The sequence below is a fragment of the Mandrillus leucophaeus genome, unplaced genomic scaffold (assembly GCF_000951045.1).
Source record: "Mandrillus leucophaeus isolate KB7577 unplaced genomic scaffold, Mleu.le_1.0 Scaffold58, whole genome shotgun sequence".
NCBI lineage: Eukaryota > Metazoa > Chordata > Mammalia > Primates > Cercopithecidae > Mandrillus > Mandrillus leucophaeus.
This window is the reverse complement of record NW_012106252.1, coordinates 1,930,234-1,998,403: the sequence shown is the minus strand read 5'-3', so window position 1 is coordinate 1,998,403 and position 68,170 is coordinate 1,930,234. Positions and strand designations below refer to the sequence as shown.

Below are 68,170 nucleotides of genomic sequence, written 5' to 3'. Positions count from 1 at the left end.
GCTGGGAAGGCTGAGCCACTGAGACTGAGGCCTCCTCTCCTCCCAGCCCTTTTATACCCCGTCCTGGGTGGGTGTTGGCTCCAATGCTTTGACCTCCTGCCTTGATTATCTACCTGTTGTGGTGCCATCATCCTGTTACTCAGCTGCTGAGTTTACCATGAAAAGTTTCTCAGCTCATTAAAGGAATGTTGATGAATCTGAGATGCCTCTTGGCTCTTTGAAATCAGGTTGGCTGCTGGTGGGAGGTCAGAAGGTTTTTATTATTTTTCAAAGAAGCAAAGTTATTTTAGCCATCAGATGCTTAGACCTTGACTGGGTTTGGCCTCTTTATGGATGTGTCCACTCTGGAGACACAAACTTTCCTGTTGGTCAGTGGTGTAGCAGGAGGACTAACCCTTGTAATGGCAATGGTTCTCACTTGGGTTAAGACTCAACCAGCCTTCCCTATCCAGGGAAGAAACTGAGTCTTGGTATTGGTGGATGTTACGGCCTTGGGTTATCAAGAAGTCCTACATTTCTTCTTTCTTTAATTGGTTGCCTTTCAGACTCACTTTGAGGAGCAACAAGACTTAGATGAATCCATTCACTCAACACACATCCCCTGGCTATGTCCCATTTGCCAGGCACCTTGCTGACACTTGACATATAGTTGGTTAAGCACAGAACAGTTCCTGTCATTGGGGAACAACTGTAACTTGGATAGATGTGATGTTTCAAGCAAGGTATCTGAGAAGCTCATGAAAATGAGGATGACTCCGAAAACCATGGTTTATCTCGACCAAGAAGGCAAGCTCAAGAAGCCAGAAAAAAACAAAAAGAAATGAGCAATAATCTTACTGAACCTCAAATAAGAACTTTGAGAAAAGAACTCATGAAAGCCAAAGAACATTGAGTGATCAGAGCCTCTGTGGGCTCTCTTCATACCTTGCTTCCTTGATTCTAAAATCAGTCATGAGCCTTCACCCTATGAGCTAGGGGATTGAGCAGTGATACCTTTTAATCTTTACTTCCAACCTGGGAGGTGGGTACTCTTAATTTTACGAAATAAATAAATAAGCCATTGAGGACAAGAGATGTGAAGTCATTTTTCTAAGATCAACCTCACTATAAAGTATAAAGCCTATTCTCAACATCAGCTTCTTTCAACTGCAGAAGCTATTTCTTCACCTTGACTACCACCAAATCTCCCACCCCCAAGGATAACTACTGTGTCATTGCTAGAACTAAGAAGGATTCAAAGGCCTAGAAACCAGGCAAGAAGTTGAAGTGAAGATGTAAAACAAAAATCTGACGTTGTGTATTTTTCCCTTTGTATCTCAGAAAATACCTCAGATGTGGAGGTATTGATACAACAAAACAGAGTTTCTCCAAGGGCTAAATCAGAAGATGCCAGGGGAAAACGCTGTCTCTAAAATGGTTATATTACACATTCCACATTTAGATAGTTCTTGGTACTAGGGATCCAAGACACATGACTGCTGAGATCCCAAAAGTTTTCTTCCAAAATTTGTGACAGTAGATACATAGACCCCTGAGACTGAGAAAAACCTAATGTGGAACAATCCAAAGCGATTATAACTAGAAGTTACAGAAAATGAGTTTTTGCCAAGTCCCCTGAGCATTGAACAAAAGCTGAACATACATCTCTATAGGGATCAGATGTGCATACGTGAAACACAGGCTATTGGAGTTCTATCAAGAAGAAAAACAGAATTTGAGCATTCAGTCCAGATTGGGTTTCTAGTCAGAGCTCACCAATCAATAACCCTTTACAGACAGCATCATTGGGAGACATCACCAGGGCAGGCTGTCCCATCCTCCAGAGGCCACTGGGTGCAATCTGCATATGTTACATCTTCAAACACCCTTTTGTTACTCTCCTCTGCCTCATCACATAGCAACAAGCTTCTCTATAAATCAGAGAGCCAGACTTTTAAAGTCATTTCCTTTGATTTGCTAAGTAGCACCCATCTTTTGGCTTTATCCTCTGTCCAGATTCATTCCATGGGCTAAAAGCCATGATTTTGTCCATTCACGATACATGACGCTTGTTAGTTACTTTATAACATCACTGCTGAAGCCTTGTGTGTCCAGATGACACCCCACTCTGCTCACTGGCTTGGGTCCTGGCTTGGGCTTCTACCATGTACTGTTTTGCATAATGACACTGATGTGGCGTGGCGCTTTGTAAAGTTGCTTGGTTCCACTGACTTGTATTTTCTCAAAGGAGGTGAAGGAGCGGGTGGGGATCCTAAGACTCTGTTTCTTCCCAACTCTTTAAAAAGAGTCCCTGTGCCCCTGGTGACCAAATACGAGGCCAGGTTCAGTAACAAGAAGTGATGAACACAGAGTGTGAGAGATGGGAGCCTGCCGCCCTCCTTCATTCACCTGTGTGCACGACATTCTCTGCGTGGATTCTGACTTTACACATGCCAGTCTCTAGAGGCATGAAGTCTACTGCAAATGGAGGTGAGGAGCTGTGGTCTTGGCATGCCGTTTTCACTAATTTGGATACATAGGGGCGTATCTGAACCAGTGGGAGAGAAAGGTGTGGAGCTGTAGGCTAGCACCTGGAGATTGTGCTTAACTCACAGCTTATCTTTTCTGTGTTATGGCTTCTACTGCTGGAACATGCAGGGAAGCATCTAGGGAATTGTGTCCTGTGTGGGAACATCACCCATCACACATTGCAGTGAATGTAAAGATTTATGACAAGTACTGTATGTAAAGCTAGTGCTGCCACATCTCCAGGGTGTTAGAAAATGGTGTCCCAAACAATCCTAGATCAGGAAACCATGAAGACTCTTGAGAGAAGAGGCTGAGCATATAAATTTATTATTCTAGGTATCCAACTCCTGAGGCTTTGATGAATGGAAAAGGCACCCTTCTGTTCAAATTAAATATGATTTTATCTGTATATGAATGTCTGCTCATTTGTGATTAAGAAATACAAACTAAAGAGATATTGTTTTCTTATCAGGTTTTGATAAGTTGGATAATAGCACATAATGTTGGCAAGAGTGTGGGAAACAAGTCCCATCCTCTCCTGTGGATGACAATCACGAGCTTCCACCTCTGCACATAGGCACAGAAACTACGGCCCATGCATTGGGACCTGTGAGCCTCACACTTGCCTCTGATGGCATCGTTTGCTGCTCCAGGCTTCACTGCAATCAACGCACTTGGAGAGTAGCTCAGGAGGCACACACTGCCCTGGCAAGCAATGGTGAGGGAACAATGGTGAGGGAAGAGATTCCAGAAGATGAATTGGAAAGAGTTGGAAAATCTTTGAGAAGCAAGACTGTAAGAAGGGAAGAAAATATAGGATTCTGTTTTGGCCAGAGTGAAAACAGATCTTTGGCAGAGGTCAAAGATCCTCATGGCGGAAAATATTGAAAACACTGCTTTCTGTTGCTCATTACAAACCCCTGATTATGAAATCATGTGACCGTTCTCTGACACAGATAGATTGAGCTGTGTGGGCTCAGTCATGCTCTCTGCAAAGCCTTCTCTGGCTTCCCAGGTAGGCAGCTCTCCCTCTGCTGACACACTCCTCCCACCCTGGGAAACTGTAGCTGTATCAGAGGTGGTAGCTTCCCACCATGGACTTGGGATCTCCTGGACATCAGGGAGTTTGTCTCATTGCTTTTTCCTCTTTCATCTCCATATCCCCAGACCCTGGCACAGAGCCTGGCTGCAGAGTAGGGTTCTGAATCCATGTGTGTTTAATTATGTAAGCAGGTAATAAGAAACATAGTAGGACCAAGCAAAGACATTTGTATGCTGAACCAATGAAGTGAAATTATAGATTCTTAAGCAATGTGGATAAATACACAACCAGAGATATGCCAACAACTTAGCTTTCTGGGGGGAAAACCCCTCCAGTTTGTAGTGTAGGCCAATTTCTGTGGTGTAAATACTCCCACAATAGCCAACTTCAAGCAAACAATACGACGTCACTGAATGTGGAGTTGGAAAGAGATGTGAAAAATCGGCTCTCGTAAGTTAGTAAGAGTTAGCTCCAGCATACCACTTGATCCCACTTTCTAAAGCCAAAATCATGACAATACATTTCTTACATAGTAATTTTTTTGATCAATCCTACAGAGAAACCAAAGGTAGATCGCATTTGATGACATAGGCAAGAGAGGAAGGCAGTATGGTCATGGTGCCACCCACAACTGCTTCATCATCTCACCAGTCACTGAGACGCTCTGGTTCCCCTCAGAGACCCACAGTCCCAGCTGCAAACTCAGGCAGCCTCTGGAAAGGGCAGAACCAGCTAGTTTAATTGCACATCACTGGGAACAACCCTTCTCTGCTCATGCAGGATGCTTCTCTCAAGTCACCCTCAACCCTTTTTCAGATAGTGACACTGACCGAGGAAAGGTACAAGCCCAAGTGAGGCACTTAGCAAGCATTAGGCAGGGATAAGCCAGCACAGAGGAGACGACGTTTGATAAAGAAAACTGTATAAATTTATGTTGGTTTTTATGTTGTGTTGAGAAAAATTACTCTCTGGACATTTTCTTAAGCTGGTCATGTCAGCCTGTAGGGCAGTGTTCTCAGAGTCTGGTTTCTTAGCCAGTAGCATCAGTATCTCCCAGGAACTTGTTAGAAATCCACATTCTCAGATGCCCACTCCAAACCTACTGAATGCAGGAACTCTGGGTACAAGGGAGGGGGCAGCAATCTGTGTTTTCCCTTGTTTGTGTGTGTGTGTGTTTTGTTTTTGTTTTTTTTGAAACAGGGTCTCACTCTGTCACCCAGGCTGGAGTGCAATGACACAATCTCAGCTCACTGTAGCCTCGACCTCCTAGGCTTAAGCAATCCTCCCACCTCAGCCTCCCCAGTAGAGGGGACTACATGCACATGCCACCACGCCCAGCTAATTTTTGTATTTTTTGTAAAGACAGGGTTTTGCCATGTTGCCCAGGCTGGTCATGAATGCCTAGGCTCAAGTGATCTGCTCGCTTCAACTTCCCAAACTGCTGGGATTACAGGTGTGAACCACCACACCCGGCCACAATCTGTTTTAACAAGCCATCCAGGTGATTGTAAGGAATGCTCAAACGTGATAACCATTGCTCTAAGAAAAGGGAATAGTCCCAGATACAGTGATTAGAAACGTCTGGGACAAACAGGCTTCCCCTCCCCTCACACCCCCTTGGAAACCAGTTGAGAACGACTTCTACCTTTGACAGCACATCAGAATCCCCCAGGGGGCTGTCTCATCCTTACAAGGAGCCCACCCTGAATCCTCTCTCAGGGTGCACTGTCTATTCTGTTATTTAAAAAAAATAAAAAGGCCAGGCATGGTGGCTCATGCCCATAATCCCAGCATTTTGAGAGGCTGAGGCGGGTGGATCACCTGAGGTCGGGAGTTCGAGACCAGCCTGGCCAACATGGCAAAGCCCCATCTCCACTAAAAATACAAAAAAAATTAGCCGAGCATGGTGGTGCATGCCTGTAATCCCAGTTACTTGGGAGGCTGAGACAGAAGAATAACTTAAACTGAGGAGGCGGAGGTTGCATTGACCCGAGATAGCGCCACTGCACTCCAGCCTGGGCGACAGAGCCAGACTCCATCTCAAAAAAAAAAAAAAATCCCCTGGGGAGTTTTTAGAACTTCTGATGCCCAAGCCACACCCAGACCGATGGCCCCAGAATCCCTGGAGGTGGAGCCCAACATCACTGTTTTGTAAAGCTCTCCAGACGGTTCCAAAGAGCAGCCATGGTTGAGAAGCAAGGACTTAGAAGAACAAGAAAAGAAAGGATAGCAAAGGTGATACAGTCAAAAGCAGCACTTTGGGTCAGAGTGCAGATTCTGGCTTTACTATTTTCTTGTAAGCCATGGAGCTTTTATTTTCCTTTATTGGAAATAAGGATTATAAAACCCACCCTGACATTTATTTGGGAGAATTTACGCTCCAGAAAGCAGTCGTCAGTTGCTAATAAAACTACTTTTAATAAAGCAGTACAGGGTTGCAAGACCTTATCTGCAATTTTGAAATCCAAAAAATTCTGAATACCAAGTTTTCTCATGACTCATTGGTCTTTGTATAGTGTTTATCTCTCTCTCTCTCTCTTTCTCTCTCTCTCTCTCTCGAGACGGAGTCTCACTCTGTCGCCCAGGCTGCTGTGCAGTGGTGCAATCTCGGCTCACTGCAAGCTCTGCCTCCCGAGGTCACACCATTCTCCTGCCTCAGCCTCCCAAGGAGCTGGGACTACAAGTGCCCGCCACTACACCCAGCTAATTTTTTTGTGTTTTTAGTAGAGATGAGGTTTCACTGTGTTAGCCAGGATGGTCTCGATCTCCTGACCTCATGATCCGCCCGTCTCGGCCTCCCAAAGTGCTGGGATTACAGGCATGAGCCACCGCGCCCAGACGTGTTTATCTGTCTTATGCTCATCAAAATCCACTAAAATGACTTCAGAGACCATTCATAAGTCATAGCCATAGTTTTAAATACACTGCACAAGTCAAAAGATACAAAATAGCAGATATGTAGGCTGAACACGTTTAAAGATCTAATGCACAAGAGGACTCTTGTTAATAATAGAGTATTATATTCAGGATTTTTGCTAAATTTGTACATTATAGCTGCTCTTGCCATGGGGGTGGGGGGGCAGGAAATGGGTAACTACGTGAGATGATGAATATGTTAATTTGTTCAGGTTTGACATCTAGTAGAATCAAGGGTGATTTTGGAAATATTATAACCACTGTTGGCAGCAATCAAAAAGGAGACAAGGAAACAGCCACAGAGACAGACTGCTACATCCCAGCTGAATATCAGCACTTAGTGGAAAATACTAAATAAATGTGATTAATTTTTTAAATGAAGTTAGGTTGTTCATCCTTTCCACCATCTTGTACAGCACAGGAACTCCAAAACAAATAGAAAGGTGAGAATGCCATAAGAGATGTTCAAATATGGGGCTGTAGGTTATTCCGTGGAAGCCAAAACCCATCCCAGGAAGATTAACCTCTAGGAAGGATTCCAGGAGGTGGGGAATATCACCTGGCTTTTGAAGCTCAGCTAGAATTCGGCCATGCAAAGATGAGAAGGAGAGCATTACACATGTGAACAAACATTTTGTGAGTGACAACACAGTTTGACAGAAGCACAGGATGTTTGCAGAAGATTAGAGGGAGGTAGGCTACAAAAAAAAAGTGAGGCTGGGAACATAGCAGACTTAAATGCCAGGACAAAGAGCTTAGGCTTCATCCTATAGGTAGTGTCTGCTCCCCAGCACCCAGCACAGCGATCACTCATTGCTGGTGCTCAATAACTAGTGAGTGAATGGTGGCATGTCCTTAAATAAGGCAGGATCTGGTTTGTGAAGAAATAAATCCATATCCCACTCGCAGTCCTCTCGTCACAGTCATCAGCAGTGATGCTTGTTGAATGGAGCTGGTTGTAGAACGAAGTGCTTGGGCCCTTGACATCACAGTTGATTTCTGGCACCTTCAATCCATCTTCATGAATATTCATGGAATGCCATCTCCCCAGGCAACCCCTCCAATTCTCCCATCACCGGTCCTCAGCCCTCTCTTTCCATGCCACTGATGCCAGAGCTCAAGGTCTCATCTTACTTTTTGTTGAAGCTCCTTAATGGTCTCAAAGTGTGAGCAGTAATTGGAGCATATGTCAGGGCACTGCCATTTGCTCCACTGCTGGCTCTCAGCACCGCCCCTCCCCCTCCAGTTCTCATTCTCCTGCTCCAGCTGCTGCACCTTCTGCAAGCAGTTAGCCAGGCACTCACTTAGGAACTGCATGATCCCCTTCCCACTGCTGCTGAGAATGTCTTCACTGAACCAGCCACAGGTGCCCATGCTAGCAGGGATGTTCCCGGTCCCTGGCAGAGGACAGGCAGAGCAACTGCTGGCAGGGCCAGACTGGACTGACCGTGAGCCACAGGTTCTAAGGAGATGGCTACTAGGTTGGTGACTCTCTTACAGGTGGGCCCCAGTCTTTGTGCTGGGATCTACAGACATTGGGTACAGAGTTTCCAGAGTGGCTGCTGGCCACAGTCTGCCTAGAGCAAGGAGCCTTCAAAGAGCTCTTGCCAAAGCTTGGAGAGCAGGGATTTCTGCTTTAACTAGAAGCCATGGTCCTAGAAAGTTGAGTTGCAGATTTGTGACAAGGGCCAAGTGCTCAGGTGCGAGTGTTTCCTTGCCCAGAGCTTTTATTCACCTGTCATAGGAGCTTTCCCCCAGTGAATCCTCATTTTTTCTGCCATCAGAACAACCCATCAGCATTTATTCAGTCCTCAGAAGTAGCTCCCCACTTTATGAAAGAAAGGGCTGACTTTGGACTTCTTGTTTACTGCCTTCTGTTGTGAAAAGAAATGTTAAATGTTTTCTCTTTAGAGATGCCCCATTGAAAAGTTAGGCTTTGTTCCCTGAGTGACTATCTGGCATCTCTCTAGGAGTGGCATTGGCTCTAAGATGAATCGTCCTCTCCACTGACCTTCAATACCCAAAAACGCCAGGTTCAGTGGCTCACTCCTATAATCCCAGCAGTTTGGAAGGCCAAGGCGGGTGGATCACCCGAGGTCAGGGGTTCGAGATCAGCCTGGCCAACATGGTGAAACCCCATTTCTACTAAAAATACGAAAATTAGCCAGGCATGGTGGCATGTGCCTGTGGTCCTAGCTACTCAGGAGGCTGAGGCACGAAAATCACATGAACCCGGGAGGCAGAGGTTGCAATGAGCCAAGATCACGCCACTGCACTCCAGCCTGAGCTACAGGACAAAACTCTCTCTCCAAAAAAAAATATATGAAATACAAAAAGAATATTATTTTATGATTAATGATTTTCCTGGTTATAGCCTGGAAGAGGCATATTGTTTTTTTGATCACACTCTAAAAGGTTACCTAATATAGTGGTGAGGAAAGATTCATTCAGTGCAACTCAGAGTCCACACACGGCCCCATCTCCCAGATGCCAAACCTGACTCCTGGATCTTTCAGGAAGCTGTCGCCCTCTGGCCAGTCTTCCCTGAATGGCAGTTCTGCCCATGGGCCCTCACTCCCACCCCCAGAAGAGGGTGCTTTCCACTAGGGCAGTGAGCAGCAGGGGTGAGGCCCAGACTCTTGAATAGCCTCAGGGAAAGTGGTGTCTTTGAAAAGCACACTTATTTTTTCCAGTCCCACTCAGAGAGGATCCCTGATATCTGTGAGGGTTTCTCCAAAACATCAAATATGACAGAGGTTTTATGACTTGACCAGGGTCCTGCCTACATTTCCCTATAAACTCTTCCCCTATAAAGAGTTAATTAGATGCAAACGCTTTGATATGAGGAGAGAGTTCCTCTGAGAATCTCCATGCGTGGTACACTGAGTCCAGTTCCCAGGAGATCCTGGTGCTGGTGGGGGATAAATATCTCCCAAAGTCTATGCCCACAGCTTCATCCATCAAATAAGAGACAGGCTAGGCAGGAGGGTAGCTCGTGACACATCTGGCTTGAAGTACCATCCAGAGATAGAAGATGATGGACATCACTTCCAGCAGAGGGGGGTATTCCTGGCCCTGGACTGTGGGGCTTGGTTTCATATAAAAAGCTTTAACAGGCATCTGGGGAGTCAGACAGGTCTTGGCAAGTGGGAGGGACACACGGGTGTGGGAATGGGGACCCAGGTGGACTAGAACAATATGCACTGGGGAAACGGAGACTCTGGAAGTCCCCAGGGGCTCCAGGGTCCAGGACTTCAGGCCCACAACTCCTGTGCAATCAGTGCTGCTGAGGCTCTGGGCCACAGCTCAAGGTCTTTGATCTTACTGAGCCCAGTGCTCAGAGAAGGAGATTCTGAGTTTGGCAGTTGCTAGTGATGCTTTTTAAGAGAACTGTATTCCCAGGAAGAAGTTTCAGCTTCTCAGAGAAAATGTCTCCCTTCTTTGGGAAATGAAAGAAAGGGAAAGGGGAAATGCGTATTGGCCTGAAATAATAATAAACCTAGGGTACTTGGAGAAAGCATAAAGAGCTTGGAGAGACCTATGAGGCTTGGCGTCAAAACCCTTGACTTCAATTCCCACCTGTTGGTTGCATCTGTGAGCACATCTTTCCACCTCTCTGGGTCTGATATGACTCTTCTGTAAAACTGGGAAAGCAGGGTCAGATCATCTGGAAGGCTCCTTCTAGTTCTGACAGTCTAAGATAACTCTGTCCAGTAGAACTTTCTGTAGTTCATGACTGTGTTGTCCTATTTACTACCACTTAGCCACGTGTGACGAGTGCAACTCAGGTGAACATTTCAGTGTATGCAGCCATATGTCGTTAGGAGCTACCATACTGGACAGAACAAGTCTAGGATTATAGAACCAAAGATTTGATCTGTTCAGTGTGTTGTTTATCAAGCTGAGCACTTTCCAGAAAAGTTTTGCACCGGGGTTGAAATTAAAGATTGTTGGTTTGCACGCAGTTATGAGAAAATCCAATCAGTCAGAAAATCCAATTAGCCCCTCTGTCTTGATATTTCAGCTTCTTGAAATTTGACCCACCCTTCAACCAGGAACCACAGCTTGCTGAGCAGTATGTTCGTGTTCCTGCTGTCAAGCTAATGACCTTGTCTGCCAGGGATGCCTGCAGGATCATGTCTGGAGAGCCTGCAGACAGCTTCGGGATCCAATCCATTTTTCATCATTTCTTGGCAAGGCCAGAGGGAGGATACTTAATAGAAACATTATCTCAGCTCATTAAGGAAGAACTGTGTGTTTGGAGGGTGAGGTTCAGAAAGGTGTTCAAGATTCCTGTCCCCAGTTCTCTCCTCTTTACCTGCCATGGCCAATCCATTGCCAAGTCAGGTCCATCACAGTGTCTCTTAGATTGATTCCTTATTTTTCCATGATCCCTGACATTATCTTACCTGAGACCCTGTTAGCTTCTTCCACAGCCTATCCCCTCCTCTCAGCCATCCTGTCTGTGTTACTTGGTGAAACTTTCTAAGATGCCACTCCAGTCTCTTTGGGCTCAAATCCTGCAGCAGCCCTCCCACTGCCTTCAGGAGAGAGTCCAGAGTCCAGGCTGTTTGTGGGGTACCCAAGGCCCCCCTACCATCTGATGTCTTTCTACCATTTCAGCTTCATCCCCATCAGCCTCTCACAGGAACCCACTGCTCCAGCCAGCAAGACCCCTCAAGGCCTTCCAAGAGTGACCCCTGCTCTCTTGAAGATCCCCACGCACTTACTTGACTATCTGGTGCCCTGTAGACCTTCTATTCAACCTCTAAGACCCATCTCAAATGCCACCAGCTACAAGAAGCCTTTCAGATCCTCTCAGCCTAAAACTCTCTTCCAATCTTGACTAGTGTTTACTCTTTCTAGGTAGGAATTTGGCAGTTAGAATGGTCAAAATAACACAGCTGTGCAGTTAGACTTGGGTTTAAGTCTTTGTTCTTGCATGTAACCTTCAACAACTGACGTGACCACTCTATGCCTCCACTTCCGTGTCTAAAATGGATACTATGCGTACCTTACAAGGTGGTCATGAAAACCGCATAAGTTAATTTATGTAATATGCTCCACACAGTACTTGGTGCATTATAAGTGCTCAAGAAGTAGTAACCATTGCCATTATTATTATTATGACTGTTACTATTATATGGCTCTTATGAAGAAAGGAGTGGGGTCTTATGCACACGGGTCTTAGCTCCTCCTGTAATTCCAAGTGTTTCAATGGTGGTCATCACGTGCATTTTTTATACCCCCTGCACTCAGCTGTAGTTTGCAAATAGTGAGGACTGTGAATATGAATCTCTAGAGCCCAAAGGCCTCGATTTCAGTCCTGGGTCCGCCACTTACAAGCTGTGTGAGTTTGGGCGAGTTTCTTAACTTCTCTGGGCCTCGGTTTCCTCATTTACAAAATGGATGAAATAATGGTCTCTTTCTCATGGATTGTTGCAAGGATTAAATGAGGCATTACTGACATTGTGTCTGGGAGCTCTCCCCTGGACTAGCCAGCCCCTAATTCAGAACCTGCACCCAGTAGCTGCTTATTGAAGATATTTTGAAAGAATGAATGATCCCATTGTACCAGCTGTAATGAGATTTAGGGGTGGGTTTAATTACGGTATGATTCTCAATTACAGTAATTTGGCCTAGGTTTCTGGCATGATTATCTCCCTCCTCTCTTTGTTCTTTTATTACTTGGCTCTAGAGTAATTGATTAGTTTTAACTGGTTTACGGCATGAGGCCTTTTTAGTGTACACCTCTCAAGCCTCTATGGAAGCAGAAGGAGCATAAAAATAAATACAGAATTTGCCCCTTCCTCTTGAGCCCAATTGAGTAGGATTGGCCTGTGGATGCAGCAGCGTAAGTGACAAAGAAAGACAGACATGTTTGCAAAGCCATTGAGTGCAGCTCTATTTGCCAGTTAACTAACAACACATGCTCTTTGAGGCAGCACAGACAACCAGAAACATCACCAAAGAGGACAGTTTACCCATTGAAAAAAAGAGGCAGTTTTGAAGTGATGAGGGCTTGAGCACCCGCTGGAGTATCAGAGCTTGTTGCAGGTGATCCACGGTCCTGCTCAGGGTCTTCCTTGCTGGCCAGGGCTGGCCCGGCTCTTTTGGTGGCCACTGAATACCAGGCTGCCCAGCCCCAGGCCCTCTAGGATCCACCAGCACAAAGGGGCTTCAGTAGCGGCCCTGGGGGCAGGGTGAGCAAGGCACGCCGATGATGCGTGACACACAGACGGTGCGGGGCACACATGGGGAGGGCACACATGGGGAGGGCACACATGGGGTGCAGGAAGGAGTGGAGCATGGGTTACAGGGCAGCCTGCAGGAGAAAGTCACAGAGGGACAGGATTAGTAGAGAAGGCCCACTCGGCCACAGGTCCTGCCAATTCTCCCCTCGGATGCCTCTCAACCCCATCTACCATGCTTCCTCTGCTCAGCCTCCCTGGTCCCAACCTCCGCCATCTTTGCCTGAGTCACCTCATGGCCTCCTAACTGATCTCCCCAAGCCAGCTTGGGCCCTGCCTAACCACTGTCCACTTAGTAGCCACAGCAATCTTCTATAGTCACAAATCCAGTTATGTCCCTCCCCTGCCTAAAACCTTCAGTGGCTTCCATTTAAGCTCAGGATGAAAAGCAGCTTCCTCTGGAAGCCATCATTCTCAGCAAACTAACACAGGAACAGAAAACCAAACACTGCATGTTCCCACTCATAAGTGGGAGTTGAACAAGGAGAACACATGGACACAGGGAGGGGAACATAACACATTGGGGCCTGTCGAGGAGTGATGGGAGTAGGGAGGGAGAACATTAAATCAAGTATCTAATGCACGCAGGGCTTAAAACCTAGATGACTGGTTGATAGTTACAACAAACCACCATGGCACATGTATACCTATGTAACAAACCTGCACGTTCTGCACATGTATCCCAGAACTTAAAGTAAAATAAAATAAAATAAAGAAAAGCAACTTCCTTAATAGGACCTGCATGATCTTGCTCCCACCTCTTGCCCCAGCCTCACCTCATAGCTCCGTTGCTCTCGGAGCTGCAGGTACTCTGACCTTCTTCCAGCTCCTTGCAGGGACTGTGCTGCTAAGGCCACAGGCCTTATGCCCTGTGCCATACATCTCTGGAACCCTCTTCCCTCTCCACTCACCTACATTTCTTCTCTTGTTTAAGAGCTCAACTCAACTGTCATGTCCTCCTTGAAGCCTCCCCTGCCTCTCTGAGACAAGCCCCCATGGTACATGTAACTCCTTTCATCGTGATTAGTAATCATTCTATTATGATCTGTCTCCCCTGCCAAGCAGTGAGGCCAGCAGCCAGAGACACATGCCCACCCTGCATGCCTGGCATAGAACAGGCACCTAATAAGAATATTTGGATCAGACAAAATAATAAATGAATGAAGAATGAATATATGGTGAAAGGAAAAAGGATGATCTCAGAGACTGACAGGCATGCGCTCAAAACCAGGACCAACACACTGGATGCTGGATGGAAACCCAGTAGCTCACAGAACCAACGGGAGGCCTGAGGATCATGTGCAACCTGAAATGTGTTCCATTTGCCTGGCAGTATATATTTTCTTTAATTTGTTGAAAATACTTAAGAATCAGGAGAATTTGACATTTTTAAAAATCCAGATTCTCAGTTTCCCTGGAACTATCGGAAGATCAGCAATACTGGACCTGCTTCTCACACAGTAGAAGTGGCCCTGAGGGCATGCCACTGCCTGGATTGGACAAGGCAAGAGCTTTCTGCCTTTCCACCATCTCCATATGACCCATGTCATTCATGCATGGTAATGGCCTGGTCCTTGCAAATATTTGACACAGCACTTGCCCTGAAGTTATAGATTCTGAATAACAGAGAAGCAAAGCCAAATGCAGAATAAGAAATAGCTACAACAGTCATCAGCCCACTGGGTGTCCACGGCCCAGAGGTACCCTGCATTCAGACAGCCAGCAAGTCCTGCTGATTCTACCTGCACAGTGTCTACAGCTGATGCCTCTGCTGCCCTAACTCAGGCCCTCCCCATTGCTTACCTAGGCTGTGGCCAGGGCCTCCTGGACAGCTTCCCTGCCTGGTTCCCCTCCTTCTACTCAGTTCTTCCTGCTGCTATCAGGGCCATCTTTCTGAAGAACAGCTTTGAGCTTGAGAGACATTTACTGAGCATCTACTATGTGCCACGTACAAGGAATAAAAATGTATTATAATGTCTCTGCATTCTAGATGTCTACCATCTAGTGGAGAAGACATCCAGTAAATTCTCTCATTTCCTCCTCAAAACAATAGTAAGGCCTTCCACTCGCCTATAAAATAAAACCCTCCCTTCCCAGCATGACCCATGTCGTTCTCCATAAATGGGCACCGGCTGATCTTGCCTGTCCTGCTCCCCAGCAGGGCTCAATTACACAAGGCTTCCTATTGTCCTCCCAACATGCCAAAATCTCCCTTCGGAGAGCAATGGAGCTATCAGGTGAGGCTAGGGTAAGAGGCAGGAGCAGGATCATGCAGGTCCTATTAACAAAGCTGCTTTTCATCCTAAGCTCCCGACATGCCATAACCTCCAGCCACCTGTCTCCCTATCTCCCTAAACATATGGAAATGATGGGAGGGCAGATGCCCTGTCTTCCTCTGTCTTGGTGCCCTCCATAGCACCTGCCCCATAGTGGGTACTTAATGAGACAGAGTAGTCTCCGAGGGGTCTGGTTCAGGATGGCAGCATGAACACAACTGCCTGACTTCCTTCAGAGCATACCAGCTTCTTAATGGCTCCATAGTCAGGACAGGGTTCGAAGCTGATGGTCCCTCAAGGGTAGATCCAGTTGTTTCCTATAACCTCCCAGAATCCCTGCCCACATATCTGTAAGCCTCAGCTGGGCCTGCGTACTTGCTGTCCTCGCTCTCCAGCAGGCTCCGGTATGTGTTGATCTCACTCTCCAGCCGGGCCCGGACGTCCAGCAGCACCTGGTACTCCTGGTTCTGCCGCTCCAGGTCAGCCCGGATCTCAGCCAGCTGGACCTCCACGTTGGTGATCATGTACTGCATCTGAGCTAGCTGGGAGCTGTAGCGGGCCTCGCTCTCTGTCAGTGTGTTTTCCAGCGAGTCCCTCTAAGGCAACGGAAGACATAACTATGAGGAAGGAAGCTGTTTACCATGGCCTGCTTCAGAAAGAACCAAGAAGAGCCAAATCTCCCATGATACTGGGAATGAGCCCTCCCTACATCAGTCACTTTGGAAACGGAAGCCCAGAAAGGTCAAATAACTTGTTCAAGGGTAAACAGCTGGTACATGATGGAACCATAGTTTCTACTCGTAAATCTAATTCTAAATCCCTTCTTCCTTCTGCAACCTTTGTCTGGCTTCAGGCTTTAGATCTGAGATTTCCCAAGTACCTCCCTGCTGGCATCATTTAAAACAGTGTTTTCAAACCTGGCTGCACATTAGCGCCACATGGAAGCCCTCAAAAAAATACCCATGACCGGCCGGGCGCAGTGGCTCACTCCTATAATCCCAGCACTTTGGGAGGCCAGGGTGGGTGGATCACCTGAGGTCAGGAGTTCGAGACCAGCCTGGCCAACATGGTGAAACCCCATCTCTACTAAAAATACAAACATTAACAGGGCATGGTGGTGCATGCCTGTAATCCCAGCTACTTGGGAGGCTGAGGCAGGAGAATCACTTGAACCCAGCTGGGGCAGAGGTTGCAGTGAGCTGAGATCATGCCACTGCACTCCAGCCTGGGTAACAGAGTAGGACTCCATCTCAAAAAAAAAAAAAAAAAAAAACCATGATCAGACCCCACCTCCAGAGACTCTGGTTCAGTTGGTCCAGAGAAGAACCTGGGCATCAGGATGAGTAATATTGAGATCCATAGGTTTGGAAGGGCAGGCTAAGCACAGAACAAGCTTTGTTGTGAAGTTGAGTTTGACAGTGTCCACCTAACCCACGTCTGATTTGAAACATCCCTCTTTGATCTCTGAGCTGGATCTCAGGAGAAACCTCCCTCCAGGAAAAGTCAACAGGATGAGCATCCATGGTGGCCAAAATCTGGGCCTCCTCTTCCTCTTTCCTGGGGACCTGCATCTACGCTCAGTGCTGCCTGGGATCCAGAGGGAGGGTGCCCACCCAGCAGCTCTCACCAGGCTGTGCTGGGCCTGCAGCTCAATCTCCAGCGTGTTGACCGTGCGTCTCAGGTCAATGATGTCTGACTGGTAGTTCTGAAGCTGCTCAGAGCTTGTAGCCACCTGCTGGTTAAGCTCCTCCATCTGCAGTGGGGGGAAGGAGAAGGCTGGAGTCCCTTCCTGGGGACTTGGAGGAGGCCACCCCCACTGTGAGAGACTCACCTGAATATTGAACCATTCCTCGACATCCCTGCGGTTGGCCTCCACCATGGTCTCATACTGACACCGCATCTCCTCCAGCACCCTAGTCAGGTCCACCGGGGGTGCGGCATCCACCTCGATATTAAGACGGTCCCCAAGCTGGCATCGAAGGGACCCGACTTCCTGAAAAGGCACAAGAGCTCCAGGCAAGTGCGACAATCCTATGATCCCAGCTTACCTCCCCAGGGAGACATGAAAAGATGCAACAAAAGTTGCTAAAGATTGAAACATTAGATGGCCCCCAAGGACTGCCGTCCACTCGGCAGCATCCCAGTGCTCTTCAAACTCCAGCTGAATACCCCTGTGATGGGAACCTCACTGTAACACAACACTTCCTACCACTTTGGCAGAATCCAAGAGCAGCTCCCGGGTTTGTTTGATGCATTTGGGCTAAAATGGGAAACCGGTGCCCCTAGTATTCCCAGTCACCCTCTGCGCCTGTGTTCATCCTGGGAGGAGGGTAGCAGGAGCCTGGCTTGACTAGTTAAAGGCCCGAGTTAGGGCAGCTGTCTCCCAGGCTTGGCTGCCAAAGAGGGAAAGTTGTCACTGAGGCTGCCAGGGTGTGTGATAACTTCTCATTAGTGGCTTCTTGGTGCCATTCCCAGTTCTCTGATTTGAGCGAGATGAGTCAGGCACCCGAGGGTGCTTGGTAAGTATGTGGTGACTGATTGTTACTTTACACTTAAGCCTGAGGAAACCCAGCCAAGATTCAGAGACACTTGTCCATTCAAATCCCATGTCAAGAGGTTGAGAGTCAACCAGGGAGGAGGGAAAAAAACACCATGGCTCAGGTGGGCTTGGCAGCACACAGGTGCCCAAAGCAGAGGGCTTCCCCTCTGAGAAACTTCAGGAGATAGGAAAAATCAGAAAGTAAAGGGTTTGCCTATGGCTTCAGCTTGAGCATTTTATATACAAACAGAAGAGAGGACAAAATAAGGATGGAGGCAAAAGGAGGAGACCACTGCAGCTCTACTCCCTCTCAGAAAAGATAGGACTGCTTCTGAGAGTTTAGCCGGGCAGAGATGGACAGGCCATTCGACGTGAGATCTGGAACATAACTCACCCTGGCACCACTGCACCACTCTACCTCTGCTGTGTGACTCTCGAGAGAAAACAAATTCAGTCGCCACTAGTGAGTGCTTGGCAGTCACACTAGCCCAGGAAATGCAGAAGGGAAGGGGGCTACATTTCTGAGCATTGACCAAGTGGCAGGTGTTTCATACCCATGCCTTGGGGATTTCCATGATGGATATCCTATCCGTTAAATCCTCACAATAAACCTGCGTGAGAGTGTTGTCCCTGTTTCACAGATGAGGGGGGCTCAGGAAGATTCCATAAATTGGGCAAAGTCACTGAAACAACATGTGGCAGGCTTGGGAATTTCAACCCACGCCTATCCAACCCCATACCCCACGTTCTTCCCCCTCTGCTTCCTGGGGCCACTTCAGCAGGACTTCCAACCTTACCTCCTCATGGTTCTTTTTGAGGCACATCAGCTCCTCCTTCAGGGACTCCACCTGGGCCTCCAGGTCAGCCTTGCACAGAGTGAGATCATCCAGGATCCTGCGCAGGCCATTGATGTCGGCCTCCACTAGCTGCCGCATGGCCAGCTCCGCCTCATACCTGCACAAGGACAGGGTCAGCAACCAAGGGTGGAACTGAATGCAGAACTCAGGAAGGCCTTAAACTGCCGGCACTTTCCAACCCTCCGTGAAACTAATGGAAAGCTGCCCCAGAGCCTATGAGGACAGTACCTCCCCCGCTCCAATCCCCTGGCCAAACTCACTTTGCCCTGAAGTCATCAGCAGCCAGTTTGGCATTATCAATGTTCACGACCATCCTGGCGTTCTCTGCCTTGGTACACAGAATCTGTAGACCAAGGCACATGGAAAGGGTTAGTTCAGGATGAGAAGAAGGAATAAGAACCGAAACGAAGAGAAGACAGCAGCAAAGGTAGGATCCAGCAGCCCTGCAGCCATCCCTGCAGAAGTTCCTCTTCCCTGGAACTCTGGGAGATATTTAGTGAATTGCTAGTCCAAGGAGAACTTGAGATGTATTTTTTAAGAACCTGGAGCTTCATAAATTCAAATTCCCCATTTTGGATGCTCCGAGCAATGTGGAAGGAAAGAATCTCATGTCTGAAGTCACTCATGTGACAGTTCGAAGGGTCTTTGACATTTACTGAAAACTCCCCGTGGACCAGGGGCTGTTCCAAGCAGTTGACCTGCATCATCTCATCGAATCCTTTTGACAACCCCATTAGATAACGACCATTATTATCCCTGTTTTACAGATGAGAAAACTGAGGCCTGTGGAAGGGATGGGACCTCCCAAAGTCATGCAATGAGGCAATGGTAGAACCAAGACTAGATCCCAGATCTCTCCATATGAAAGCCTCTGGCTGAGTGCCCGAATTATAAAATAACCCTATGCCCTAGGGAGGTCTCTTTGTCTTGAACATAGCTTAATAAGCTAACAAGATTCCAAGCTGGAATGCCGACTAGTCCAGATCCCTTCCCAGAGAGCCTGTTCACCTCACCGCTGCCCTTACCTTCTGCTGGAGCTCCTCAATGGTCCTGAAATGAGACTGGTAGTCAGGAGTCATGGTGAGCACCTGGGAGTGAGAGGCCTCTTGGATCCTGCTCTCCAGCTCCGCATTCTCCTGCTCCAGCTGCCGCACCCTCGTCAGGTAGCTGGCCAGGCGCTCGTTCAGGAACTGCAAGGTTTCCTTCTCATTGCCATTGAAGGCCCCTTCGCGGTACCAGCTGCTGGGGCCCGTGGAGCTGGAGATGCCACTGGCTGCCCGGCGGGAACTGGCTAGATAGGTTTTGGAGAGGCAGCTGGCTGGCCGGAAGGTGGTGGGCATGCAGACAGAAGGCAGGCATGCCATGGGCTGGCAGACATAGCCCAGGCACAGCTCAGGCCGGCAGTTCACGCTGCTAGAACAGATCGTGGCAGGCTGGGGGCAGCTCTTGAGAGAGGCTTGCAAGTTGTTGGTGACACAGCAGGCAGATGTCATGTTGGGGAGGCCCTTTCTCCTCAGCCACAGCTGCCTGGATGTCTACAGATCCCCATGCCGCCCGGGCCATTTTATGCCCTTGCAGTGAGGGGGCTCATGATAGAAATTCATCATTGGGTGGTGCTGATGTTTACACCCAGCCCAAGAGGAAGCTGCTAATTAATTTGTAATTTGGTTTCCAATAAGGAGTTCCTTTCCTCATAAAAGAGGCCAAACTTATCATTTGGCTAACGCAGAAGTCTGGGTTCCTGTCATTGATCACCATGAGAGAGCTTCAGGACACATCTTCAAAGGGTCACCTGCATGCCTGCACCCTCATTAATAGGGAGGGCCCCCCAGGAGACCGCCACAACCCAGCCTGTGCCTCCATTGGCTTTGCCCACTGCACCCCCGCCCGCTTTAGCCCTGAGAAGCCTGCAGGTCTGTGCAGCAGTGGCTGCCTCTTTTAATGAAAGCATTCCCCATGGGAAGAGGCCTGGTTATTTAACAAGGAGATTTGTGGGTGGTAGAAACTGCCCCGATACTGGCAGCAGCATAAATCCAGCAGAAAGGAACAGGAACCTCAGAGGCTTCCTAACAGGCATCATCTTCCTGCCAAGGGGAAGAAAATAATATCAGTAGGGAGAGAATGAACTCAAGACACAGGCAGCATCACTTCTCAGCCTTTTGGCTAAGATCAAGTGTGGTATCTGTTCTTATCATTTTAATATCTGATACGTCCTCTATCCGAGGACAGCATATTAAATGGATTTTTGGAGCAGGGAGATGGAATAGGAGCTTACGCTGTTCACTCTACACATTGACCTGGTATTGCAGTACCTCCAGGAATGCTGCACCCCTTCAAAAGCAAAAAAAAAAAAAAACATCCAAACAGAAGCCTAAGAATCAGGTACATCTTTCCAGTTGGACCCTTTCTCTTGGAAAAGTCCATATCATGAACATCTCCAGGTGGCAGCTGCTCTATCTTGACCCCCTCTGGACCATCCACTCAATTATCACTGCACCTTATACACAGTTGTCAAGTGCTCAATAATTGTTTGTTGAACAAACTGAGATAGAATAGTTACAACAGGTTCTACTTTTACTTTCTGTTGTGGCGGATGGGGAAGGCTCACTTCAGGATCTCAGACCTTGGAAGCAGTATGAATCTGCTCCCTTGGGAAAGGACATTCTGTAGCCCTGGAATGAGGTAAGCCAGGAGACAGGGAGCAGATGTGCCCAACTATAGAAGCCTTGGGCATTCACTTCAGAAGGCAACGTGCTACAGCAGTGGTTTTTCAGTCCTGGCTGCAAAACCTGTGAGCTTCACATTTAGTATGTGTGTGCTATATAGCCACTTTTTTATTCAGTAATCTTCCTGATATAATTTCGGGGTATAAGTACTTGCCTTATGTTTCACATATTCCCAGAAATGTCAGTACAAGAACGGGAAAGGGAAAATGCCACCCAGCCCATTCATTACATAAGAAAAGGAGAGCATAGAGACGCTGCCTCTGACTTGCCATGTGGCCTTGGGAAAGTCATTTTGTCTCTTCAGACCTCAGTTTCCTCATGCCAATTGAAAGGTCAGATTGAATACTCTCACAATTTGATTCTCTGTGACGACTATAAATTCCAGTACCTTGTCTGGATTACCTGTTTAGAGAAGATTATAGCATGAGATGGAAGGAAGTGTGATTGCAATACCAACTACAAGGGATGAGACTCATCAGGCCACCCTTCAGAATCGTAGCCAGCACTTGTGGAATGTATACGAATACCAGGTATGGTGCTGAGTACTTGGCATTAATTTGCCCATTTAATCCTCTCACCTAAAAACTATAATGATTATAATAAGGTGTTATCAGTGGTTCTCAAACTGTAGTTCATAGACCAGCAGCATCAACCTGACTCAGGAACATGTTAGAAATGCGAGTTTTCACCCTAGAAGAAAGCTTAGGCAATACCATTCAAGACATAAGCATGGGCAAAGACTTCATGAATAAAACACCAAAAGCAATTGCAACAAAAACCGAAGTTGGCAAATGGGATCTAATTAAACTAAAGAGCTTCTGCACTACAAAAGAAACTACTATCAGAGTCAGCAGGCAACCTACAGAATTGGAGAAAATTTTTGCAATCTACCCATCTGACAAAGGTCTAATATCCAGAATCTACAAGGAGCTTAAACAAATTTACAAGAAAAGAGCAAACAACCCCATCAAAAAGTGGGCAAAGGATATGAACAGGCACTTCTCAAAAGAAGACATTTATGTTACCAACAAACATATGAAAGAAAGCTCATCATAACTGGTCATTAGAGAAATGCAAATCAAAACCACAATGAGATACCATATCATGCCAGTTACAATGGTGATCATTAAGAAGTCTGGTAACAACAGATGCTGGCAAGGCTGTGAAGAAATAGGAAAACTTTTACACTGTTGGTGGGAGTGTAAATTAGTTCAACCACTGTGGAAGACAGCATGGTGATTCCTCAGTAATCTAAAACCAGAAATACCATTTGACCCAGCAATCCAATTACTGGGTATATACCCAAAGGATTATAAATCTTTCTACTATAAAGACACATGCACACACATGTTTATTGCAGCACTATTCATAATAGCAAAGACTTGGAACCAACCCAAATGCCCATCAATGATAGACTGGATAAAGAAAATGTGGCACATATACACCATGAAATACTACGCAGCCATGAAAAAGAATGAGCTCATGTCCTTTGCAGGGACATGGATAAAGCTGGAAACCATCATTCTTAGCACACTAACACAGGTACAGAAAACCAAACACCACATGTTCTCATTCATAAGTGGGAGTTGAACAATGAGAACACATGGATACAGGGAGGGGAACATCACACATCAGGGCCTGTCAGGGGATGGGGTGCAAGGGGAGGGAAAGCACTAGGACAAATACCTAATGCATGCGGGGCTTGAAACCTAAATGATGGGTTGATGGGTGCAGCAAACCACCATGGCACATGTATACCTATGCAATAAACCTGCACATTCTGCAAATGTATCCCAGAACTTAAAGTAAAATTTAAAAAAGAAAAGAAGAGAAATGCAGTTTTTCAGGCTTATCCCAGACAGGCTGAATCAGAAACTCTGAGGCTGGGGCTAAGGTGCAGCAATCTGTGTTTAGCATTTCCTCCTGGTGGTTTGGAGACCCACTGAGATAGAGGAAGATACAGGCATACCTCAGAGATAGTGCAGGTTCAGTTCTAGACCACCAGAATAAAGCAAATGTCACCATAAAGTGAGTCACACAAACTTTTTGGTTTTTCTGTGCATATAAATGTGATATTTACACTATACTGTAGTCTATTAATGGTATAATAGCATTATGTCTAAAAACAATGTATATAACTTAATTTAAAATACTTTATTGCTAAAAATGCAAATGATCTTCTGAACCTTCAGCAAGTTGTAATCTTTTTGCTGGTGAAAGGTCTTGCCTCAATGTTGATGGCTGAGGACTGATCAGGGTGGTGATTGCTGGAAGTTAGGATGGCTGTGGCAATTTCTTAAAATGAGACGTCAGTGAAGTTTGCTGCATCAATTGACTCTTCCTTTCACAAAAGATTTCCCTGTAGCATGTGATGCTGTTTGATAGCATTTTAACAGTAGAACTTCTTTCAAAACTGGGGTCAGTTCTCTCAAATCCTGCCACTACCTTATTAACTAAATTGATGTAGTATTCCAAATCCTTTATTGCCATTTCAGTGATGTTCACAGCATCTTCACCAGGAGTAGTTTCCATCTCAAGAAACCACTTTCTTTATTCATGAAAAAGAAGCAACTCCTCATCCGTTCGTTTTGCCATAACATGGCAGCAATTCAGTCACATCCTCAGGCTCCAATTCTAATTTCAATTCTCTTGCTGTTTCCAACACATCTATAGTTACTTCCTCTGCTGAAGCCCCTCAACATCATCCCTAAGGGTTGAAATCAACTTCTTCTAAACTCCTGTTAATGTCAATATTTTGACCTCCTCCCTTGAATCACAAATATTGACATTTAGAATACTGAATCCTCTTCAGAAGGTTTTCAATTTACTTTGCCCAGATCCATCAGAAGAATCACTCTCTATGGCAACTATAGCCTTATGAAATATATTTCTTAGGTAATAAGACTTGAAAGTCAAAATTACTTTTTGATCCATGGGCTGTAGAATGGATGTTGTGTTGGCAAGCACAAAAACATTAATCTGCTTGGACAGCTCCATCAGGGCTCTTGGGTGATCAAATGCATTGTCAATGAGCAGTAATATTTTGAAAGGAATCTTTTATTCTAAGCAGTAGGTCTCAACAGTGGGCTTAAAGTATTCAAGAAACCATGTTATAAACAGATGCACTGTTATCCAGGCTTTGTCATTCCATTTGTAGTGAACAGGCAGAATAGATTTAGCATCATTCTTAAGTGCCCTAGGGTATTCGGAATGATGAATGAGCATTGACTTCCCACTTGAAGTCATCAACTGCATTAGCTCCTAGCAAAAGAGTCAGCCTATCCTTTGAAGGCAGACTCCTCCTGTCTAGCTATGAAGGCTGCCTCCCCACTAAACTTCATCATTTCTAGCTTTTTATTTAAAAGGAGAGACCTGCACCTTTTCCTTTCACTTGAACTCTTAGAAGCCATGATAGGGTTATCAACTGGCCTAATTTCAATATTGCTGTGTCTCAGAAAATAGGTAGACCCAACATAGGGAGAGAGATGGGGGAATGGCCGGTTGGTGGAGCCATCGGAACACAGGCAACATTTATCTATTAAGTTCCCCATCTTATCTGGGCATGGTTTGGGGTTTCCCAGAACAATTACAATAGTAACATCAAAGATTACTCATCACAGATCACCATAACACATATGATAATGGAAAAAGTTTGGCCAGCCACGGAGGCTCACACCTGTATTCCCAGCACTTTGGGAGGCTGAGGCAGGTGGATCACTTGAAGTCAGGAGTTTGAGACCAGCCTGGCCAACATGATGAAACCCCATCTCTACTAAAATTACAAAAATTAGCCAGGCATCGTGTGCCTGTAATCCCAGCTTCTTGGGAAGTTGAGGCACAAGAATCGCTTGAACCTGGGAGGCAGAGGTTGCAAAGAGCCGAGATCGCGCCATTGCACTCCAGCCTGGGCAGACAGAGCGAGACTGTGTCTCAAAAAAAAGAAAAAAGGAAAAGAAAAAAATTTGTATTGTGAGAATTACCAAAATGTGACACAGAGACATATAAGCACATGCTGTTGGAAAAATTAGCACCAATAGACTTGCTGGAATCAGGATTGCCACAAAACTTTAATTTGTTTAAAAAAACACAATATCTGGGAAGTACAATAAATTGAAACTCAATAAATCGAAGTGTGCCTGCATATATTTTAACAGCTGTCACCAGAATTCATCTTGCAGGAAAAAAATAACTGTCTTTACTTAGAAAACTACATTAAGAAGATCTTGGGTTAAAAGGTGGGACCCCAATGCCTTGATTTGGCTGGTAAGACATCACAGGGAGAAAGGAGAGAAGGATTTGAAGTTCACAGGACAATCCTGGAAGGAAGGAATGAGGAGGAGAGAGATAGGAGCCAAGAGCAGGGGCTCCAGGATGATGATGAGAGGTTGTCACTGTGAGGTGAGGTCCCAAATGCCCGCATGAGCAGAGTTTTCCGTTGTGAAGGAAGGACCGGGTTTCATATAACAGCGGAATGATAAAGGTAGTAGCAGCAGCATCCAAAGTCACAGAAGACCACAGTTCCAGGCAATATGCCAGATCTGGGGTGTGTCGTGCAGATGGAGAAGTAGGGTCTGGGAAAGTTAGCCACAGAGAAAGTGGGGCACTGTCAGTTCTCAGACCCAGGTCTGGCTGATTCGAAGACTTTCCACAGTACCCCAACCTCTCTGGGGCCAGAGCAAACTATCAGGAAAACAGGTTTAGGAAGAGAAGAGAAAGGGATGCAAAGAATCCAGGAGGAAGGGCCTGTTTGAACAAAAGCAGATAGGATGCATGTCACAGCCTGGCCCAGCACCGTCTCCCTCCATTCATTCCCCCGCAGAAAACCAGAGGCTCCTTCTTTGGGGAAAAAAAAAAAAAAACTCCAGAGAAAAGACTTACAGAAACTGAACTGAGGTGGTTGTACCATGCAAAAGGCCAGTTTGCCAACCTGCCCATCCACATAGCACCTTCTATCAGCTTTTTAGTGTCTCATCATAAAATATAAACAAAAGGATGACCAGATACTTGAAGGAAGTTTCCGATATTAAAGACAAAGTAAAACAAGCAAACAAACAAAACAGTAAAAAAGGAAATTGAAGAAAACAGAAACAATGCAGAATCCAAAACTATATATATATTTTTTTTTTAAATAACCTCAGAGTGGGAGAGATGTATATCCATATAGCAGTTATAGCCTTGAAACAAGAACTAAATGTTATAAAACAGGAACAAACAGAGAAGAAAAAAAATAACTTTTTGGGAAAAAAATATAACAAATTTAAAATTTAGTTCAAAAATTTGAAATTGAAAGAGAGATAAATGGCAGAACTGAGAAAGTCAAAAGCATAATAGGGACCAGACCTGGTGGTGCTAGGGTCTATGTCAGAGCTGCCCTGAGCCCCCTGCACTCCCAACTGTGTTGCCAAAAGGTCCTCCACCAGACAAATGACCTCTCAACCCTGGCTGCATGTTCAAATCGCCCAGAGAGCTTTCAAAAATCCCAGTACCAAGTCATATCCCAGACCAGGTAGAGCAGAATTTCTGGGGCTCAGAGCAGACATCGGTATTTTTTAAAGCCCTCCAGGTCATTCCAATGTACAGGCAAGGTTGAGAACTTGTGGTTGAATGGAAACAGCGTTATAATTAAAAGCACAAGCAAATGAAGTAAATAATAATTAGAAGTAGGATTACACATGATTTAGTTGGCTACATCTTGGAGGAAGCTAGGATGGGTTTGGAAAGGATGTGTGCCACAGAGAACGCCATAAAGAACAGCGTGGCCTATACACAGCAGAGTTAACTGGAGCCCATGTGCTCCAGACAGCATCCACGTGCTGCTGGCCGTAAGGCTCCCCGCTGACTTTGCTTAGAGTTGGAATTAGATAATGAAGCATGTAACTGCATATTCACTGTAGCTGGCTTGGTTTACTGGGAAGGACACGTCAGAAATGAAACCCTGGCCAGGGAAATGTGGATGGCCGGCCTCGCAGCGATCCAGCCATCCAGCTGGAAGAGAGAGTCGGTAGTGATGACCCATCTTCAAATGCCCTGCATGTGCTGGGCAAAACATTCTCGGTCTCACTTCACAGCATCAGTGTCATGTTCTCTATTTTACTGAGGCTCAGAAAGGGACAATGACCTGCTAAAACTCCCACATGTAGTTAGTGGTGGGTGGGGATTTGAACCCAGGTCCATCTGAATCCACATTCGGAGCCCATGTTTATTGCACTAATGTCAAGGTCCCCTTCAGCCCGTCTCCTGACACCACTGAGATAGAAAAGAAAAAAAGTGGCAAATGAGCATCATCCTGTCCCATCTCAAGGCCCCCTCCCACACAGACCAGTCCTCCCCTGGTAGCTAACACACCTCCTGGCACAGGGGGATGCTTTGTAAGGGTTCGTTGAATTAAGTGAATGATCCTCAGGTGACCACCCCTTTCAGGTGCCTAAGCCTCACCAAAATTAGCCAAGGAATTCCAAAAAGACCAACATGGATGTGGTACCAGATGCCAGGAGCAAGGTGTGGCTGGGAGCAACCAAAGGCCCAGGCCCTCTTTGCAGAGGGCTAGAAAGGAGAGGATTCTGTGTTCAAATCAGAATGAACTATATCAGATGTCCTTAAGGGACGAGGGTCTCCGGCTTGCCTTGGTCAGCATCTTCCAGCCACCTGCTCTCCCCTTGGACACGGCTACAGCTCTCTTAACATCACTGAAGCTCCTTAGCAGGTACTCTCAGCATCTTATGAGGAGCACATGCCAACTGGGAACACACATCTTCGTTTTTAGTTTAGAAACTTTGGTCTTGGCCCTTCTCCCTTTCCCACTGGGATTAATGGAACTTGCTATTTGCCTTGCCTGTTTGGGGACGACGTTCTGGACACAGATGAGAGCCTTTGGGTCAAGCTGCTGGGAGCTCTCACACCCGTCTGAGGCGGGCTCATTGTACACCTCACCAGACGCCAAGAGCACAGGAGCACATGCATGAGCCTCCTAAGGACAAGAGCCTTAGCATTCAGGATGGAAGCCCTGAAGGCGAGTACACTCTCCAGCTCCTGCTTATGACGGGCTGTGGGTTGTTAAGGGGGTTGCTGAACTTGGAGGGCTGCATGAAAGGGCTGCAATGGAAGGGGGCTGATGTAAATGCACCCCTAAAAGTACCCTGGGAGGGAGACACCCTGTCACCGGTCTTACAGGGACCACAGACAAAAGGCTGATAAAGTGGCCTAAAACCCTCCCCATTATGCTGATCTCAGTTTCCATCTCAGTTCTGTCCATCCCACTCTGGGATCCCCAGGTGACCACGTATACTAAGAGGGATTACAGAGAGGTCTGGAAACACCTGGCACCACACTGGAATTGTGGAGAAAGGTCTTCATTGGGGAAGCCAAGCAAAAGCTCTCACTGTAGGCCTCTAGCCACCCCAAACAGGTGCACAGTGACCCTGTCATCCAAAGGGTCATACTTGGTCACACCTCTCCCATGAATCTGCCCAACAGTCACCCCCTGAACACAGCAGAGACAAAAGCCAACACCAGCAGAATGGTGCAAGTTAGACATCAGGGGCCTTAGCAAATGCACTTTATTGTTCTGCCAACAAAAGCCCTCTACTGCATTTCAGAATCCACTGTAACAGCACCCAGAAGGAAAAGCTGACCCAGGAGGCAGCCTGAGAACAGAGACACCATTGAAATGATGAGGAGTTGAGACCTTTGGGATCAGCCAGCCTTTGTGACAGGCTCTGAGAAACTAAGGCACGTATTTGCAGTGAGCCTTTTCAGGGCCAGACCCTGGGCCTGGGCTCTGCATGAAGAGAGGGGATTGGGCTACAAGGGTTAAGGTTGGGTAGAGGCCAAGTTCAAGCCCTAGAGACGATGGCTATGCCCTTCTGGATCACCCACTCTCAGAACCGGCCCCCTGGGCAGGGCACACAAATGGGGCGGGGGCTGCAGGTTAGGCGGGCTGCACTAGGACCGCAGGAGGCCGCAGGAAGACAGGGAAGGCATGACTTGGAGGGTGAGTAGTCAGGTGCACATGAGTTACAGGGGAGCCTAGAAAAAAGAAAACAGTCAGATTACTATGATTTTCCAGTTGCTGTTTGCAGTAACTCAACGTAGATCCTAGACTATGCAAACTGGGAAGCACCTTAAAAATCACCTGATCCTGCCCCCTTGTTTTACCAAAAGGGAAACAGGTCCTGAGAGGAAAGGGGGCTTGCTGGAGTCACGTGATGAGTTTGCAGCAAGACCAGAACTAAGAGACCAGGACTCCAGACTCCGGATGCCAGGCTCTTTCTAGGCACCACGCTGTCTTCCCAGAACTTGGTAGGTTGCAGTGAGAAGACTAGAGCACATGCAGTGATACTCACTTGCTGTCCTCACTCTCCAGCAGGCCCCGGTATGTGTTGATCTCACACTCTAGCCGGGCCCGGACGTCCAGCAGCACCTGGTACTCCTGGTTCTGCCGCTCCAGGTCAGCCCGGATCTCGGCCAGCTGGGTCTCCACGTTGGTAATCATGCACTGCATCTGGGCCAGTTGGGAGCTATAGCGGGCCTCCGTCTCTGCCAGGGTGGATTCCAAAGCATCTCTCTGTGAGGGCAAGGGTTGTATAGGGAGGAAAAAGGCTAGAGGTCAGAGAAGGAGCAAGGAGGATTCAACTGGGTCTCAGTGAGGCCTCAGAATCCAAGAACAGAGGCTCGGAGAATCAGGGTTTGAGCTAGGATGAACCACAATCAGACATCTCACTTGAGATGAGCTAATTAGCACCTGTGGCTTCTTTGATCTAGAGAGTATCTCCCTGTTAGTGTCATCTCTGAGTAACTGATAATTACTCAGAAGATGTATCTGCTTACACAAATATGGGATCTACTGCCTGGACATGTCAGTTGCTACAGGTCTCTTGTCTTTTACCACTAGGGGATTCATGATTGGGGCTGGTCCCTCATTCCGTCTTTTCTGCATGGAGAACCCCTGGTGCTCAAGAACATGGACCCCTGGAGCCTGCCTGTGTGATCAAAGCATGGAAGCTGGGGAGCTTGTGTTCTCCCCGGCTTAGTCCAGAGGCAGCTCCACCCTGCCTTGGGACTCACCATGCTGTGCTGGGCCTGCAGCTCAATCTCTAGGGTGTTGACAGTCCGTCTCAGCTCGATGATCTCTGCCTGGCAGGACTGCACCTGCTCTGCGCTGGAAACCACCTGCTGGTTCAGCTCCTCAGTCTGAAACATACATACACAGGACCTGGTCAGCAACACTGGGGACTTGGCTTCAGAGAGCTACAGAGGCCAGTTAGAATCATGAGCCAAGAAGGACCTTCCCAATCCCCTAGTCCCACTCATTTATTTTATACTGGAGGACATTGTTGCTCAGAGGACAGCAACCTGCCCAAGTGGCACAACAAGGTCAAAACAGAGATGAGACTCAAAGTTAGGTTTCTTGATTCAGAGCCCCAGGGTCACCTCCGTGTGAGCCACCATGTACTCCTGTTGCACAGACTGTTTTTACCTACCTGGGTGTCAAACCAGTCTTCGGCATCCCGGCGGTTATTCTCCACGAGGGTTTCGTACTGGCACCTCATCTCATCCAGAACTCGGTTCAGGTCAACAGGTGGGGCAGCGTCCACCTCAACATTGAGCCGGTCACCAAGCTGGCAGCGCAGTGAGTTCACTTCCTATGGCACAGACCAGGGTCAGTACTAATTCCCAGAGGGCTGCCTCCCAAGCTCACCTCCTCCTCATGTTCACCTCCTCCCATGTTCACCTCTCCCCCATGCTCACCTCCTCCCCTATGTTTACCTCCTCCCCATGCTCACCTGTTCCCCACGTTCATCTCTCCCCCATGCTCACCTCTCCCCCATGCTCACCTCCTCCCCATGCTCACCTGCTTCCCCATGCTCACCCATTCCCCACTCTCACCTGCTCCCCATGTTCACCTCCTCTCCATGTTCACCTCTCCTCCATGCTTACCTCCTCAACATGCCCACCTGCTCCCCATGCTCACCTCCTCCTCCCCATGCTCACCTCTTCCTCCCCATGCACACCTGCACCCTCATGTTCACCTCCCCCCATTCTCACCTCCCCCCATGCTCACCTCCTCCCCATGTTCACCTCCTCCCCATGTTCACCTCCTCCCCCAGGCTCACCTGCTCCACCATGCTTATCTCCTCCCACATGCTCACCTCCTCATGGTTCTTTTTCAGGCAGAGCAGCTCCTCCTTCAGGGACTCCACCTGGGCCTCCAGGTCAGACTTGCACAGGGTCAGGTCATCCAGGATCCTGCGCAGGCCATTGATGTCCGACTCCACCAGCTGCCGCAGGGACACCTCTGTCTCATACCTGCAGGCATAGAACAGGGCACCTGCATCCGCGTTTCCTTTTTGCATCTAAATCAGGCCTGCCCTCAGACTGGCCAGGTGCCGTGAGTCTTGCTTTTATGCCTCGGGAACAGAGTACAGCCAAAACCCTGAGCCCAGGCATCACCTGTGTCCAGTTCTAGCGGCCCCCAACCACAGGACAAGCAGGACAACTCACTTGGTCCTGAAGTCATCTGCGGCCAATTTGGCATTGTCAATCTCCACCACCAGCCTGGCATTCTCAGCCTTGCTGCACAGGGTCTGGGGATATAAAGAAGTTATTTCATTGCAAGAAAGGACATTTCATTTGTTGGAGCTCCCTAAGGCTGACAAGGGCTGCCTCTGGAGAGAGGAAGTCACCCATCCTCGACCTCTGCTAGTCCATGGGTATTGGAGGGTTGTGGGCAGCCTCTAGGGATCAACTATGGAAAGTCCAGGGTTTCTTCCAATGCAGTGTGTCTGTGACCTGTGACCCAGGTTAGATAGCTGCATGAAAATGCAACAGGAGCTGGGCGCAATGGCTCAAGCCTGTAATCCCAGCACTTTGGGAGGCCGAGGCGGGCAGATCCCGAGGTCAGGAGATCGAGACCATCCTGGCTAACACGGTGAAACCCCGTCTCTACTAAAAAATACAAAAAACTAGCCGGGCGACGTGGCAGGCGCCTGTAGTCCCAGCTACTTGGGAGGCTGAGGCAGGAGAATGGCATAAACCCGGGAGGTGGAGATTGCAGTGAGCTGAGATCCAGCCACTGCACTCCAGCCTGGGCGACAGAGCGAGACTCCGTCTCAAAAAAAAAAAAAAAAAAAAAAAAAATGCAACAGGAAAGGCCTGGCATGATGAAACGAAGCTTCTTCCTATCTCCCTGTCTCCCAGGCCTACTCAGGGCCCAGGGAAGTTCATTGCCAACAATGTATTCCAGGATTCTGTGGTCATAAACGGTCCCTCACAGGAGCCAGCTGTAACTTTGGGCCAGGCAAGAAGCAGATATGGGCCCTTGGCAAGAAGGAAACTTCTCTGGCAGGCATTTTCATCCCTGAGTTACTTATGGGAAGCCTGAACTGCACTAAATACATCAAACCCAATCTCCTGACTTTAAATAAAAGAGGAAATGAAGACTCAGAGGGGTGGGCAATAGTACCAAAGGTCCCAAAGTTCATTCATAGACCCGATGTTCAAGCTCTGGCTCCAGTAACTGCCATCTGGGTCACTTACCCAGCCTGAACCTCAGTGTTCTCATCTGTATAATGGGCTAATGATACCTCCCTCAAAAGGTTATCGGGAGGAGCAAATGAGGCCACAGAGGTGAACATGCTTGGTGACTTCCAACATGCCCTGTGGGAACAGAACTATCAATGAATACTGGTGACACCAAGTTCCTGGGAATCCAAAGCCACTCTGAACCTCTTACCTTCTTCTGGAGTTCCTCAATGGTCCGGAAGTAGGACTGGTAGTCGGGGCACATGTAGGGGACCTGCTGCTCACACCACTCACGGATGCGGCTCTCCAGGCTGGCATTGTCCTGCTCCAGCTGACGCACCTTCTCCAGGTAGCTGGCCAAGCGGTCGTTCAGGGATTGCATGGTCTCCTTCTCATTGCCAGTGAGGATGCCCTCCCCAAACCAGCCCCCACCCACGCTGTAGCTGGTAGTGAAGCCTCCGGCGGGGAGGCAGAGAGTAGGGAGGCAACTGGTAGCCCTGTAGCTGCTTCTGCCCAGACCCGCTGAGCAGGCAGAGAAACTTCTGGCCCCACGGGACAGACTCGGGAGCTTGCAAGAGCTGCTGGAGTACATTGCAGACACACGAGTGGAGCCCCCACTGGCCCCTCCTGGGCTCTTGAGAGACCCAGAAGAGAAGCCCGCCTTGAGGCATTTAGAAGCCATGGCCCCTGCAACTCAGATGCAATTGATAGGTCTCTGAGACCAGACACCCCAAAGCAGAGAAAGCAGCTCCTTACCCCAGATTTATATCTCTGCCCCAGTGGGCGTTGGTTGGCCTTTACAAAGTGTTTTCTCCCCATTAAAGTTAACACCACTTTCTTTTAAAACCCCTCATTAACCTGTTATTTAGTTTCCTGTGAAAATTTACCAGCCTCATAAAATGGGAGCCCCGTTGCTATGTCAAGACTCACCTCCACCACCCCACATCACTGGCAAGACCAAGTCCCCATCAGTTCTTCAAAGGGACCTGTCATCTGAGCCCAGACCTCAGCCTCCGCATTAAGCAGGCGTGGGAGTTCAGCCACCGTCTTGACTTTCTCTGGCTTTGACTTCTTTTATGGGCCCGAGGGAGTAGAGGAGGTCTCCGGGTGCTCCCAGGAGATGGAAGAGTAAACTTGGTTGCTGCAGGAAGGCAGGGGTCTTGAGGCCAGGGAGACACAGAAGGCTCTTGAATTGGCCCAGAAAATATGACTAGGGTGACCAATTTTCTTGGTTTCCTCAGGCATTTTCTGGCTTTAGTTCCGAAAGTTCCATATGCCAGGGAACCCTCAGTCCTGGGCAAAATGGGGTAGCTCGTCACCTTAGATACTGCAGAGCCCTGATGGACACTTCCCTACTCTTTCCCTTGCCAGGAAGTCTGCCCAGGTTGTAGAGCCTAACTTCCAGCCACAATGCCTAGAGGTCAGTTAATTGGACACCTGCCCATGATGATATCTAGGAGGGTGTGTCTTCCCCAGTCCTGGTTGAGAAATGGAGAAGCTCTTCCTTCTGGCTGCCTGAATTGGAGCTCTTTTCACACAGCCCTATCAATAACCCGGCTGATGGTAGCAACTATCATTCACTGAGCATTTAGTACCCACCAGCCCCCACGCTAATCTGTCTCTATGCATTCTCTTATTCAGCTCTCACACAACCTCGTGAGATTGGCATCACCAATAGCCCATTAAATAGAGGAGGCTTGGACTGTTGCAGGAGCCTGTCCCAGATCACAGCTGAACAAGCATCTGTACAACTGTTCAAGGCATGCTATCTTCTTTAAGATCCCACACACACTGTGCAACACAGTTGTGGATAGAAAGGTGCTGACTCCTGCAGAAGCAGCCAATGGTCAAAGTGGAAAATGGCTTAACCAAGGTCCACACAGGCTTCCCAGTGAGGCTAAAGCCCAGGGCTTCCAGCTCCAAACCACAGGCCCACCCCACTGCCTCTAAGGGCCCAGTCCTGGTCAGGCCTTCCCTCTGGAGCCTGGGCCCTGCTCCAGCCCTGCTGTGCCCTCCCAGCTCTGAATGCCCAAGGCCGTGACTGTCAGTGGATTTCCTGGCCTCCAATTAACTGACATCTGATTGTCTTGTGTTTCAGCCCTATTTTCCCAGGAAGACTGTAAGCATGGGGGCAAGGATTGACCTTGTACATTTTTTTGAAATCTCTGTAGTGTTAAGCACAGTGCTGGGCTTCTAGATGTCTATGAATGAATTAATTAATTAAGTGATTTTCCCATGGTGAATTGTGTTAAGAAAGGAAAGAAAGAATGGAAGGAAACAAAAGAGAGTAGGGAGCGGGGAAAGGAAAACACAGTCAGTCTTACCATTCCTACTTTTTTTTTTTTCTTGAGACGGAGTCTCACTCTGTTGCCCAGGCTGGAGTGCAGTGGCACGATCTCGGCTCACTGCAAGCTCCACCTCCTGGGTTGACGCCATTCTCCTGCCTCAGCCTCCCGAGTAGCTGGGACTACAGGCGCCTGCCACGTCGCCCGGCTAGTTTTTTGTATTTTTAGTAGAGACGGGGTTTCACCGTGTTAGCCAGGGTGGTCTCAGTCTCCTGACCTTGTGAACTGTCTGCCTCGGCCTCCCAAAGTGCTGGGATTACAGGCGTGAGCCAGCGCACCCGCCCTACTATTCCTACTTTTATAAATGAGGAAACTGAGACTCAGAGATGGAAGGGGATCAGGCATCTCTGTATAGGTGAGCAGCACCTGTCCAGACTAATCAGCCCCTTTGGCCAAGAACAAAGTGTTTTCTGGGCCGAGAGCCATTCCGCCCAAGGGAGATGGATCCCACAAGCCAATTTAGTGCTAAAGGTGTGGCTAAAAAATTTTTGATAAGATTTTTAGATAACTTTATAAAACATATATGTAATATTTTTCAAGCTGTTTTAAGGTATTTTGTAAATTGGTCTGGTCTATTTCTGTTCCTTTTTAGCATTCTTTTCTTAAATGAAATAATTATCTAGAACCCCTTATCAGCAAGAGCTAACATTGTTTAGCACATTCCTAGTGACTTTCCTGACAGGATCTTTGCACTCTGCTCAAATGTGGTCCAGGTTGTCCCAGATCATTCCATGGATACACTAAATATAGCCCTAAAATACTTTTTGCCCTCCTTCCTCCTTTTTCTGCCCATCAAATCCAAATCTGCCCTAAAACCTTTCCTGATCATCCCAGCCCTCAATGATTTCTCATCTTCCCCAAAACCTGAAACCCTGCCCACACCTGCTCCTGCTATCCCAGTGCAGCTGCTGGGAATGTGGGGGCAAGGTGTGTCCACAGCTGGGCGTGAGCTCCTTGGGAACTGTGCCTGTTATCCAGTCTTTGTTCTAGCCGCTTCTGCCACCCCTGCTGCTTCCTAGATAGGCCTGAGCCTTAAGATTGGATTGGCTGTGTATGCCATGTTCCATTGTTATCTCTTCATTGATTAATTGATGTATATGTGTAAATGAGAAAGACAGTCAGATAGCATATCTGGAAAGTACAAAAAAGATCAGAAAAACCAGACCACCTTGAAATAAAACATCATATTCACTCTGGGGAAATTTTATTGAATGTTTTCTACTATTTCTCTCTTGATATCAATGAAATAGGAGCCCAAAGACCTGAGAAGGCTCCTAAGTCAGCCACATGCTGTGTGACTTTAGACCAGTCGCCATCTACCGCCACAACACTGTTGAATTCTGGTTTGCACATCGGTCAGTGATTTCAATTGCAACTCAGTTAAGGGTGTGTGTGAGGTTGAGATAGGAGGTGTTTTCTAACTGATACAGATGCTCTGGACAATGTAATTAAAAGCCAGGCAAGGATGCATAAATAAAGAGCTCACAGCCACACAGGGCTGACCGTGTGCATCAGATGAGGCTATGAGTGTGCCCTGTAAACTGCAGAGTGGTCATAAAAAGGGAAAGCACTGTACAATGCAAGACGCTGATGACATGATTACTTGTCAGGTCACGCCCTGTGTGGTCCATCCACAGTGACAAGGCAGCTCAGCGGTTTCCCAGAGACTCCGTCCATTCCTGGACTCCTGCCTGTTTCTGCACAGAGGACCCTTGTCTGTTTCCACACAGAGGACCCCTGTCTGTTTCCGCACAGACTCCAGCCTCAGGCCAGAGGCAGGGGTGCAGACCTTAGGCCTCAGAGCATGAGTGGAGCAGTGAGGGGCAAGGGGCAGGGCAGATGACAGAACCATGCCGACTGCCCCCCTGCCCAAAGAAGCCAGGTGCATCCTCTGAGGCTGAGGCCTTTGGGTTCACTGTCCAGCTCCAAGGACACTGCTGGCAGCAGAGCCCCCACTGTAGCATCCTGACAGATACAAAGCAAAGAGCTTGGCCCTCGCAGTGGGGGTTCCTGTTTGACACCCTGAGGCCAGGGACTCTGCATTTGTAGTAAGAGCAACACTGACAGCTACCACTTTTTGGAAGCTACACACACACTGTCTCATTGGAACTTCCCGGCCACCCCATTTCACAGATGAACCTGCTGAGACCAGATAGGTCTCATGATATAACCGGGCATGTACCACAGAGCGGCAGAGTCGAGCTCAGTGCAGGATGCTCTGATGCTACCTGTGCATGTCTTCTCCCGGGGTCTGATATGTGTTTGCTGCACCTCTGGCTTGCTCAGCAAGTGACTGAAGAGTCCCGTTTAGCAGCAAATAGCAGATGACATGAGGCAGAGCCAGGTCGTGGAGGTCTTGACCATGACCCAGAGGAGAGCCCAGAGGAGAGTGAGTGCAAGAGAGGGGGAGGGGGGAAGAGACAGAGAGAGACAGAGACAGAGAGAGAGACAGAGAGAGAGACAGAGAGAGAGAAACTGCTGAGAAGTGCTTCAGAGTCAGGGTCAGAATAGCCGGGTGATAGGCAGGTCTCTGCCACTCACTGCTCTGTGGCCTGGGACAAGTCACTGCCCTCTCTGGGCCTGTTTTCTCAAGTGAAGACTGGAGCAGGGAGCAAAGGAACCAACCGTAAGGCCCTCAGACCTCTCCCAGGCCATGCTTCTCTGATCAGAGGGATGTCCAGGTCTGGCAAAGTCAGGCCCCACCACAGACCTGCCTGACTCGGGTCTGCCAGTGAAATCCAGGGCTTTGACCTCTGCTCCACAGTGAAGTCTGGCTGTCCTCTCCCCTCACTCCATGTCTGAGCTCCCACCCCCACCCCACTATCCCCGACACCCTTCAGTTCAGCCCTGTGTGCCTTGTTGGTACATGGATTCACCTGCCCTCCACCTTCACCTCCCTGCTCTCCCTGACTGCCTGCCCCGGCGTGGCTGGCTCAGGCTGAGTGCCTAGAGTTTAGCCCTCTCTGCTTGTTCCTGGGATCTCCTCTCCTGAACCATCCCCAGTATCAGGGAGCAGGATGACAGGAGCTGGACAAGAGAGGGGAAGTTGAAAGTAAAAGAGAGATAGCCAACGAATCCAGGTCGGGCTACAAAGGAGGACTGGCTCGGGAGCCTTTGCATCTTCTGGGGTAGGCACTGTGAGTAGATGTCTATTCACTGGTAGGGCCAAGCTGAGAGCTACGGTCAGCACCCATCCAGACTAGGTCAGTGTCTGTTCTCATTGGCCAGGTCCTTAGGCTTCTTTGTTATTAAATACTTGAAATCACCCTGCCACCGCCTTCCACTCAGAGCCCGAGAAGATAGACCTAAATGCAAACCCCACAACTATACTGCAGCCCCTGATCAAACACCCCCATGAACCATACGAGCACATGAGCATCAACAGAGTCAGCCAGGGTTGAGTTTGCTATGCCAGGAGAACACACTTTATTGGGTAAATTTCCAGGAAACCTGGTTTTGCATGGCGTAAAAGCACAGTTAAGTCCAGAAACACAATACGGGGAGTATTTTTAGTAGAAAAACCTGCTAAGCGTACGGGGACCCCTCTAGGGAAGGGCAGGGTCATTAAGCAGCCAGAAGCCACAGGGGTGTCCTCCTTCCTGTGGTCGGGGCCCTGCCCTGGTGGACGAAGTGGACTGTCACAGCGGGCGGGACTGCACGTGCTCCCTGGAGGAGATGACTTTCCCATCTCTGATCTCCTCGGTGATCGTGCGGATCTGAGTGCCAACCTGGGGAGCCGAGGTGCAGGGCACAGCAGGGGCACAGGGCACCAGGGGGACAGAAGGAACTCTAATAGCAGGCTTGCATGCCATGGCACAAGGTGGGGAAGGAAGCCTGAGGAAACAAAATCATGCACGGTGCATTTGGCATCCGAGTACTGGGCTGAGATTTGTGTTAAACAGATCTAGAGGATCAAGCGAGACAGGTGGCCTCAGACCATCTCAGTGCCCTGAATTTCCCAAGGGTAAGAAGACCAAGCTGCAGGAATTAAGAGCAGAAACTGCCAATCAGAAAAGATGGCAGAAAACATGCGGCGTGTGTTGGATTGGATTCTCCCCCTGCGCATGACCAATGCCTGGGACTAGATGGAGAATCTCAAGGGGCTTTGGTTTAGTCCCCTTCATCTGGGTGACAACCACTTCTGGGTTTGACGCCCTCCACATGGCACTGAGGTTCAGTCAAGCCCTCCCCCAGCCCACTCACTTGCAGTCCTCTCCCTCCAGCAGGCGGCGGTAGGTAGCGATCTCGCCCTCCAGCCGGGCCTTGACGTCCAGTAGCACCTGGTACTCCTGGTTCTGCCGCTCCAGGTCGCAGCGGATCTCAGACAGCTGGGCCTCCACGTTGCTGATCAGGCACTGCATCTGGGCCAGCTGGGAGCTGTAGCGGGCCTCAGTTTCCGCCAGGGTGGATTCCAAGGAATTCCTCTGCAATGGGAAAGAGAAAGAGCTGCCCATGGCGAGGAATCCCGTACCCCAGAAACCCACAGTCCTGGGCATCTGCCTGTTGCCTGTGATCACACCCCAAGAGAGTCTGCAAGCTGAGGCTGATGCGTCGGGGACCTGCGGCAGGCCGTGGCCAGCCACGCAGGCAGGGGCCACTCACCATGCTGTGCTGGGCCTGCAGCTCAATCTCCAGGGTGTTGACCGTGCGTCTCAGCTCGATGATCTCCGTCTGGCAGCACTGCAGCTGCTCCGAGCTGGACACCACCTGCTGGTTCAGCTCCTCGGTCTGAAACACATGCGAGGGCCCAGAGCATGGTCAAACCAAGCTACTTCCAAAGGTAACCCCAGCCCAGGAGCCTGTGGTCCCAAGGCACCCCGGCCCCACCTGGGTGTTGAACCAGGCCTCCACATCTCTGCGGTTATTCTCCACCAGTGCCTCGTACTGGCATCTCATATCCTCCAGGATCTTGTTGAGATCCACTGGGGGAGCAGCGTCCACCTCCACATTTAGTCGATCCCCAAGTTGACAACGGAGCACATTGACTTCCTGCAGGGAGGAGGTAAGACAGCATGAGGTTGCGAAAAGGATGCTGGATTGCAGGTTTCACTGACCTAAATTCAAACCCTCTTCCCTCAGTCACCAGCCGCATAGCATTAGACAGGATACTTAAATCTCTCTGATCTGTGGTCTCCCTGTCCGTATTTACTTCCCTCCTTCTGTGGGATATTTGTGAGATGATACAAACCCTAGGCAAATTAAATTGCTGTTATCAGGCACTAGAGCCCAAATAGAAATTTAGTATTATGGGCAAAAGTGTAGACCCTCTATGACCTTAGGAAAGCAACTTAACCTCTTTGTGCCTAAGTTTTCTCATCTGTAAACTGGAGCTTGTAACAGTTTATAATTCTTGGGATTATTGTAAGGATGAAATGAAATGAGAATGAAATGCAAGGGTTTTGTATAGTTCCTGCCACACAGTAAGCCCAAGGCCCAGCAGTGGCTCCCTAAGCTGGATGGGAAACAATGGGAGGTCACGTGGCACCCGCCTCACCTCCTCGTGGTTCTTCTTGAGGCACATCAGCTCCTCCTTCAGGGACTCCACCTGAGCCTCCAGGTCAGCCTTGCACAGCGTCAGCTCATCCAGGATCCTACGCAGGCCGTTGATGTCGGCCTCCACCAGCTGCCGCAGGGACAGCTCTGTCTCGTACCTGCACACACAGAACCCTGCCAAGTCTGTAGCAAAGGAAACCACACACCAGCAGGGCCCCCTGCCCTACTGTCCAGCTGCAGTGACTGACGGTTCAGGAGCATGATGGTCCTTTTCCCTGAGGTCCAGGGCTCATGCCGTATTTTCCCATCCAACCTTATTCTCGCTTCACTAGCTCCCAAAGGCAGGGGATAGAGGCAAGGAAGTGGCATGGCAAACCTTCCCTGATCTGGCCCACTCACTTGGTCCGGAAGTCGTCAGCGGCCAGCTTGGCATTATCAATCTGCAGGACCAGCCTGGCATTCTCAGACTTAGTCAGCAGGATCTGAGGAATGAGAGGTTTCCCCTGAGCTACAGGAGGCCCAGCAGTGTGGGGGCAGGTAGGGGGATAGCTCAGCACACAGACGCCACGCTACTATGTACCACCAGCACCTTCAGCATTTCCAGCCCTGAGCCACACCCCAGGTGTTAGGGGAGCATCCACCCCACAGGGGCATCCCAAGGATGTCAGTGGCCATCGGTCCTGGCACCTGTAGCCTTCAGAGTGGCACAGTGAGATACACCAGGGTGAGGCAGACCTGAGTTCAGATTCTGCATCTAACACTCAGGCTGTGTGATCTTGAGCAAGTTGCTGAACCCCTCAAAATTCAACTTCCACATCTGTTAGATGGGTCCAGTAATACCAATCTCTCCAAGATGAAGAATAAATAAGTCAGGGAATAGGAAAGTATCGGGCACAGTGCTGTATCCAGTAGGGGCTTGGTACATCTTCCTTCCCTTCCTACAGCAAGGGAACAGGGGTGAGGAATGGCTGGCAACAAGGTACAAGCAAGAGACCAACAGAGAAGCCTGAGTCTCCCAGTAAACCAAAGCCCTAGAGAGAAAATTTGCCCTGCCAGGAGAATTCCCTAAAAGCTACTGTCCCATCTGGAAAGGCCCTGGAATGAGACAGACACCTCCTAAGAGTTGGGCTGCTCAACTGGAGAGGGGCCAGGTCTCCCTCACCTTCTGCTGGAAATCTTCGATGGTCTTGAAGTAGGACTGGTAGTCTGGGCAGATGTATGGGATCTGAGACTCGTACCACTCCCGGATGCGGCTCTCCAGCTCCGCGTTCTCCCGCTCCAGCTGACGCACCTTCTCCAGGTAGTTGGCCAGGCGGTCGTTCAGGAACTGCATGGTCTCCTTCTCGCTGCCATTGAAGGAGCCCTCGCAGAACCAGCCCCCGCTCCCCACAAAGCCAGAGGAGTGGCACCCAGAAGACAGGTAGGAGCCAGGCAAGCAACTCCCAAGGCCAGAGAGGCCCGACCTAGCAGAAGAGATGTACCCCGCGGCACCGGCGAGACTGGGGACCCTGCAGGAGCCCACAGAGCGGATGGAGGACACCCGAGAGATGCCGCCTGCTGTGCCACAGAGGCCCTTGACAGACCCAGTGGAGAAGGTCGGGGTGCAGGTCTGGGTGGCCATGGTGCTAGCAGAGGAAGGTTGCAGCTTAGCAAGGAGCTCGGGTTCTGGACTCTCAAGGCCTCTGTGGAACATTTATATACACTCTCCATGGGGTGTTGGCATGGTACACATCTCTTGCTCTTGGGAAAGCCTATTCCTATCCCAGAAAGCTAATCTCATTAGAGTGTCATTTTTGCTACCCATCCAGAACGCCATGCCTTGTAAAAAAAAAAAAATCAAATTGTTGAATTTGGTTTGCTAAGTCAGGACTCTCCACTGTTGTCATTTCCTAGCAGAATATGAGTTTTATTGCCTCTTCAAAGAGTCTCTGCACCAGATCCCATAAATTGGGAGTGGCTGCACGAATGACATTTGGTTCCTGCTCTCTCCATCTCCCTTCCCCTGGGGAGCCTCGTCTGTCCCTTGTCACCCCCATCCACTGCCGCCAGCCCTCATAGCTGCTCACCCCTGCCTGGGCTGCTGGGATGGTAAAAGGGAACAAAGGAACTAAAATTCAGGGAGCACCTGTGATGTACCAGGCTCATTGTTACTTCATTACACCTCGTAACAATCCTAAGAGGTGGCTGATTTTATCTTCATTTTTACCAATGTGGAAACTGGGGCTCTGAATGGTTTAATAGCTTGCTCAGGGTGAACAGGAAGTGACTGGCAGAGCGTGGGTCTGAAACAAGGTCTCTCTGACACCAAATCCTACTTCCTTGCCCCACTGCTTCCCCACACAACTGGGGTCAAGTCTGGGTACCCAGAATTTAGGGACAGGAGACCTAGTTCAAATCCTGACTCTGCTACTAATTTGCCCTGTGCTACAGGGGACCACTTCCTCCCTGGGAACCTCAGTGTTTTCATCGGAACAGTAGAGATCGTCATTCTGTCCCACCTGCTTCACACAGATATAAGGAGGATCGAACAAGAAGTGAAAGTGTTTTGCAATCCACTGGGTCCTGCAGAAGTGTTGGTTGGTTAGGTTAGGTTAGGTTAGGTTAGGTTAGGTTAGGTTAGGTTGACAGTCTTTGATGATGGTTTATGGCTGTGACCAGCAAAGGTTCATAAGTGTGAGCACTCACATGGCACTGCTGAGAATGGTCTGTCTGCCCACCGGGCACAGCAGGGCAGCGTGCCTCATAGCCAGTCCCTCAGTCAATGAACACATCATCATAGACTCCGGCTATTATGGAATCTGCGAGCTTGGATCACTGGGCAGAGCTGGAGGGCAGTGTCCTCTGTGGCCATCAGCTTTTTGAACCTCATGGGTAAAATCAGTACCCTAGAACAACCTGCTCTGACCCTCCTGGTCCCTTAACAGGTCACAGAAATGGCCAATGGCAGATTCTTTGGACAAAGGAGGAATACAAAGAAAAAAGCTAAATACTGCCAGATAGTTAAGCAAGCCGAGAGAGAAGAACCTGAGAATTAGGGACCAAAGATAAACCTGGGTCTTCCGCCTTGAAACGTGGACTTTCCCAAGGCTTGGGCAACCTGCTTACTCTGCCCACACACACGCTTGGTTTGCAAAGCTGGCGTTTATGGAAGCATTTATGTGCTTCTAAGGTTGTAATTTGCCAGCCTCTTAAAATATTTTATAAGCTTCTCTCTGAAATTATCCAGGGAGGATTGGCTGTGGTGAACACGCCTCTCCCAGCAAGGTGGACACCTTGACAAGATGTCCAGGAGCAGCTGGCAGTGGGCCCCTGTGCAGCCCCTCTGGGAGCAAGAGCAGAGCATCAGCCCTCCAGAGCGCCCGCTGCCCCAGCCATGGCTTCCCCACAGCCACCCAATCTCCCCAGTTCTCCTGGCAAGGCCTAGGACTGGATTGCCATGGGGTTTCCCTAACTCAGCCCTTTGCACCGTGTCATTCTTTGTTGTTTGGGGCTCTCCTGTGCATTGTAAAATATTTGACAGTGTCCCTTGACTCTACCGCCAGATGCTGGTAGCCACCCCCGCCCCAGCGTTGACAACCAAAACTGTCTGCAGACATTGCCAAACGTCCCCCAGGTTGGGGGTCAGCGGACACCACCACCCCCAGATGAGAACCACTGGACTCTCAGGACCAAGACTGGGGCTCTGACCCAACCTCCCCTAAGCACCCCCCACTTCATTTTCTGGGACGACTAGTGTGGAGTCTGGCTGTCTCTGTTGGGCCCACTCAAGCAAGTCCTCAATACACCCATGCCTCTGTTTACCTTGTTTGTGACACAGCATCCTTGTCCTGCAAGATGGGCCCAAGGGCAGCCCTCACCAAGCCCTTTGCACAGTTCTTCTCTGCTTGGGATCTCTGGCTGGTAGGCATCTGAAGTTAATATTCTCATTTTCTTTTTTGTTTTAACCCCTGTACTGTGTGATCCATATCTGAAGCTGATTCTAGGTTTCTCTCAGGACAACTGAATAAGCAAGGAGTCTACTGATCTGAATGTCCAGATGTCCCCATCATTCTCACCTGAGCGTCAAGAGGGCCACTGTGGACCAGAGAGGTGCCTCTAGGGTTGTGGGGAGAGGAATGTACCTTCCCTGGAGCAGGGGACCAGCTCGTCAAAGGAGAAAGTCTTTCAGCTGCCCTCAGTGTCCTGCCTTTTTCCTTATTGTTGACTGCACAGCCAACCCCCTCCGCACACAACAGAAGGGCCCTGAGCCTGGACTCAGCGAGAACTAAGTTCAAGCTGCTCCATCCCTCTAAGCCTCAGCTTTCACAATAGGTCTGTGGAGGTCATAACGCCACAATCACGGGATTGTGAGAACTACATCCAAAGGGGCTTGATAAACAGGAAGTCATTTCACAGATTTAAGAGACTGAAACTGCTCTTAGTACCCATGTAGTCAGAACCCCAGTCCAGTGCTGTTTCCAGGGCACAAACCACTTGCCCTGGTTTAATGGAATACTAATTCAGAGGCCTAACCCAGCTGTCTGAGAAAAGACAGCTGCTCAAAGAGCATGGTCCGGGATTGTGTCCAAAGCTGCAGCAGTCCCCTCAGCTAGGAGTCTCCATCTGGCCTCTGACCCTTACTCTAGAAGCTTCCAAAAACTCTCACCCCACCTGCAGGCTGCAGTGCTGACAGGACGCCCTGTCCACCATGATCCCAGCTTGGGGGCAGGGGAAGAAGGGGAATGCTGCCATAGGAATGGAAAGCGTCCTGGTCTTTCCCCAAGCCCATCTTGAAAGGCCACCAAGTTCAACATCAACCCCTGAGTTTCTGGCCCCTTCTTTGACAGAAAGAAGTCTGCACCCTGAAATGAACTTCAATCTGAAAACCAAGGTTCTCCATGGGCAAAGACCTGAAATATCAAGCCCAAGTCTCCTTCTGCCCAGCTCTGAACAGTCCCTTCTGTGCACAAGGCATTACTGTCACAATGTGCCCAAGGAGGGAGTGAGTTCTTCAAGCAGAGTATCTCCTTTATGCTTCTCTGGGCTTTGGTCAGAACATGCTGGTCACCACCACCCAAAGGCCCCAAAGATAGTGAAGGAAACAAACCAGACAGCAGCCTCTGAGGTAGCCAGGCCAACCAGAAATGGGTACCGACAAGAATAAGATCTCTGCAGAAGGCCGATGGTTGTCTGTTAGAGCAGCCTGCTGGTTTCAGCTCCATCTTTCTGGTTTTCTCCTACTGCCTCTTCCACCCTTAAGGTCCATACACCAAGATCCTACAGAATTTCCCACCAGAAGAGGCACCTAAGAAGTGTTCATTCCATGTTTTAACCTCTTCAGATCCACTCAGCACCCAGCGGTCACCCAGGACCCTGGGAGACCCACAACTCATCCTCATTTCCTCCACACAACTGAATTTTCCTTGGAACAAAGAATACATTCAAGTGACAAAGCACCTGGGAGTCCTGTCCCCTCCCCTGAGATGCAGGGTTCTATATAATCTGTGTCAAATAACCCCATCAACAGCTCGTGCCAAATACACTGTCAGCTTAGGTTAGATTCTAGTGCCGACATGCAACAACAGGTACACAAAGTTGAAGAAAGCCTTACAGAAGGGGGAAACCCTACATTAAGACCTTTCTAGCCAGCAATGTAATTTTTCCAAAAACTCCAGGAAAAGTCTTGTTTATTCAGTTTTGATGGTAGAAAACTAAGGGCCGTTCACAGACCTGATAAAGAGAGCGTTGCCAGATTTAGCAAATTTTTTAAATGTGGTATTAGGAGCACACTTAGAGAGTTTGTGTGTGTGTGGTGTTGTTGTTGTTGTTATTGTTGTTGTTTACCTTCAATTCTGATCTAACTCGGTATCCTGTGTCTGAAACCTTCAGTAAGGAAACATCGCTGGTTGAGAGGCTTGGCCAAACAAATGCAGCTGTTCCTTCCCTCCTTCCCTTGTGGTCTGTCACCATGGCTGGCTGTTTTCAGGGTCAGGCATAGAGGGCTTCCCTTGGAGAACCGTGCCTTCCTGTCCTGTCACACCCTGCTCTCAGTGGCTGTCATTCTTGCCCTCCCAAGTCCAAACAGTACTTGGAGGTGCGGAGGCTGAATTATCCTGCCTCCCATCCTGGCCACCTCAGTGACATTCCACCCTCATGGCAGCTGCCTTCAGCAGGATGACTCAGACCTTCCTGGACAAGATTTGGCAAGTCTCTCTCTGCTCCATTTCCCACCCCAAAGCCTGTGCCCCAAATGTCTGCCTGCCCACTGCTATCACCCAGCCTCACCACGCTCAAGATGATCTGAACATGCACTCAGTGGTGAAGGAGGTCCCCTCCACTGCCTGGCTGCCCCTCCACAGCGTTGGTCCTGTTCCTGAGTGGTGGCTCCTCCTGAGAAACTAGGGCCCTACAAGAAGCATGGGTCCAGCTTCCCAACCTACTGTTCCTGGCCTGGTCCTAAGCCCCCATCAGGCCTTGACCTTCATCAGGCCTTCAAAGTCGTACTTGACAAGGCCCAGAGTTACTCTAGAAATCTCTTCTCCCGCAAAATACAGAAGTATTTTCTCTCCCCCTGGGGTGTGGTTTTTGCACTTACCCAGGATTTCAAGGTTCTGCTCCAAGCTGCTTTTGCCATGGTAGATACCCAGAGAGCCACCCTCACCCCAGCCTTAAGCCGTACCTCTCTGGTCCTCTTGTGGCCAAGCTCAGCCTTCCACATCTCAGGGCCCACCGCCTTCTCCCCTCAGGCCAGCTCTCCCTGCACAGCTGCACTGGCTGCCAGCTCCCATCTGGAAGAGTCCACAGTCTCCTGCTCAGACCCACTGAGTCCCTAACTCCCCCACCCCACTTTTATGGTTGGAGCATTTCGAAGCGTCCTTTCTCTCCCTGGTGTGCTTGGAGAAGCTGTGATTGTGGGAGATGCACGGCCAGGCCCACTGGGAGAAAAGAGCTGGTACCTCAGTGTCTAGCGTCCCCTTGATTCAAGTATCACTTAGCTGAACCATAAAGTGAATTTTCCAAACACCCTGTTTGATTGGACTTGTAGTCTGCATTTACAGGGACCAGTATGCAATTGATTTGACTCTCTTCCTAACAAAAGCGTGTCTACAAACCAGACTGTGGGCTCCGGACTGTAATTTACCATGCCTGACACTGTGGATTTTACTTGCAAACTGGTCTGAGATCCTTGGATGAAAGAAGCCACAGTCATTATGACTGTTCATAAAAAGGGATACCAGTTCTTGGCCAAGTCCCCCAAATACCCACCCCCAACAGGTACCTGTGCAAGTCTCAGCAACACCTGCCACCTGCTTATTTTCTCTCAAACTCTGCAAGAGGATGGAGGGTGTGAAGTGTGTCCAGCTCTTTTGGAGCCCCCAGAGGAGCTGCTCAAAGGGACACAAACCACATATTCTGCTCCGCTCCAGCCACCAATAGTCCCAGGGGCACCATCCAAAAGAGGGCAGGTCCCTGGGCAGCCCCTCAGATGCCCTGACCCAGGCAGGGAGGAAGGAAGGGCCCCCACAGCTGACTAAGAAAAGCTGGAAGTGGCCAGGCACAGTGGCTCACGTCTGTAATCCCAGCAGTCTGAGAGGCTGAGGCAGGTGGATCACCTGAAGTCAGGAGTTCGAGACCAGCCTGGCCAACATGGTGAAACCCTGTCTCTAGTAAAAATACAAAAATTAGCTGAGCATGGTGGCGCACGTCTGTAATCCCAGCTACTTGGGAGACTGAGGCAGGAGAATTGCTTGAATCCAGGAGGCAGAGGTTGCAGTGAGCAGAGATCATGCCACTGCACTCCAGCCTGGGTGACAGAGCAAAACTCCGTCAAAAAAAAAAAAAAAAGCTGGAAAAGTCCATCACACCCATCGCCCTGTACCGCCTGCTATGACTTCGCTTCCTAATCCTCCCCTAGGACTTCCCTTGGCTGGGACTCAGGATCTACTATGGATCCACAAAGCTATCACCCAACACAGAGGGGGAATAGGCACCAAGGGGGTCTCAGGCCTAGAACATGCCTGCAGCCACAGCCTGCTTGTCAAGGGCCCAGCTGGGGCCCCATGTTGAGACCAGGCCCGGCCAGGACTGGGTCTAGGGTCCAGCCCCTCCACCCTGTGTCCCAGCACATGGCCATCGAGGCACTGACCTGCTTTCTGGGGTGAGCCTGCCCCCTGCAGGGCCCGGGCAGGACAGCCACCGCATTGAGGAGGGCAGCAACCTGGCTCATTCCCCAGGGTGGAGCCTGGAAGAGAGGGAGGTGCCTGCTGCTCAGGGTGAGGAGGAAGTGGCTGAAATGCCAGGAGTCACAGAACAGCGCCATGTCTCTCCACCTGTGTGGGCCACCCTCTGCCCTCCTCCCTCCAGTGCCTGACCAGGCTCTGAGGCGCCAAGACACCCCAGGAATATCACAGGCTTGATTCCTTCATCCCCTAGGCTTTGGGATCTGGGAGAGAGCCTCGCTTCTCCCCCTAGATTCCTGGAGCTGAATGCTTGACCCTTGGCAAAGGACTAGCCCCAGTCTTGGAAAGCACATTGGAACCACAGGTCCCAGCTCTCCCGCTGGGCAGGTCTTTGACCCTGTCCAGACCTCAGTCTTTCCATGTGTAAAATGGGCACAGCTGCGCCAATTCATGGGATTGCTGTAAAGATGAAATGAAAGAAAGGATGAGAATAAAGGATATGCTACTGTGTCCCCCTTTCCATTATCTCTTTCATTCCAGCATCTGTTGTGCTGACATGGCCTCATTCACAAACAATCACTGGTATGGAGATTAGCCAGGTGCCATTGCAAAGGGGCTGTTTCCTCATAGCCACAGCCCTGGGAAGCATCAGTGTGAGACTGGCATGGGCGTGGCACATAGGTCAACCCTGGGAAGGTCAACCCAGCAGGCCTGATAAATCTGCCCTCATTTGAATGGCCGCCCCACACCTGATAAAGAGTTGAGTCCCAGGGAGAATGAAGTGGATTCACCACCCACCACCTCTCCCAGCCTTCTGACCATAGAGCCAAGATGATCACCTTCTATTCCCAACTCGGGAAGGCTCCTGTGGTAGCTTTGGCAGAAACACCTGCTCTTGGCCTGCCCTCTGAGCTTCTCCGGGATTCCTGATGGAGCCACAGAGGTCCCCAGATGGGGCCCAGCTTCTCAGTGTCCTCCCTGGGGTCTGGGTGAAAGGCTCTCAGGCCAGAGTCCCCACTGGGCCTAGAGTGCAGCTCATGTCACTGCTCCCATGGGTAACTACCCTCACTCCCACCATGTTCTGCAAAACTAGCTCAGAGAATGAGAGGGCTGCCCCTAAATAGCCTTGCCCAGGGTCTGAGGAAGAGAGGCTGCTCCAGGCCCTGTAAGCCCTGGGATCTGGACCCCATGGTGCCTTGGAGCAGCCAGGGTAGTTCAGCGTTGAGACCCCAGGCCCCTTTCTCAGTCTAGGGTAGGGGCTCCTGTGCCCTCTGTACAATGCTTACTAACAACTTTCATTTCCCATGGCTTGTATCTATTTATTCCCTCATTTCTCCATTCAGCCCTTATAACAGTCTAGGTATGAGGATGAGACTGACAATGAAATCGGCCCTACCCAGAAGGAACGCATAGCTTAGAAAAGAGAACCAGAAAGATCATGACCAGAGGTATCTTGTTTACTGAGCACTTACTGTGCACTAGTGACTGTTCTGAGCACTTGGACTTTAATTAACCTATGAGGAAGGAAGACTTAGCAGATGAGGAAGTGAGGCCAGGAAGGTTGAGTAACTTGCCCAGGATTACAAATGCAAATTAGGCCCCTGTGGCTCTAGGCTCCATGAACACTGCACTCCAGTCATTGCTGACAGCACAGGGTCTTGCTGGGATCAGTGGGGAAGACCAGAGAAGACCTAGAGCAAACGATGAAACCTGAGCAGAGTTGTGAAGATTGTGACAGTTCATTGGGGTGGGTGTCTCCTCCTACCTTCCTGTTAACCCATGGACTCCTTGAAGACAGAGGCTTCCTTTCATCTGCCTCTCTTTCTCCGGGACCCCATACAGTGCCTGGTATACAGCTGTCACTCAATAGATAGCTGCTGACCAAATAGGTTACAAAAAACGTTAAAAGGTGCCGGGAGCAAGGGCATGTCCTGTTTCTCTTTGACGCCTTAGCTCCTGGCGCCGTTCCAGGCACGTGAACTTGAGCGGAGCCCCACCTTGGTCTGTCGTGCAGGTGGCGGGGTCTGGGGTGGGATTTGGAATGGTGGAGGGTGGACACCTTTCTGCTGGTTTAGCAAGCTGTGCCAGGCATGTCTGAGCAACCGCTGTGTGAATAAGACAACTGCGTGCAGCCCATACCCAGGCTTGAGGTGGGGGAAGAGAAGGAAGACAAGGAAGGGGGAGAATAAACCACACAGGGAGCAGCAGAGGGGAGGGGAGGGAATATGAGGACGGTGCCAGAGGAAGGGGGCAGATGGCCAGGGTGCTGGAACTCCATCTACCCTCTGCCTTAAGCCCCATGACAAAAATCAAATGGCACTGGAGGGGCATTTCCCCAGTTTGTTCATTCATCTCTGCCTTTCATCAGCCCTGACGGAGCCCACCTGCACTCCGTTGGATGACAGACCCCCCTTTGAGGAAGGCACAGCCCTGCCCCTTAGAGCACACTGTCAGTGCTAGGACAGATGGGCGCACACATGTGAACACCCAACTGTGCCCCACCTCAGCCAGGTGCTGCAGAGGAGGGGGTGTCCATCTCGTCTGAATTTTGAATAAAAGTTGGTAGTCTCCAATAAAACCAAGACAGGAGTGTGGAGAGAAAGGAGAGAGGAAGGCTGGGTCAGATGGAGGTCTCTCGTTGAACAAAACCCCCAGGGTACCCAGCCATCTGCCTGCTTCCTCGAGGGCAGTTTGGGGTGGCAGGAATTTGAGGTGGGTAAGGGAGGCTAGTGTAGGAGCCAGAGCTGGGGAGAGGCCAGAAGAAGCTGCACCACCAGGACCGGGAGGTGGGCGAGGAGTCTAGGCTTTCCTCAGTGACCAGCAGGGAGCAGCTGGGGTGTCTCTAAGCTGAGAAGACGACTCAGTTTCCAGTAATCGCCCCCGCTGGAGTGTGGAGCATGGAGGCAGGGAGGCCAGCAAGGAGGCTGTGCCCACATGCCCATAGTTAGGACGAGAAAGGACGTTATGACAAATACAGTGTCCATGGGAAGCCTTGTGAAGGGGGTGAGGGAGAGAGACAAGGCCAGGATCCAGGCTCCTGGCTCAGCTTTTCAGGTTCTCCAGGATAAAGGGCAAGGAAGGACCAGATCCAGGAGGATGATGGGCGCTCTTTTGCATGGGTGGATTGAAGGAGGTGATGTCCGGCTCACAGTTGGCAATGGGAGTCTGAGACTGGGAGGGACCTCAGCGGAGATTCAAGTTTGGGCGTTATCAGAACATATGGGCAACTGTAACCATGGGCATGTCCTGGATGACCCACAGGGACAGTGAAGAGGAAAAAGAGAAGAACACCCACACCAGAATCCAGGGGTGAGTCAACGTGTAAGGAGTGAGCAGAGCAAGAGGAGGCTGCAAATCAGAGCAGGGGCAACTAGAGGGTCAGGAGTAGATCGGGGAGTGCAGAGAGAAGGGGCCAGGTTAGTGCAGCGGCCGGCCAGGGAGCTGGTCCCAGGAGTGGCTGGGAGTGGCAGGACCTAGCGGTGGGCCAGGGAGGACATTAGGAGTGGATGCCTCAAGCCAACGGGGAGCCATTTGCCTGAGAAGAAACACGCTCTGCAGGAAGCAGGGAGGCAGCAGGTGGGGCCTGGGCCTCCTTCTCCCCAGATCACCCCTTCACTGGCCCCTTGCAGCCTGCCCCAGAGGCCTCTGTACTTGACGCCCACGTTTCCCCCACCCTTGACTCCACTATCAGCGCATCGCTGCCGTTCTCACTGAACATCCTCATCTGCCAGGCTGTTGAACTGGCTCACGTGCCCCTGCGCTGCCTCTGGTGTGTTCCATCTGTCCATGTCTGCTGGACACCATCGTCTGTGAGCTGCCTGTGTCCTCTGTTTGCTGTTGTTGTGCCTGTGTGCTCAGGTGGCCCATGGGCCTGTGTCTGTTCTTCCTAGATAGAAAGCTCCCTAGGCCGGTCCTTGTCTGGATTAGCTGCTCCACCCAGCTGTGTCCCCCTCACCCCCTAAACCAGGGCCCTAGTAGGGGCCACCTCAGAAACCAGGCCAGAATCAAAAATACGTTTGCAGAAAGGCAGGAAACTTTATTGAATTATTGTTTCTTTGGGGTAGAGAAGTTGAGAAACCAAAGAGTATCCAGGTCACAGAGGAGAGAGATCCAATGGGAAGAGAAGAGCACAGAGGGCCCATCCTCAGGAGACAGTCGGGATGTGGGGTCCTGAAAGCAGAGGGATTGAGGCTTGGGTGCAGCAGCCCCTCCCCTCTCCTGCAGGGAACTGCCAGCTCTCTCCTCCTCTGGGTGCTGAAGACAGAGGGAGGGGACGCCAGGCAGATTTAAGGCCTACGGACGTCAGAAGTGCGGCGGCCAGAGGCATTAGAGGTGGTGGTAACAGAGACACTGGAAGCTGTGGTAACAGAGGTGCTTCGGGGGCTGACGCTTCCTGGGAAACGGGAGACAAAACACGCTCAGGCTGGAGGAGACCCACCTCAGGCCAGGGCAGGACCCCCCAGGAGGGCTCGCAAACTCCTCATTAGTCAGGTGGTTCATGGATGGGGACTCTATCGTCCCCAAAGATGGCTCTTGCCAAGACAGCCCAATAGCTCTATGGGGCAGAGCCATCAATTTCAAAAGGAAAATCAATGAGCAAATGACCACTTCCACCCCAGCTCTCCACCCCCCTACACTGGAGAGCCCAGCACTGGCTCCCTCCCTCCCCGCCAGCTCCCACCCCCATTGGGGCAGTGAACAGGAGCCTAACTCCGCCTCCCCCCACTCCATGGGGCTGTTCCCTTACCTGCTGAGGAAGGGATACCAGTCATCCTGGGAGAAAGGAGAGAGGTGGCCATGAGCAGAGGGTAACTGAGGGCAGGTGCCTACCTGTTCCTCTGGGGGAGTGCCTCGGCTTGTCACTTGGAGCCCCTGGGCTAGACTCTAGTGCCTCCTAGCTGTGCCCCCAGCTCAAGAGGCAGCAGCATCAGGTGCCTGTCTGTCTTGCCTGTCTATCTGTCTGTCCGAGAGGTCTCAAGGGGAGATATTATTAGCCACAAGATTCAGGGTGTTCGTCCTCCCTCTGAATCGCCCAAACCCACAACCCTCCACCTGAGCCCTGAGCCCACAAGGTGGCTTGATCTCTGCTAAGGGTCTAAAGGCTGCTAAAGCACCATAGTAATAGCTTTGTTCAGCTGAGCTGAATCCAAGCTCATATTTTTCCAATATCAGATGTTCCCTCCACGGTCTCTATTCCCTCCAGTCGAACTCAGAGGCCAGAATTCGAAAGTTTAAAGGTGTTAACCTTGCAGCCTACCAAGGAAATGTCCCGTAAACTCAGTGAGGGGTCTCCTCTCTGACATGAGGGGGTAGATCTCTAAGGCGCTGCCTGCTCTGACACCCAAGGGTCCTGCAGTCACTATCCTAAGAAAGAGGCTGGAGAGGACCTACTTGGCGTCCTGGTCCTCGAGCAGGCTGCGGTAGGTGGCGATCTCCTGCTCCAGCCGCGTCTTGATGTCCAGCAGCATCTTGTACTCCTGGTTCTGGCACTCCATCTCGCTGCGGAGCTCGCTCAGCTGGGCCTCAATGCTGCTGATGAGCCCCTGGATCTGCTGCAGCTGCAGGGCGTAGCGGCACTCCGTCTCCGCCACCGTGTTCTCCAGCCCGGCTTTCTGGTGGAGTGACAGAGAAGAAGTTACAGGGGGAGCCAGGCCAGAGAGAAACCTAGAGGTGATGGCCACCGGGCAGGAGGCCGCAGGCATACCATGCTCAGCTGGGACTGCAACTCAATCTCCAGGCCCTGGAGCGTGCGCCTGAGCTCCGTGATCTCTGTCTTGCTGGTCTGAATCATGGCAGTGTTGGTAGACACCTCCTTGTTCAGCTCTGCACTCTGAAATGCAAGCAGGAAGAAGGTGATAGGGAAGCTCAGCTCAAGCAGCCTGACCAAGAGGCTGTGTCCGCCCGGCTCCCCGGCTATATGGGATAAGGCTATGTGGGGTGGGAAGGCTGGGTACCTTGGCGTGGAACCATTCCTCAGCATCCCGGCGGTTCCTCTCCGCCATGGCCTCGTACTGCGCCCGCATCTCCGCCAGCACGCGGGTCAGGTCAATGCCCGGGGTGGCGTCCATCTCCACGTTGACCTGGCCGACCACCTGGTTGCTGAATTCCTTCATCTCCTGTGGGGATGGGAAAGGAAGATGTGTGAGGCTCCACATCCTCCCTCTCCTCCCTCTCCTTGGCTCTGAGTGCTGGCAGAGTGTTCTGGAAAGTGTTTCCAGGTCCTACAGTGGAGGACTGTGTCCAGCTGCAGGGGAGGGCTCCTCCTTCTGACTGGAGGTGGCTCAGCCCAGGGCAGCCTGCAATCCCCGCTCACCTCCTCGTGGTTCTTCTTCATGTAGGCCAGCTCCTCATTCAGGCTCTCGATCTGCATCTCCAGGTCGGTCTTAGACAGGGTGAGCTCATCCAGCACCCGGCGCAGGCCGTTGATGTCAGCCTCCACGCTCTGGCGCAGGGTCAGCTCGTTCTCATACCTAAAATAGTAAAAAAAAAAAAAAAAAAGATGTTTTTTGGAAAAGCACGACATAAATGATACGAGACACTCCCCCCACCCCTGCACCGGACTCCAATACTTTAGACCTTCACTCCTGGGATGCTCCAATGTCATTGGTCAGATGGGCTTTTGTCTAAGCTAAGAGACTCCTGGGAAAGGAGAAGGAGGGAAAAAAAAACTCACTTGAGCCTGAAGTCATCCGCAGCCAGCCTGGCATTGTCAATCTCCAGGATGACCCGGTTGTTTTCAATAGTGGCGGTCAGGATCTACAAAATGCAGAAGAAAGTTACCTCTAGGGCATGGGTGTCCAGTCTGTTGGCTTCCCTGGGCCACATTGGAAGAAGAAGAATTGTCTTGGGCCACACTTAAAATACGCTAACATTAACAATAGCTGATGGGCTAAAAAGAAATTGGCAGAAAAACCTCATAATGTTTTAAGAAAGCTTACAAATTTGTTTTAGGCCTCAGTCAAAGCCGTCCTGGGCCACATGCAGCCCACTGGCCGCAGGTTAGACAAGCTTACTCTAGGGGGGTCCATGTGCTTGAGGAGGTGGCCTGGGAAAACATGGGCAGGACCTGGTTCCCATGGGGCTCTGCCTCTAAACTGTCCTGTGAGCTGGGACAAAGCATCTCCTTCTGGGCCTCCATTGCTCTTCTGTAAAGTGAGGGGTGGGGCTGTATCCCCTTCAGTCGTTTCTATCACTTTAATATTCCATGTCTGAGCACCCTGGGGAAGACGCAGGGAGTGCATTTCTGAAGAACGACCTGCTGAGAACATCTTTGGTTCATCATGTCTCAGCAGCCTCAGACTAGCACCTTCCCTAGGCCACTGTCTTGAGATCCCTCCCCTGAAAGTCAGGAGGGACTCGGTTTGGTGCCACGTATCTCACAATCACTTTGCTGGAGCTGACCTCCCAGCTGAGTGGTGGGGAAATCCAACAAATATTCCCATCCGTTTGAATTTATTGTCTAAACGTTTATATTCCAAAGCACTGAAAGCCTACTCCATATGGCCAGGACTCAGCCCAGGCTGGTCGATTTCTGCTCCAATAGGCTGATATCACAGCACAACAGACAGGGCTTGACAAAGGGCACCCAGGCTCAGCACAGACTGAGCCTCTGCCTCTCTCTCCCCCACCTTGGCCATCGCCAGTTGAGAATACCAGTTTGAATGGGACCCTACAAAGTAAACAGTTATTCCCAGGGCAATGAATGAACATGTCTCTCTTTCTCTATTGATTTCCCGCATTCTTAGTGGCTTTTAAACCTGTCATGTTTCCAGATAACTCAGTAGGTTAGGATTATAGAGATCGACTCATGAATAACATAACTGTCTGGAAAGCAGTAGAAAAACTGACATGAGTAATAACAATCATAAAAATGAATAATGAGAGAAAACGCGTTTGGGGAGCTGTGGCATGAGAAAGTCCATCAGAGATAGAGACTCTCGGTAGTAAAAGAGGAGGCTTTTCCCCTGCAAGAAGGATGTGAATTCTATCCACACCTGGTCCCCCACAACACTGTGTTTCTTGGCCTTGGAGGCTCTGCCCTGCATGGAGGACCCCTCCTCAGCTTCCAAGGGCTCACCTTGTCCCGCAGCTCTTCAATGGTCTTGTGGTAGGGGCTGTAGTCCCGCTCAGGGCTAGCTGGGCTCTGCTTCAGGTGCCAGTCACGGATCTTCACCTCCAGGTCGGCGTTGGCCTCCTCCAGGGCGCGCACCTTCTCCAGGTAGGAAGCCAGGCGGTCGTTGAGGTTCTGCATGGTGATCTTCTCATTGCCAGTGAGGAGGCCACCATCACAAGCACCAAAATCAACAAAGCCACCAGCATAACCCCCACCAAAGCCACCTCCAAGGCCACCTCCGTAGCCACCTCCAAAGCCACTACCAGCCCCTCCACCAAAGCCACAGGTCACGCCGCCTCCATAGCCTCCAGCTGATCCCCCAGAGACAAACCGAGTTGAACAGCTAGAGACACTGCGGCCTCCTCCCAGCTGGCAAGAGCCACCCCCAAAACCACCTCCATAGCTGGCGGAGGAGCTCTGCAGGCGGAGGCTCATGGTGAGAGCAGGATTGAGAGCAGGTGCAGACAGAAGCTTGCTTGGCCTGGGCTGAGGACTGTGGCTCTTCCCCGGAGTGGACACCTTTTATACACCTCCACGGGGGCTGGATATCGTCTCTCCTCCCTTCCCCACCCTCTGACTTGGTGCCAACTACACTTCTGTTTCCCACAAGCTTAGTTATCTCTGCTCTCTCCAGGGTGGGTTGTGCCTTTTGGGGATGGCTTTTTTTAAATCCTTAACAAAAGGAATGATTCAGAGGGGACAGCATTCTGCCTGAGACTGCCCTTTTGACAAGTGAATTCTGTTTCACCTCCACTTAAGGAGTTCACTCTGCAGGCTCGGAGCCCCACCCAGTATTAGAACGGGACCTGAGATGCAGAGGCCTGCCAGGAGCTTCTGCAAGGAAAGTGGTGGCTGCAGAGTGGCTCTGTGCTTTCCAAGATCACGGTAGCCCTCGACCTCCCTTTTTTCTATACCTAAAACTTCTGACTGGGATGTCCTGGGTTCTTCTTAGGACTTCATCTACTCCAGGGGCCCCAGCAACTCTGATGACAAACTTGGCTTGGTCCAATAGAATCAACTGCCTTGAAAGTATTTAGACTGATAAAGTATTTAGACTGCCTTGAAAGTATTTAGACTGATACCTCCCAGGCCATCAGAAAAAGTCACAGTGACAGAGGGATCTTAGGGGCTGTCAGACACAGCTGTGGAAACTCAGGCGGGGAAAGAGGAAGTGGCCCTGTGCATTATCATAGCGAATATTCTCAGAGCCCTCACCATAGGCAGGAACCAGGTGAAGTTACTTTATACTCGTCGTCTCATTTAACCTTCACAGCAGCCCCAGGAGGAGGGCCCTACTATTGCCCCCATTTACACATGAGGAAAATGAACCTTAAGGGCAGAATCAGGACTGAAATCCAAGTCTGGTTCTGTCTGACACTAAGGCACATTTTTTTTAGGTACATTTTTCATACAGTAAAATGTATAGATCACGTGTCCAGCTTGATGTCATGCATGGGTATGCACTACCTGTGTAAACACCACCCAGGACATTCCCAGCGTTCCATAAATGTCCTTGTGCCTTTTCCCAGTCAATTACCTGACTCCACACCCCTGATGTAACCACTCTTCCAGCTTCTGTCCCCATAGACAAGTTCAGAGGTCCTTAGCTAGAGGCTGCTTTGCTCCCCAGAGGACGTTTGACAATGTCTAGGAACATTTTGGTTGTCACAACTTGGGGGTACTACTGATAGCTAAAGACCAGGGATGCTGCTAAACATATTATAAGATGCAAGACAGTCCCCACAGCAAAGAATTATCAGACCCAAAATATCAATAGTGTTGAGGTTGAGATGCCCTGGGTCGGTCTGGCCCTCAGGTTGAATCACTCCATGACACTAACTGCTTTAGGGCACAGCCATGTCCAGGAAGATGGCCCTGTAATAACGTGAGCAGGGTCCTTTCTAGTACGCCAGTCATATGAGGTCTGTCCCAACCTGTGAGTGTTTGATCAAGAGGCCACATAAGAGGATGTGACACAGGACCTAGGACCAGGGTCTCTGCTTAGGATCCTGAGATGTGGCTGAGAAACTCAGGGACTATGTAAGAACCCTGCCAGAGGCAGCTTCCCCGTTCAGGCTGGGAGGAAAGGACCTCAGATGGCATCTGCGAGGCCAGGCTAGAAGGCCCTCCATTCCAGGGCTGACAGTGGAGGACTCTGAACTCAGACTCCCAGGCCCCACTCACCAAGGGGCCAAGGTTGCTGTGGATGGCATCTTGGGATCAGCTTTCTGGCCCACAGCAGCCACAACGGTCTGGATGATACCAGGCCAGGGGCTGGGTGGGGTGGCACAGGCATGAGGTTCTCCTGGAACCCCCTTCACTGATTCAGCAAGACCAGAAAGGAGAAATCTGAGTCAGGGCTTTCTGGGCCTTTGTTTTCTGGGGGAGAGAAGTGGGCCTGTGCTTCCCACAGGGTTATCAGCAGGGACAGAGTCAGGGTGCGTGGCCAGTGTTCTAACAGCCTGGCAAGGCGGGGGATTCGGGCTGACCCCTGACCCTGCCCAGCCCTCCTGCCCAAGCTGATGGCTCAGCTCTCTCTCTGAAAAGGGGTGATTCAGCCCAAAGCAGGAGCTCTTGCTCTCTCGGTAGAGGATCAAAACTGACAAGAGGGTGATTAATGGAACCTGCCAGGCCTGGGGTAACAATGCCCCAAACCTCCCAGGGCTGACAAGCAGGTTCAGGCCAACGCCTCTTAGAGTAACAATGCCACAGATCCTCCAAAGCCCCAGCAACACAAACACGGAGTGGCCCATGACATTCTTCCCTGCCTGCTTAGCGGGGACTTGTAATGCCCTGACACAGGACTGCCTTCCTCCAACCCGCAGTGAATCCCAGCTGATGGCCTGATGGAGCGGCCTGCCTGCTGTCTGTTCCTGGTCTGAGCTCCAAAGCTTGGGGGCCCGTAGGAGTGCTCATTCAGCACAAAACTGTTGTAGGAACGTTCTCATCCAACCCCCTCATGTCACCTGTGTGGAAACTGAGGCCCAGAATGCCAAGGCCCAGAATGCTGAGGTTCAGGAATAAGGGGGGAAAAATGCATGAATTTCCAGCCGCACCACCAGCCCATCGTGGGCCTTACATTGAAATGATTTCTAAGTTTCCTTCAGCAAGTCGCCTTTCTGAGTCTCTGACTCTCAAAGATTTGTCCACAGTCATTAGATTGTTTATCTGCGGAGGTGAGGCTTCAACCCTGTCACTCAGATTCTAATCTGGAATTCCTTGCTTGGATCAGGCACCTCTCTCCTTGGACTTCAAGGGACCCAGAATCCAGGACGACTGACCAACCTCAAAAAGGGTTTCAAGTCTCCTCCACAGGGAAGAGGCCTCTCTTGAAAGGCAACCCCTCCCCAGAGAGTCACCCCAGGCCCTCTGGGCAGCTCCCACTCCTCAGAGATGCCTGCTTGGCACAGCACCACTCAGAAGTCTTTCAAGGCTACAGCTCAATGCCTTAGGCTCTTCCATTTCTACAGCACCCAGCTTTTTAAAATCCTTTTTACACCACCACTGGTTTCTCAGATACCCAGTGAGCTCAGCAAGGGCTTTGGACAAGGTAGACCTGAGTTTCAATCCTCCATCCGCCACCGACTCGCTGTGTAATCTTGGGAAAGTCACTCAACCTCTCAAGGCCTCAGTAGTCACCACTGAAAAATGGGTACTGGATGAGTTAATATTCCAGGTTCCTCAAAGACCTGAGACACGGGAGGTGCTGGGCAGGCGGGAGGTTGCTACTGCCTCCCTTTTACAAATGAGGAAATGCAAGGTTAGCATTGCTCAGTGACCTGTCAGGATTCCTCTGAGCCTCCACCCGGCAGGGACACATTACTTTGCCTCCCTTCTCTTTCTGGTCCCTACAGCCAGCATGGCGCCCACAGCAAGCAGGCAAATGGGAGGAGGTGAATTTCCTAGTTTATTTCTCCCACTCCATATCAGGTTCCCTGAGGATGGGACCTTTGCTGAATATACCTGCAAATCCTGCTCGTGGCACAGGAAAGCTCAGGATAAATGTCTGAGATGCCGTTTCAGGGATATTTTGTCCCCTGGCTTTAGGTGAGGATTGGCAAAGGTGAGTGGTATCCAGTGGGGTCACCCCAGCTCCAATTCAGGAGAACCACAGGTAGTAATAGAAAAAAAAAATTGCAGGAGAAAAGCTGTCTGCTCCTTATTTCCCCTGTGCTGCCAGCTGTCCATGGAGGGACAGGTGGCCAGGTGGTCACCAGGTGGGCACATGCCCAGCATACTGATGAATGTCTAAGGCGGGAAAAAGCAAAGGAGAAGCAAGTTCACGCATTAAACGAATATTTATTTAGCACTCGCACTGAGAATTCAGCAGTGAAGACACCGAACACAGTCCCTGCTGTCACAGGCTCCCTTCTGAGGTCCCAGGACACAGATCATCTCATAGAGACCCTCAGGATCATCTTGTCCAGCCAGACTCCCAGTTGAAAAATGGGGAAACTGAAACCCAGAGAGAGGCAGGGGCCAGCCGCAGTCCTCCGGGTGATAGCGGCAAGCAAGTCTTACGCCTGGTCTAGGAAGCCCAGCCTGAGCAGAGGACACACCCAAGGCCCTAATCTCTGGTCGGAAAGCAGCCATCTCTCTGTGGGAAGAAGGGAGGGGCATCGCCCACTGCCTGCTTCTCTGATTGGCTGGAAACCAAGCCTGACCTCAGCCCAGGGCAGTCAGAAGGTGCACCCTTTCTGCCCAGAGACTACTTAAAGGCTCAGCAGGGCATGAGCCATCCCTGGATGCGGGTGTCTCACTCCAGGGTCAGGCTGGGGATGAGACTTGGCAAGTTCCAAGGATTTCTCTGACAGCCCCTCCAGGCATCCCAGGAAAGCAGAAATAGGTACTTCAGGGAGATAGGAGATTTTCCTCCTACCCCCAAGCCAGAGTCTGGCCCAGAGAGAAGGCACGCTGGACGCAGCCCATAGGCGAAGTCACCTTGCCTCTCTGCACCTTTCACAGAGGTTGTTAGTTTTGGAAACTAAAGGCTGAGAAAACCCTTTGCCGGCTGCTTGGAAGGCCTGAGACCTCTTGACAGAGGCCTGAAGGCCAGTGAGGCAGAAGCAGCAACCAGGCCACCAGCTTCCACTGCCAGGGACCGAAGAGAGGTGGGAAGGAGACTGAGTGTTCCCAGGACGTGGGGGATCTGGCAGCTACTGGTTTGGGTGTCCGGGTGAACTTAAACCACAGCATGAGAGACTATGGTTAGGCGTGAGGACAATCTTTCTGACGTTAATGACTGTATGGCATTTGGCATGCTGCCCGCAGAGGTTAAGAAATGGGTTTCTGTCGGGTGCAGCAGTTCACTCCTATAATCCCAGCTACTCGGGAGGCTGAGGTAGGAGGATCACTTGAGGCCAGGAGCTGAGACCAGCCTGGGCAACAGAGCGAGACTTGGCCTCTTAAAAAAAAAAAAGACAGGTTTTAGATTTTTAGTTAGCATACCTCTTAAGAAGAGTGTTACAGCTTCTGCCACCTCATGACTTAAAGGGCAAAGCCAGGGTCTGGAATCAGAGTGACCAGTCCCAGACCCAGATTCACCATTTCCTGGCTTGTGACCTCATTCAGGTTACTAAACTTCTCCAGGCCTCAGTTTCCTCTTCTGAAACTGACGCTGAAGACTGATACTAACTTAAAGAGCTGTTTTAAGAGTTAATGAGATGCCATCCCAGAAAGCCCAACCCAGGGCCTGACATATCATAGACACTCGCTAAATTCCGTTTCCTTCCTCCAGCCCCAGGGAAGTCTGGCCTGTGTGTGTTCTCAGGAGGCACATTCTTAATTAAATCTCCCCTGGAAAGAGCAGGCACCACTTTATCTCCAACCAGGGTTTGTGGGGAAGGGGCTTTGCACAACAAGACACATGGGGACCCTCTCAGAGGGCTTGACCCTTCCCCCAAAATATCAGATTCTCCAAAGAACAGAAGCACCTCCAATCTGCTCTTCCCAGTGAGACCGAGAAACCGGTTCTCCCTCCCCACCCCCAATCCTCACCCCAGGGCCTGAGCCAGCCCAGCCTCTGCACCCAGAGTTCTCTGCTTCCTCATTTTCGCCCTCTGTTTGGGATGATAAATCCAAGAGCTCAGAGAGAACAGCCTGAGACCAGAGGCCACAAACAATGTGTGCATGGACGCTACTGCTCTAGCAGGACTGCGGTGGAGTTGCCAGGGATGGGGAGCCGGAGCAGGATTTGGATTAAGGAGGGTAAGAGGGGTTGACGTTGCTTTCAACTTAATCTTGGGAAAATCTAGGAGGGCTTCCTGGAACTGGTGTCTTTCCCTCTGGGCAATATAAGTGCCTTTTGGGAGGAGGCATCAGCTTCAGTGGGGATGGGGGACAGCCTGCAGGGGGATCAAGTTGGGAACTGGTTTGTCCACTCTGGAGGTCAGTTATGCCTGGCTAGAAAGGAGGGGAGATTGGAGCAGCACATGTGGTGAGGGTCAGAAGCAAGGAGCAGGGTCCTGGCAGCAGGCTGTGAGAGGGCCTGGGGTCCTAGAACCAGCCCTGGTCTTGGAATCCTATGGATATAGGCCCAGACCCAGCCCTGCTGCTTATCATCCATCCACAAGGCCCGGGGCAAGTCATTCTTCCCTCTGCCTCTGGTGACCTCATCTCTAAGGTGGAAATAATAAATGCCGACCACCTACAATGGTGAGGATTAAATAAGCCCCCTGGGTGAGTGTGTGTGGCATCATGCCAGTCATGGGGTGGTGAACCAAGGCAATCAATGCAATCAGTCACTTGGTAAATATTCATAATTATAAGATGTGTCGAGTTATGTGCTGGGTACACCAAACTGTTCTTAGGGAACCTTCCCACCTTCACTTCCCTGGTCACCCCATGGTGACCCAGAAGAGCAAATCACCTGAGTAGCACTATGTTTGCCCCAGCCACCAGTGCCCTGGGTACCCAAAAGAATTGTGGCCATGCAGGGAAGAGGCCAAAGTAGGGGGAGATGTCACCACGTGGACCCTGGGTCTCCTCAGAGATCAGAGGCCAACCAGGACCCCATCAACAAAAAAAATGGACATACTACCAAGAGATATTTGCAAAAGGAAAAGTAATTCTTTATTGCATGAACAGACACCATACAAATGAGCTTGTTACACAATGCAGCTGCTTCTGCACCTCCTTGCTCTAAAGAAGGCGGGGAGAGGTAGAGGGGGAACAGAGTGCATGCAAAGCCCTGAAATAAAAGACTGAGGGACCCTTTTGAGCTCTCTGAAGGCGGGGACTGGAGTTTGCATGTTCAGGCCCTCTGGCCAGTCCTCCACTTGGCCTGATGAGAGTGGGGAGTGGCAAGGGATGTTTCTCCTGCAATGGGCACTTAGATTTCTCTCTTGCGGGAAGAAACCACCTTTCCATCCACTGACTCCTCTACGTTGATGCGGAAATTGCTGCTGCTACCGCCACCTCCGGAAGAGGCTAGAGAGAGAAAGAGCAGGCTTTAGAGTGGGGGAACCTCCCCTCTCTCCCAAGGTGGCCAGGACCTTGGCGAGGCTCTGGGAAAACTAGGCAGCAGCCCTGAGAATGGCCACTGGCTAATCCCCCAAGAGCTGCCAGAGATCTGGTGTTGAATTGCTCATCACAGAGACAGGCAGTGGCAATGGCAGGTATGCCCGGCAGGGACAACAATGTCAGGGCTTTTCAAGCTGCACGTGAAGGGGGATGAATTGTGGGCATCTTAGCGGAAGTGTATGAAGATGGGGCCTGGGGAGAGACAGGCCCTGAATGAAGCCTACTCAACCTGGAAGTTTCTCAATAAATCACCAGCCCCAATCTCACCTGGGGCTGACAGGAGGTCCCACCGGGGAAGAGGCATCTAATGGAACGGGAATGTTCCCACCTAATGGGATGTTTGGGCTCTTTCTCCTTCCTCCCTATTCCGAAGGGAGTGGTGGCTTCAACATCTCCCCTCCCCACCCCACACCAGAGGAGTGAAGCCTTCCTACCTTCCCTGATGCCAATGTCAGCCATCCTGAAAGAAAGAAGGAAGCTGATTTAAGCAAAGGGCACAAGCTCAGGTGTCTCTAAGGGAAGCTCATGTAGATGCTATGCAGTCCTCTTCAGACCCTACACCACCGCCACCCACACACCTGACCCCTCTAGGGGTGGGACATCCTGCTAACGCATCCAGGCCTGCTACCCCCAAGTAGACAGAATCTTTTTTGTTGTTTTGTTTTGTTTTGTTTGTTTTTCGGGGGTTTTTTGGTTTTTGGTTTTTTTTGAGACGGAGTCTTGCTCTGTTGCCCAGGCTGGAGTGCAATGGCATGATCTCGGCTCACTAAAACCTCTGCCTCCCATGTTCAAGTGATTCTTGTGCCTCAGCCTCCCCAGTAGCTGGGATTACAGGCACCCGCCACCACACCTGGCTAATTTTTGTATTTTTAGTAGAGACTGGGTTTCACCATATTGGCTATGCTGGTCTCTAACTCCTGACCTCAAGTGATCCACCCACCTCGGACCCCCAAAAGTGCTGGGATTACAGGTGTGAGCCACCGAGCCCTGTTGAGATTGTGAACTACAAGAATACCCATCTATTTCATGCAGAGAATGGAATGAGCACTAGATCTTAACTACCACTAGCCCAGCCTCTATCATTTACAGAAGAAACATGGATCCAGAGAGAGGAAGTGACCTGCCCCAGGTAACAGCCAAGGACCAGAGTGCAGAGTCCAGATCCTCCCTCCTTGCTCAGTTCTCTTTTCACAGTCCCTCAAGGCTGCTTAGGGACACCCTGCCATTCCCTTAGGATGACCCTGCTCCGCAGCCACAAGCAGCCCTCATCACTCCTCCCCCAGTACCCAGGCGCCTACTTGGCATCCTGGCCCTCCAGCAGGCTGCGGTAGGTGGCAATCTCCTGCTCCAGCCGCGTCTTTATGTCAAGCAGCATCTTGTACTCCTGGTTCTGAGCCTCCATCTCGCATCGGAGCTCACTCAGCTGGGCCTCCAGGCCACCGATGAGCCCCTGGATCTGCTGCAGCTGCGTGGCATAGCGGCACTCTGTCTCGGCCAGCGAGTTCTCCAGCCCAGCTTTCTGGAGGAGTGACAGATGCATAGACACATCAGACTAGAAAGGAAGCCACTGAGGGCAAGCAGGGAGGGGGCACTGAATGGAGTTCAGGGAACCACCTCTTGAGGGGGCTTGAGAACTCCAAGGCTTAACTAGCCAAGAAGGGTGGGAGCTTCTACCACCCGAGAGGCTGGGATGGGGTGAGGGTGGCCATACCATGCTGAGCTGGGACTGAAGCTCTATCTCCAGCTCCTGCATCGTGCGTCTCAGGTCTGTGATCTCCGTCTTGCTGGTCTGGATCATTTCTGTGTTGGAGGCCACCTCTTTGTTCAGCTCCTCAGTCTATAGATCATGCACAAGAGAAGTGAGCCCCAGGGCCTCCTCGGAGACTCAGGGAGCTGGGGCAGGCAGGGCAGGGCAGGAGATTAGGCCCACCTTGCTGAAGAACCAGGCCTCAGCATCCCGGCGGTTCTTCTCCGCCATGGCCTCGTACTGCTCCCTCATCTCTGCCAGCACGCGGGTCAGGTCCACGCCCGGTGCTGCGTCCATCTCCACATTGACCTGGCCGGCCAGCTGGCTGCCGAACTCCTTCATCTCCTGCAGGGTGGGAGGGGCCCATTTAGAGACGGAGAGCAGAAGAGAAACCTGAGTCTGGGGTCCCACATGCCAATCCTGGCTCTGCCCCTAACGCACCCCAACCGATGTTCCCCATTGCACATGAAGAGGTTTGGTCACATGGACCCCTCAGCTCTGAGGAGCTCTCTGCTGCTCTAGGTCCTACCAAAGGGAGGACCCCGAGACTGTAGGGCCCTGATGTGAGCTCACAAAGCCAATCAGGAAGTCAGTCATTCGTACTGGCCACCTGGCCTGGCTGTGGGTCTGGGCTACCACAGGTCAGTGCCCCTTCCTCTCCATGAGGACACCTGGTTTTGGGGTTTGGGGGTGTTTCTGAACCACTAAGCCCCAGGCCAACGATGAGGAAGTACCAGCAGCCCCACTCTGCCTCCCACCGACTTAATCTCGCGAAAATCTGGGAGGGCTTCCTGGAGCCGCTGTCTTTCCCTCTGGGCAATTTAAGTGCGTTTTGGGAAGAAGTTCCCCACCTCTCTCGGGTTCAAGGGTGATGGGGGCCAGCTCTCACCTCCTCGTGGTTCTTCTTCAGGTAGGCCAGCTCCTCATTCAGGCCCTCGATCTGCATCTCCAGGTCAGTCTTGGCCAGGGTCAGCTCATCCAGGACTCGGCGCAGGCCGTTGATGTCAGCCTCGACGCTCTGGCGCAGGGCCAGCTCATTCTCATACCTGAGGAGAGAGAGGGAGGCCAAAGAAGGAAGTGGGAGGGGTCTTGGCTGCCTGAGTCAGACCCAGGAGAAGGCCAAGTAAAGTGGGCAACGCAGGAAGAGGAGAGGGAGGGGGGAGCGCACTTGAGCCTGAAGTCGTCTGCAGCCAGCCTGGCGTTGTCGATCTCCAGGATGACCCGGGAGTTGTCGATGGTGGTGGCCATGATCTGCAGGAGACAGAGTTGGTGCCTAGAGGACTCCTCTCTCTCCCTTGCTGCTCTCCACTCTGCACCCAAGGCCAGCCCCTCACTGACAATCACCCCTCTAACACCACCAACAAAAATCTGTAGGGCCTCTGGGGTGGGCAGAGTCCAGCCTCATCTTGAGTGTCCACTTCTGGTTTTGTCCCATACCAGCCTCCTTGAGACACCTGAGGAGTTGCCCTCCTTGTCTGCAGGGCACGAAAGACCAAGGAGGCAGTACTGCCTGTGGGAATTGGTTGCCCAGAAGAGTGGTGGAGTGGGGTGTGGTCAGCTCTGACAATAGCCCTCTCAGAGACACTCCACCAGCCCCCCTGTGGACAGCTCGTGGTCACTGCCTCCTGCACATCTTGGACACAGCCATGGATCTACAGAACATTCCAGCCAGTAGCAACCTGGAGGGCAGCTAAAGAAGGCATTTTACAAATGAGGAACCCAGTCTCAGGAAGTAAAAAGGTGAGTGAGTGGGTGACAGAATGTGTAATGAGTTCTCAGGTCTCCTAAGACCCAACAGTACTTTTGGCACAAAAGACCTCTTTATAGGAAAAGACCAGAGGTTCTAGCATCTGGGACTCATGAGGCTACACTCCAATCCCATTCTTGCCAAAGAGGTAAAGGAATACTTTATGCAGAAGCCTGCAGGGTGCATGAGGTAGGGAAGGCGAGTTGCTCTTTTTTTAATTATTGTTTTTTTCCATTAGATACAGGTTCTCACTCTGTCACCTAGGCCGGAGTGCAGTGGCACAGTCATTAGCTCACTGCAGCCTCTAACTCCTGAACACGAGCAATCCTATCACCTTGGCCCCCCAAAGCACTGGGATTACAGGTGTGAGCTACTGCCCCTGGCTCTTTATAATTGCCCCCACCTGTGCC

The 68,170-nt window shown here is 50.4% G+C and overlaps 6 protein-coding genes across 10 annotated transcripts in view; all 6 read right to left on the bottom strand.

Annotated features, from left to right (window-relative positions):
• The window catches only part of KRT38 (keratin 38, type I), a 4,880-nt gene extending 4,488 nt beyond the window's left edge, over positions 1-392 (bottom strand). Inside the window, exon 1 of the mRNA XM_011998902.1 lies at positions 1-392. This exon is cut by the window's left edge and continues 528 nt beyond it. The gene's annotated coding sequence lies outside the window, so the exon portion shown is untranslated.
• Positions 393-12,050: 11,658 nt separating this feature from the next.
• On the bottom strand, positions 12,051-19,944 carry KRT32 (keratin 32, type I). The gene is made up of 7 exons (XM_011998903.1): positions 19,415-19,944; positions 18,650-18,732; positions 18,330-18,486; positions 16,825-16,986; positions 16,621-16,746; positions 15,369-15,589; positions 12,051-12,791 (listed from the first exon to the last, which is right to left on the bottom strand). Exons 1-7 carry the CDS (start codon positions 19,880-19,882, stop codon positions 12,647-12,649), a joined length of 1,362 nt encoding a protein of 453 aa, XP_011854293.1. The 5' UTR covers positions 19,883-19,944; the 3' UTR covers positions 12,051-12,646.
• An 8,688-nt stretch (positions 19,945-28,632) lies between these two features.
• On the bottom strand, positions 28,633-33,360 carry KRT35 (keratin 35, type I). Of its 2 annotated transcripts, none has more exons than XM_011998904.1 (8): positions 32,847-33,360; positions 31,616-31,698; positions 31,264-31,420; positions 30,595-30,756; positions 30,179-30,304; positions 29,458-29,678; positions 28,987-29,140; positions 28,633-28,879 (listed from the first exon to the last, which is right to left on the bottom strand). In XM_011998904.1, exons 1-7 carry the CDS (start codon positions 33,315-33,317, stop codon positions 28,993-28,995), a joined length of 1,368 nt encoding a protein of 455 aa, XP_011854294.1. In that variant the 5' UTR covers positions 33,318-33,360; the 3' UTR covers positions 28,633-28,879; positions 28,987-28,992. The 2 variants fall into 2 exon arrangements, with proteins under 2 accessions (XP_011854294.1, XP_011854295.1); XM_011998905.1 differs by having other exon boundaries at positions 28,633-28,885; positions 28,991-29,140.
• A 5,017-nt stretch (positions 33,361-38,377) lies between these two features.
• KRT36 (keratin 36, type I) lies at positions 38,378-42,094 on the bottom strand. The gene is made up of 7 exons (XM_011998906.1): positions 41,636-42,094; positions 40,873-40,955; positions 40,475-40,631; positions 39,808-39,969; positions 39,583-39,708; positions 39,184-39,404; positions 38,378-38,814 (listed from the first exon to the last, which is right to left on the bottom strand). The coding sequence occupies exons 1-7, from the start codon at positions 42,092-42,094 to the stop codon at positions 38,619-38,621; spliced, it is 1,404 nt and encodes a 467-aa protein (XP_011854296.1). The 3' UTR covers positions 38,378-38,618.
• Positions 42,095-52,646: 10,552 nt separating this feature from the next.
• Positions 52,647-57,475, bottom strand: KRT13 (keratin 13, type I). Of its 4 annotated transcripts, XM_011998907.1 has the most exons (8): positions 56,710-57,475; positions 55,306-55,388; positions 54,946-55,102; positions 54,587-54,748; positions 54,337-54,462; positions 54,024-54,244; positions 53,380-53,405; positions 52,647-53,025 (listed from the first exon to the last, which is right to left on the bottom strand). In XM_011998907.1, the coding sequence occupies exons 1-8, from the start codon at positions 57,178-57,180 to the stop codon at positions 52,919-52,921; spliced, it is 1,353 nt and encodes a 450-aa protein (XP_011854297.1). In that variant the 5' UTR covers positions 57,181-57,475; the 3' UTR covers positions 52,647-52,918. The 4 variants fall into 4 exon arrangements, with proteins under 4 accessions (XP_011854297.1, XP_011854299.1, XP_011854298.1 ...); XM_011998909.1 differs by lacking the exon at positions 53,380-53,405; XM_011998908.1 differs by lacking the exon at positions 53,380-53,405 and having other exon boundaries at positions 52,647-53,021.
• A 6,316-nt stretch (positions 57,476-63,791) lies between these two features.
• KRT15 (keratin 15, type I) overlaps positions 63,792-68,170 on the bottom strand; it is a 5,643-nt gene continuing 1,264 nt past the window's right edge. The window contains exons 2-8 of the mRNA XM_011998911.1: positions 67,182-67,264; positions 66,903-67,059; positions 66,197-66,358; positions 65,978-66,103; positions 65,565-65,785; positions 64,701-64,726; positions 63,792-64,173 (exon numbers count right to left, since the gene is read on the bottom strand). Coding sequence (XP_011854301.1) covers positions 64,076-64,173; positions 64,701-64,726; positions 65,565-65,785; positions 65,978-66,103; positions 66,197-66,358; positions 66,903-67,059; positions 67,182-67,264 — 873 coding nt within the window. The 3' untranslated portion in view covers positions 63,792-64,075. The remainder of the gene's footprint in view (positions 64,174-64,700; positions 64,727-65,564; positions 65,786-65,977; positions 66,104-66,196; positions 66,359-66,902; positions 67,060-67,181; positions 67,265-68,170) is intronic.

Bases quoted from the DNA above. Each gene is read 5' to 3' on its own strand.
- KRT13 (XM_011998907.1), bottom strand. From the start codon at position 57,180: ATGAGCCTCCGCCTGCAGAGCTCCTCCGCCAGCTATGGAGGTGGTTTT. The intron at 54,463-54,586 runs GTACCCAGCCTT...CTTGCATTTCAG, and splicing joins AGGAATGGTTCCACGCCAAG to AGTGCAGAGCTGAACAAGGA. The intron at 53,026-53,379 runs GTAAGGGAACAG...CCCGTTTCCCAG, and splicing joins TGGTATCCCTTCCTCAGCAG to GAAGCGTCAGCCCCCGAAGC.
- KRT35 (XM_011998904.1), bottom strand. From the start codon at position 33,317: ATGGCTTCTAAATGCCTCAAGGCGGGCTTCTCTTCTGGGTCTCTCAAG. The intron at 31,699-32,846 runs GTAAGAGGTTCA...TTATATCCCCAG, and splicing joins TTGAGGAACTCCAGAAGAAG to ACCCTGTGCAGCAAGGCTGA. The intron at 30,305-30,594 runs GTAGGTAAAAAC...TGTATGTTTCAG, and splicing joins AAGACTGGTTTGACACCCAG to ACTGAGGAGCTGAACCAGCA.
- KRT32 (XM_011998903.1), bottom strand. From the start codon at position 19,882: ATGACATCTGCCTGCTGTGTCACCAACAACTTGCAAGCCTCTCTCAAG. The intron at 18,733-19,414 runs GTAAGGGCAGCG...CTTGGTCTACAG, and splicing joins TTGAGGAGCTCCAGCAGAAG to ATTCTGTGTACCAAGGCAGA. The intron at 12,792-15,368 runs GTACGCAGGCCC...TTTCTCCTGCAG, and splicing joins CTGGAGAGCGAGGACAGCAA to GCTGCCCTGTAACCCATGCT.
- KRT36 (XM_011998906.1), bottom strand. From the start codon at position 42,094: ATGGCCACCCAGACCTGCACCCCGACCTTCTCCACTGGGTCTGTCAAG. The intron at 40,956-41,635 runs GTGAGGGAGACC...CTCATTCCTCAG, and splicing joins TCGAAGATTTCCAGCAGAAG to ATCCTGCTGACTAAGTCTGA. The intron at 39,405-39,582 runs GTGAGTGGCCCC...TTCCCATTGCAG, and splicing joins TGCAGGCCCAGCACAGCATG to AGGAATTCCTTGGAATCCAC.